The sequence below is a fragment of the Schistocerca americana genome, chromosome 2 (genome assembly GCF_021461395.2).
Source record: "Schistocerca americana isolate TAMUIC-IGC-003095 chromosome 2, iqSchAmer2.1, whole genome shotgun sequence".
Classification (NCBI taxonomy): Eukaryota; Metazoa; Arthropoda; class Insecta; order Orthoptera; family Acrididae; genus Schistocerca; species Schistocerca americana.
Genome location: NC_060120.1, coordinates 496836976 through 496909064, shown reverse-complemented (window position 1 = coordinate 496909064; position 72089 = coordinate 496836976). Strand labels below are relative to the sequence as shown.

Below are 72089 nucleotides of genomic sequence, written 5' to 3'. Positions count from 1 at the left end.
TATCATCAGGTCAACACGTACTTCTTCAAAGGATTATCTTTGCCTATGAAGCTACCTTTAGATCTCATGGAAATCTGAGTTTAAGAAACTGCGCCGCTGAGAAGCCGCTTTTGCTGATACAGGCTGAAAGTTACAGGCAGCGGAGTGTGAACGTCTGTTGCGCGATTATTGGTGACTACGTGATTGGTCACTAACGAAACCTAAAAAAAAAAAAAAAAACGTTGAAATGTGTATGAAATCTTATAGGACTTAACTGCTAAGGTCATCAGTCCCTAAGATTACACACTACTTAACCTAAATTATCCTAAGGACAATCACGCACACCCATGCACGAGGGAGGACTCGAACGTCCACCGGGTCCAGCCGCACAGTCCATGATTGCAGGGCCTTAGATCTTCCTAAACGGGTTAAATACACACACATACACACGCACACACACACACACACACACACACACACACACACACACACACACACACACACATACACAGACGACATCTTACCGAAGTGCTATCGACTCTACTAGAAGAAGTGTCACTTGAGTTACATAGACATGCTCGTATGTGGTGTCAGCACGACGGGTGCTTATGACTATGCAATGCATCACACAGCTCTTTTCTGGTCGCTGGATAAAACGAGAATGCGTCAGCATTGTGTCTGCACGTTCGCCTAATTTAGCATTACTGGATCACTTTGTCTAGGGTAAAGTCGAAGTCTATTCAAAAATTCCGACGATCCATGGGGATCTAAAAATCTTACTGTAACAGCACTTGTAACACAACCAAAGAAGTGTTTTCTGCCTGTCCGGGTTTATCTTGACCAGACTGAAAACGTGTATTGCAGTAAACGATGGGCATTTCGAACACTTTTGTGACGTAAATTTGAATTTTATTGAACTGTTTATGAGTATATTTTTTGTGATTTCCATTTTGTTTCTGTTGCTGATGTAAATTCGTAATGTATGTATTCTGACATTAAACACATGACACGAAGGTTTCATTTACTATTCTTTATACCAGAATTCCAAATTTTTCAAATCCATTCAGTATCTAACGTCCACCTTTCTTTCAGGGCTCGGTCAGAAACAAAAGTAGAACTGTTATCGTAGGTAACCGGTGAATCATACGTAGATCCCACGTCGTTTGCGTTGCAGATGGTGTGTCCGTACAACCACATGTAGCCAAGTTCATAAGTATCAGTTTTAAAATGAACTTTTCTCCACCGTTCCGGTTTTGAAAGTAGTCTTTCTTCGCTACGTGTAGCTGGAGAGCCCATCTGCCACTCGCGTCAGTTATGCTATGTTGGAAACAGTTAAACCGTAAGTCCCGGAAATTTACGTTCAGCGACATTACTAATCGGATGTAGATGAGTGAACTGCCGTTGGTTTTATTCTCTTTTAGAGCAACGATATTATCTGCAGAAATTGCTCTTGTCTCATTTGAAAAAGACAAGAGTTGCTGATGTTACCAAACTCAGGAACGGAAATTGGACTAATCCGCTGAAATACAGACACATATCACTGTCGTAGATTTGCAGCAGGGTTTTGGAACACATACTGTGATCGAACATTACTAATTACCTCAAAGGTGACGGCATATTGACACGTTGTCAGCACGGATTCAGAAAATATCGTCCTTGCGAAACACAACTAGCTCTTTATTGCACGTAGTAATGATTGCTATCCACATGGGACCTCAAATTGATTCCTTATTACTAGATTTCTAGAATGCTTTTGACGCAGTTCCTCACAAGAGATTTCTAATCCAATAGCGTGCCTATGGATTATCACTTCAGTTGCGCAACTTTCCCGTTAGAAAGGTCACGGAACGGAAAAAGATGAATTAAAACACAAGTGATATCCGCCGTTCCCCTAGGAATTGTTATAGGACCTCTGCTTTTCCTAATCTATATAAAGGATTTAGGAGACAAACTGATCCACCCCATTGTTTGCAGATGATACTGTCACTTGCCACCTAGAAAAGTCATCAGAAGATCAAACACCGTTGCTGAATAACTTAGACACGATATCAGCGTGGTGCGAAATGTGGCAATTGTCTCTGAATAAAGGAAGAGTATGAGATCATCTATAGGAGTACGAAAAGAAATCCGTTAAACTTGAGTTACACGATAAATCACACAAATGTAAAAGCTGTCAGTTAAACTAAATACCTAGAAATTGCATTTACATACAACTTAAAGTGGAACATTGTTGTCAGAAAGCAAACCAAAGACTGCATTTTTTTAGCAGAACACAACAGCAACAGGACTACTAGAGTGACTGCTTATACTACGCTTGTTCGTCCTCTGCTAGTATTGCTGTGAGGCATGGGATCTCACCAGACAGGATTGACGCAGGATATTGAAAAAGTCAAAAGAAAAGCATATCGTTTTATATTATCGCAAAATAGGGGAGAAAGCGTCACGGATATGATAAGCGAGTTGGGAGGGGGGAATGGTAATTGTTATAAAACAAAGGCGTTTTGCGTTGCGGCGAGATCTTTTCACGAAATTTCCATCATCACCTTCCTCCTCTGAATGTAATAGTATGTTATTTTCGCCAACTAACATAGGGAGAAATGATCATTTCTAGAAAAGAAGAGAGATGAGTGGTCGTACTGGAAGATTTAAGTGTTCATTTTTCCCGCACGCTCTTGGAGGGTATAACTGTAGGAAAATTGTCTAAAGATGTTTCGAGACACCCTCTGCCACGCATTTCAGTGTGAATTGCAGAATAGTGACTACTCATCTATGAAAAATAACTGTACATTGTTTAGGGGAGACCTTGACACAATTCATCTGGATCAAAGCAGAATTACGACATTTTCAAACGTTTTAGGAGTATTTGAAGTGAACAGCTTACTTAAATCATTCCGTATGCCATGAACAAAAGTAGCACGTGGACGGCGGCATGTAAAGTTAGCCCATTTTTGTGGATAGCCAGGTTTCTTACTTATCCGATAATGACCCTTGTGCACGCAAACCATTGGGTCCTATGATTTGCTACCGATCCTTTAGCATCTAATTCTTACACACGCAACTTGGGGCCCCTACCCTTTTCACCTTAAATTACTTTTTAGTCGTGAAAGACGTTTGTAATTTATTTTTACCTAGACGAATAGACGAATAGTGTCCAGGAGCTTACGAGACAAACAGAAATGCGTACTCGCAACTTCATTGACAACCGCGATGAACTAATTTTGTCATATTAAATTAAACTAAGATATTTTGCCGCCAGAATAACAAACGTCGATGAGAAGATTGGAGTGATGTAACTCTTTTGTACGTCTATCACGAAATCGCAGGGTAAAAATACACTGCTTTTACAGCCGTTGAATGACTAATCACCCGGAAGCTTGCACCACTCTCTCATGCCGTCGGGTTACAATGTAGGGTCACGTCTATGTTATACAGTTTAAGAAGGTTTAAACGTGTTTCCTACTACAGGAGTCATTTAGACAATGTGGCGCCGCGAATAATTCACCAGAGACGGCTGAGTAAAATTGAAACACCTCTCACAGGCAAAGCAAGTGGCAGCGCCAGAGGATCATTTCCGACCAGACAGTCGTAAAAGTTACATCTCAGTTGCTGATTTGAAGAGTTCTGCCCGGAGGCACTAAACCATAACGACATAAGGCGGCATTGAAGAGGGATCAGAGTCGTGACATTCTTCAACGCAATGTAAATGCAGTACCGTCTCTTCGTAGGAGATCTGATTGGTTCACAGCTCACCCATGGTCCTCATATGACTTACGTGAAAGAAAGTAATGCTTTATTAAAACAAACACGGCCCAAACCTTTACAAATACCGGGTGGCTATCATTGAAGTGCAGCTACTCACAGAGGTCCAGTGTGGGCTGTAATTATCGTATGACAGTGGAAATTGGTAGGCATTCTAACGCGTTAATTCGGAATCGATTTACGCTGCAAATAAATTACTTCCAATTTTGGCAAAATCGGGCTCTGTTAATCCAAGAAAGACGTATAGAAGTGTTTACATATGCAATGGATTAGGAATGGGAAACGGGCAGAATGTATCAAACTAGTGATAATGGCATAATATTAGCTTCGTTACGCAGTTTATTATACAGTTTGTTCAATATAATTAAGGATGACATCGACGTGATGCTGTACAGTGCGAGGTTTGCACGTAGTGGCCGAAATTATAACTAACCTTTTTAGAGCACGGGTCGGTTCTGCATTAAAGCATCATTCAAATCTACCAAGTTTCGCAGCCACACGATAATTACAGTCCACACTTGACACGCACCTGTATCCAGTGTGTCATGTCCTCCGCAGTCATTGGAACTTGTTTATAGATGACATGCTTTGCAAATTCCAGCGGCTTCAAGTCGGGTGATCGGGCTGATTAGGGTCTTCTCCTCTTTTGATAAAGAACCTCTTTTACGAAGGTGGGGCAAGTTGGAGAGGGTCTACCTGAGAACCGTCCTGCATGCAATTCCGCTCCTCTTATGCATGTCGCCATGAATTAAGAGCACGTCGAACAATTCTTCGTCAATAAATGGCACTGTACTCCTAACTCGTTGCTAACGAGCCGATTGTGTTGAAGTTTTATTAGCAACACGCTGTAAATTAATTGTACCACTCCTTATGACAAATTTGGTCTACGTAGTGATTCCACTCATTTCGGCTAATTCCTCCAAGAGGCCACACACAAATTACGACGTCTAACGTCTAGATGACACAGGTTTCCGTCCAGAGTAGCGGAAGCATCACATAGCTACTGCATCGGTGGGGTAAGCTTTCGGGACATTAAACGGCTGCAGCAACAAAAATCACTATGTGCAATGTATTTTTGCTCGTTGATTTCTTGATGGTTCTATAGAAGAATTACGTATCACTTAATATGTACAATGAAATCGGCTATTCTGGCGTCAAAAATAGCAAAGTTTCCTTGAAAAAGCAAACTTGATGCATGTTGTTGTTGTTGTGGTCTTCAGTCCTGAGACTGGTTTGATGCAGCTCTCCATGCTACTCTATCCTGTGCAAGCTTTTTCATCTCCCAGTACCTACTGCAACCTACATCCTTCTGAATCTGCTTAGTGTATTCATCTCTTGGTCTCCCTCTACGATTTTTACCCTCCACGCTGCCCTCCAATACTAAGTTGGTGATCCCTTGGTGCCTCAGAACATGTCCTACCAACCGATCCCTTCTTCTGGTCAAGTTGTGCCACAAACTTCTCTTCTCCCCAATCCTATTCAATACTTCCTCATTAGTTATGTGATCTACCCATCTAATCTTCAGCATTCTTCTGTAGCACCACATTTCGAAAGCTTCTATTCTCTTCTTGTCCAAACTATTTATCGTCCATGTTTCACTTCCATACATGGCTACACTCCATACGAACACTTTCAGAAATGACTTCCTGACACTTAAATCAATACTGGATGTTAACAAATTTCTCTTCTTCAGAAACGCTTTCCTTGCCATTGCCAGCCTACATTTTATATCCTCTCTACTTCGACCATCATCAGTTATTTTGCTCCCCAAATAGCAAAACTCCTTTACTACTTTAAGTGCCTCATTTCCTAATCTAATTCCTTCAGCTTCACCTGACTTAATTAGACTACATTCCATTATCCTTGTTTTGCTTTTGTTGATGTTCATCTTATATCCTCCTTTCAAGACACTGTCCATTCCATTCAACTGCTCTTCCAAGTCCTTTGCTGTCTCTGACAGAATTACAATGTCATCGGCGAACCTCAAAGTTTTTATTTCTTCTCCATGAATTTTAATACCTACTCCGAATTTTTCTTTTGTTTCCTTTACTGCTTGCTCAATATACAGATTGAACAACATCGGGGAGAGGCTACAACCCTGTCTTACTCCCTTCCCAACCACTGCTTCCCTTTCATGTCCCTCGACTCTTATAACTGCCATCTGGTTTCTGTACAAATTGTAAATAGCCTTTCGCTCCCTGTATTTTACCCCTGCCCCCTTTAGAATTTGAAAGAGAGTATTCCAGTCAACATTGTCAAAAGCTTTCTCTAAGTCTACAAATGCTAGAAATGTAGGTTTGCCTTTCCTTAATCTTTCTTCTAAGATAAGTCGTAAGGTCAGTATTGCCTCACGTGTTCCAGTGTTTCTACGGAATCCAAACTGATCTTCCCCGAGGTTGGCTTCTACTAGTTTTTCCATTCGTCTGTAAAGAATCCGTGTTAGTATTTTGCAGCTGTGACTTATTAAGCTGATAGTTCGGTAATTTTCACATCTGTCAACACCTGCTTTCTTTGGGATTGGAATTATTATATTCTTCTTGAAGTCTGAGGGTATTTTGCCTGTTTCATACATCTTGCTCACCAGATGGTAGAGTTTTGTCAGGACTGGCTCTCCCACGGCCGTCAGTAGTTCCAATGGAATATTGTCTACTCCGGGGGCCTTGTTTCGACTCAGGTCTTTCAGTACTCTGTCAAACTCTTCACGCAGTATCATATCTCCCATTTCATCTTCATCTACATCCTCTTCCATTTCCATAATATTGTCCTCAAGTACATCGCCCTTGTATAGGCCCTCTATATACTCCTTCCACCTTTCTGCTTTCCCTTCTTTGCTTAGAACTGGGTTTCCATCTGAGTTCTTGATATTCATACAAGTCGTATCTCCAAAGGTCTCTTTAATTTTCCTGTAGGCGGTATCTATCTTACCCCTAGTGAGATAGGCCTCTACATCCTTACATTTGTCCTCTAGCCATCCCTGCTTAGCCATTTTGCACTTCCTGTCAATCTCATTTTTGAGACGTTTGTATTCCTTTTTGCCTGTTTCACTTACTGCATTTTTATATTTTCTCCTTTCATCACTTAAATTCAATATTTCTTCTGTTACCCAAGGATTTCTACTAGCCCTCGTCTTTTTACCTACTTGATCCTCTGCTGCCTTCACTACTTCATCCCTCAAAGCTACCCATTCTTCTTCTACTGTATTTATTTCCCCCATTCCTGTCAATTGCTCCCTTATGCTCTCCCTGAAACTCTGTACAACCTCTGGTTCTTTTAGTTTATCCAGGTCCCATCTCCTTAAATTCCCACCTTTTTGCAGTTTCTTCAGTTTTAATCTACAGGTCATAACCAATAGATTGTGGTCAGAGTCCACATCTGCTCCTGGAAATGTCTTACAATTTAAAACCTGGTTCCTAAATCTCTGTCTTACCATTATATAATCTATCTGATACCTTTTAGTATCTCCAGGGTTCTTCCATGTATACAACCTTCTTTCATGATTCTTAAACCAAGTGTTAGTTATGATTATGTTGTGCTCTGTGCAAAATTCGACCAGGCGGCTTCCTCTTTCATTTCTGTCCCCCAATCCATATTCACCTACTATGTTTCCTTCTCTCCCTTTTCCTACACTCGAATTCCAGTCACCCATGACTATTAAATTTTCGTCTCCCTTCACAATCTGAATAATTTCTTTTATTTCATCATACATTTCTTCAATTTCTTCGTCATCTGCAGAGCTAGTTGGCATATAAACTTGTACTACTGTAGTAGGCGTGGGCTTCGTATCTATCTTGGCCACAATAATGCGTTCACTATGCTGTTTGTAGTAGCTTACCCGCATTCCTATTTTCCTATTCATTATTAAACCTACTCCTGCATTACCCCTATTTGATTTTGTGTTTATAACCCTGTAGTCACCTGACCAGAAGTCTTGTTCCTCCTGCCACCGAACTTCACTAATTCCCACTATATCTAACTTCAACCTATCCATTTCCCTTTTTAAATTTTCTAACCTACCTGCCCGATTAAGGGATCTGACATTCCACGCTCCGATCCGTAGAACGCCAGTTTTCTTTCTCCTGATAACGACATCCTCTTGAGTAGTCCCCGCCCGGAGATCCGAATGGGGGACTATTTTACCTCCGGAATATTTTACCCAAGAGGACGCCATCATCATGTAATCATACAGTAAAGCTGCATGCCCTCGGGAAAAATTACGGCTGTAGTTTCCCCTTGCTTTCAGCCGTTCGCAGTACCAGCACAGCAAGGCCGTTTTGGTTATTGTTACAAGGCCAGATCAGTCAATCATCCAGACTGTTGCCCTTGCAACTACTGAAAAGGCTGCTGCCCCTCTTCAGGAACCACATGTTTGTCTGGCCTCTCAACAGATTCCCCTCCGTTGTGGTTGCATCTACGGTACGGCTATCTGTATCGCTGAGGCACGCAAGCCTCCCCACCAACGGCAAGGTCCATGGTTCATGGGGGGGACTTGATGCATATATCTCGGTTATTCATGAAGTTGCATGAACGCACGGGTGTTCTGTTTCATGAGAACGTGGTTGTTGTTCCTCTAGATGAAATCTGATTAGAAACGTCTTTAACGGGTCAAAAGTAGTTAGAAATGGATGAGACAGGCACCTCACCTTGTATATACAATACCCTGAAATTTCTTCTAGGTCGTAAATATAAAATCTAATTTCCAAAAATATTCGTAATTGGTTCTTTTCACAGCAGGAGGGAACTATTTATCAATGACGCCTGTCCTTGTTCCAGGGGGCAACGTGAACTGATGTTATTCACCTGGGTTCATTGTATGGAGAAATGTTGAGCATAGATAAATTAATATTTCTGAATCGATGAGGCACAGGTGTATTTACTTCTCTTCATAATTTTCGATTTAAAAACAATTCTCCGAGGTAGGGAGATAAACTTCCCAAGGTTGATTGATATTGTAGGTATAGTGTCAGAAGGGTTATGAAATATTTCGCATCGGCAAAGGCCTGCATTAGAGATCCCGTAGTCTAAGATGCAGCTAAAACCTTCTCTTTCATCAAGTATCATGGGTGATAATTAGAAAACGGAACAGGAAGATGTAGTTGAACACTAGTACTTTAGCCTTTACATTACTATTTTGAGTACTCGAGACAGCAAGAATATTTTAAGATTTGCGAGTTTCAGTAAAGGTAGCAGCCAGCATTTGATGTTATTTAGTGCCGCCAGTAAATTTACCGTTGCTTTTTTTTGTAGTTAGAGTGCCTTCTCAGTTTATGTTCAGTTCTTAGAAAATATTCAGTGTTAGTTTAGCGTCGCTTAAGTGGTATGTTACTTCGAATTCATTTTCAGCTCTTTAGTAATCCATTTGCATTCAGAGGCTTTTAACGTTCTTACTTAATCACTGTATGAATCCCCCAATTTGTAAGTTCAAATGACTGCAGCTGCACTTCATCATATTCCTTATCATCTATGTATTCATTTTCTCTACCGTCAGATGAATTAAATACTATGCATACGGACCGTTTATCACATACGTCTTCGTTGATTTTGCCCTGTTATATGACCCCATCTCCTGTAATTCTGGTTCAGAAGCTTTCTTTGATTTCTTGAGGCACGGAACCAGTAATAAGATAATAAATATCCCTCTGGTAGATCATTTTCTTTCCAAGCTTGCTGTTTCAATTTCAATGTTTTTATCTATTTTGATCTCTGTATTAAATAATACGTTACGCTCATTGCTTCGACCGATTGTGTTTTCTACTAGTTTTCACTCTTTCCTCTGCAACTGCTTATAATATTCGTCTTTATTTTATTTATATTCTGTTGGGTAAGCTTACCATCGCAATATTTACGAACTGTCTTTGTTTTTCAGGCGTGCAATCAGCACCGTCTCTGAGAAGTTGAACCAACATCAAATTTGACCTTGTGAATACTTACGACAGCAGACGCGAAGGTCTTTAGTTAACACAGCGTTTCATTGTTTTAATGCAACAGTTGTATCGGTGGAACTATACTTTCTATTCCTCTATTACGTTACAGTCCCCATTACCACGAGGGCGTTGAATAAGTAACGCAACACATTTTTTTCCTCTGCCAGTTTCAGTGGGAAACTGCAGAATTTGTTGCTGGACGTGTCGGAATATTCACGCTTCAACCCCTATAGTTTCACGAAGCTTCAATAGGTGGCGGGCGCTTTACCTAGCTTTCAAAATAGCGTCTACAACGGAGGCACGTTCATAGCATAGAGCTGTCACAGGGGTTTATTTTGGCGGAAAATCGGAGCATTGTATATATTCACAGGCACTTGCAGAATGTCTGCGGAGATCTGTCAGTGAACAAAAGCGCGGCGAGTCCTTGCGCGAGGCGCCTGTCATCATCGCAACCAGGCCGCGCAGACCTGTCCATTCCCCGGCGTGACGGCCGCCCGCACATCACAGTGGCTCCTATAATGTGGTATCGTGGGGGCCGGCCGCTGTGGCCTAGCGCTTCTAGGCGCTTCAGTCTGGAACTGCACTGCTGCTACGGTCGCAGGTTCCAGTCCTGCCTCGGGCATAGATGTGTGGGATCTCCTTAGGTTCATTAGGTTTAAGTAGTTCTAAGTCAGGGGACTGATGACCTCAGATGTTAAGTCCCATAGTGCCTAGAGCCATTTGAACCATTAGTATCGTGCGGAAACTCTCATTCGAGGTGATCGACAGACCGCAATGAAACACCTCGCTGCATAGCTGCACGTCTCTTTTGGAAGTGTTGACACACTCGTTCACCAGTCTGGATACTCAAAGATGTGTGCCGCTGGGATCCTCGTCACCTAACAGACGACCATAAAAACCAATGAAGCTCCATCTGTGCAGAACTGCTTGCGCGTTACGAGGCTGATATCGTGACAGTTATTTGTCGAACATTGTCAGAGGCCATGAAACATGGGATCATTACTTACAACCGTAAAAGAAACGCCAATCCCTGGTGTGGCGGCAACTCTCCTCCGAAGGAAAAGTTCAAAGCCGTACACTTAGTCCTTAAAGTCATGGACTCTGAAGGCGTTATTCTGTTAGACGTCCTCCCTCATGCTGGAATGGTCACTTCTGAAGTGTTCTCTGCTACCCTAAGAAAAGACTTCAACGTGTTCGTCGCCACAAATATGTGAAGAGCTTCTCCTTCTCCAAGACAACGCAGTGCCTTGTATGAGGCACCCAAGAGGAGCTCACAAAACTGTCTTTGACTGTTCTTCCTCATCCATCCTGCAGCCTGCATCTCTTATCTTCTGACTTTCATCTGTTTGGCCCAATGAAGGATTCACTCTGCGAGAAACAGTACGTGTGTGACAGGGAGGCTATTGAAGCCGTAATGCGTTGGCCCCGACGTAACCAGTAGAGTGGTATCATGCGTACACAAATGATCAAATGTGTGTGAAATCTTATGGGACTTAACTGCTAAGGTCATCAGTCCCTAAGCTTACAGACTACTTTACCTAAATTATCCTAAGGACAAACACACACACCCATGCCCGAGGTAGGACTCGAACCTCCGCCGGGACCAGTCGCACAGTCCGTGACTGCAGCGCCTTAGACCGCTCGGCTAATCCCACATGCGCCCACACGTGGCCTCCCAGTAAGATGACGTACGGTCGTCGCACTGAACGGAGATTATGCTGAAAGATAGGTTTTTCTATCCAAAAGAATGGATAGTGTTATGGTGTATTGAAATCTTGAATAAAACCAACCAGCTCTCAGAAAAATTTGAGCTGCATTACTTATTGAACGCCCGCCGTGCTAACCATCTCGCTTTACATACCAAATTACCGATTCAGTATTCTCCTATACTTTCTGTGTCTCTTCATACTCTGCTTGTGAACTTGGCATGTATACCTGAACTAGTGCCCTTTCACTGAGCTCTTCAAGTAACTCATTCTGCCCTAACTTCCCTCATTCCATTTTCTGCCTCTGTTGATATTAGCTTCCATCTGAATAGAAAGCTCAATATTTTTTCCAACCTTTTGGGTAACAGACCAAATAATCATATCTACATTATGGCTCTGCGACAAGTTATTGGAGATCACGGGTCCTTTTTACCAAAGTGAATAACTTTCAAGTTATTGTCGGTGGTGTTCACGTTCTCCCTGTCTTTCAGATGAGACGGCTGTGTTGCTGCAGTGTCTGAGAGCGCGCACAGACGAGCAGGCGACGTTTTCGGTAGAGGCCTTAGCGGTAGCGCGCGAGGCTTTTAATCTGAGCGGCCAGTGCGGCATGTAGTAGATAGGCGCGCTCCGTGGAGCAAGCAATCACCGATCGCCCCCCCCCCCCCCCCCTCCCACCGATTGCTCGGGTGGCCGTTCCCTCGTAACAGCAACGCGAAAACTGGTCGTGTCCGTGGTTCCCTTTTGATGGACAGAGGTGTGCAGCAGCTAGCTACTGTATGCAGGTGACTCCTCCTATAGATGACGCAATCTAGAGTATGTCTGCTAACAGTAATTATGAGTACCTTCACTTGATAAATAGCCACCCAGTTGCAAGAAGTCTTTTTATTTAAACCTGACCTAGGTGTTGATACTACTATACTACATTGCTACTGCAATGGTAATTTTAAGACATGTTACATGAGTCACGAGCTAACCACCTCAACTCACCTGCAGTAGCTGTAATTAAAATGTCCATTAAAACTCTAAAGAGAGATAGCTATGGCTGTTCATCAGAGACAGTTAGTTAGATATAACTAGTCATTTTGGAGGAATGTGTGCTGATAAATAATGCAGTTCAAAAGGTGCCAAAAGCGCAGATATCAGCTATATTTTACGAAAATAAAAACAAATACAAATTCTTATCAAATCAGAATAATGAAACTCCACAGACAGAAGGAGACTGACTGTAATTTTTTTTCTTAATTATCGCAAAATAATTCTGACACATATTGAGAATGTAGAATGTGAACATGTGAACTTGCAATTGAATCTAGAGAGTGGGAAAATAAGATTGCGATGAGAAAGAAACAACACAAATAACAATATAGGAGACCAAACAGAAAACTAAAAACAAAAAAAAGAACAACCAAAGGACAAGGAAACAGAAAAGGCAACAGAATAAAAGAAAAGATCAAAAGTGGAAGAAATTGAATGAAGCGAGAGAGAAGCAGAAGGAAAGGAATAAAAGAAAAATGGTTCAAATGGCTCAGAGCACTGTGGGACTTAACATCTGAGGTCATCAGTCCCCTAGAACTTAGAACTACTTAAACCTAGCTTACCTAAGGACATCACACACATTCATCCCCGAGGCAGGATTCGAACCTGCGACAGTAGCGGTCCCGCGGTTCGTGACTGAAGCACCTAGAACCGCTCGGCCACAGCGGCCGGCGAATAAAAGAAAAGATAGGTGATAGGATTGGAGAAGAAATAAGAAGTGAAGGAAGGGAAACTGGTATCGAAATTTTGTCGTTTGTTGAAAACTATCCAGTGTATCAACACACATTATCTTACTTAACTTTTTGCTCCAAAAAATCGTATACATTTATAGCAATTTTCTCTACATTTTGAGACGCCTCACGGTTTTTGTACGTAAATAAATAATTGATAATTTACAAACAAATGTGATAAGCGATCAAAATTTGTTCTAAGAGGAAGAAATTAAAACCTACGAATGAAATTATTTGAATATTTGCGACCGAAATTGACAAACTTTTACATTACTGTAAACATTTATTTGGCTACATCTTCTTTTTTCAGTAGTGCAGCCTTCTTTTGAAGCATTCCTTACATTTATTTTCCAGTTAGTTTCTACTCTGCGTGTGTGCTAAACAAATTTCCTTTTCTGTTGCAGAACCTGAGTCGACCAGCGCCGTCAGCAGCTATGGCTGAGTTGTCCGCCGTGGAGTTAATAAAACGGTGTTCTCTCCACTATTCATGGGGGCTTCAGTTGAAGAAGCTCAGCAGATAATGTTCGGAACTGCCTTAAGTGAGCTAAATTACTTTTCCTCTTTCACGAAGTATCAACGAAATTTGATGAGCCATTTGGTATTTAAATTTCAAAACAGCATTTTGTGTCTTTATCAGCTACTACATCTTCACACCAAGACACTAATCTAGTCTTTTTGACATTTGTTTTTTGCACATGAACATTTACAGAAGAAGTGTCCTAGAATTTTGAAGAAGTGTGGCATTAATAGACGAGCGCCAGAAATCTCTTTTGGCACGTGAACTTATTAATTTCTCAGTTTTACGTCTATAGTGGTGCTCTATACTGACCTCTGGTGACTAGTTAGACGGAAACCTTGCACACTGCTAGTGAACTTAGAAACACATGATGCAACAATAGGAATGAAGTGGAGCTGGTAGAGAGGGGAGTGAGCTGCACACAATGACGCAAGAGGCGCAGGCTGAGGTGGAGGACGGCGGGAACTGGTCGTGGGCGGCGTGGGCCAACGTGACGCTGTCTGCGGCCAGCACGACCGCCATGCCCAACGAGACGTACCTGCCGTACCACCTGCGACCCGAGACCTACCTGGTGCCCATCATCTTCTCGCTCATCTTCGTGGCCGGCGTGCTGGGCAACGGCACCCTGGTGCTCATCTTCGCGCGCCACCGCAACATGCGCAGCGCGCCCAACACCTACATCCTGTCGCTGGCGCTCGGCGACCTCCTGGTCATCATCACCTGCGTCCCGTTCACGGGGACCGTCTACACGGTGAGTACTGCACCCGTGCTGAACACCGTACATGGTCTTGCTAGTATTTCATCCTAATCATCCCGACAAAGTCACTACTACAGCGAAGACAAAATTGTGAAGCCAGCTCTATAAGCAAGTCAGTATTCTTCGTACTCAGATTTAGGTTTTCCGTGATTTCCCTAAATCGCTTCAAGTACACTACTGGCCATTAAAATTGCTACACCACGAACATGACGTACTACAGACGCGAAATTTAACCGGCAGGAAGAAGATGCTGTGATATGCAAATGATTAGCTTTTCAGAGCATTCACACAAGGTTGCCACCGGTGGCGACACCTACAACGTGCGACATGAGGAAAGTTTCCAACCGATTTCTCATATAAAAACAGCAGTTGACCGGCGTTGCCTTATGAAATGTTGTGATGCCTCGTGTAAGGAGGAGAAATGCGTACCATCACGTTTCTGACTTTGATAAAGGTCGGATTGTAGGCTATCGCGATTGCGGTTTATTGATTCGCGACATTGCCGCTCGCTTTGGTCGAGATCCAATGACTGTTAGCAGAATATGGAATCGGTCGGTTCAGGAGGGTAATACAGAACGCCGTGCTGGATCCCAACGGCCTCGTATCACTAGCAGTCGATATAACTGCCATCTTATCCGCTTTCTCGCTGTAACGGATCGTGCAGCCACGTCTCGATCCCTGAGTCAACAGATGGGGACGTTTGCAAGACAACATCCATCTCCACGAATAATTCGACGACGTTTTCAGCAGCATGGACTGTCAGCTCCGATACCATGGCTGCGATTACCACTGACGCAGCATCACAGACAGGAGCGCCTGCGATGGTGTACTCAACGACGAACCTGGGTGCACCTGTTTACAGCATCATGATGGTCACATCCGTGTTTGGCGACATCGCGGTGAACGCACATTGGAAGCGTGTATTCGTTATCGCCATACTGGCGTATCACCCGAAGTGATGGTATGGGGTGCCATTGGTTACACGTCTCGATCACCTCTTGTTCTCGTTGACGGCACTTCGAACAGCGGACGTTACATTTCAGATGTGTTACGACCCGTGGCTCTACCCTCCATTTGATCCCTGCGAAACCCTACATTTCAGCAGGATAATGCACGCCGCCTTTCTGGATACAGAAAATGTTCGACTGCTGCCCTGGCCAGCACATTCTCCCGATCTCTCACCAATTGAAAACGTCTGGTGAATGGTAGCCGAGCAACTGGCTCGCCACAATACGCCAGTCACTACTCTTGTGAAGTGTGGAATCGTGTTGAAGCTGCACGGGCAGCTGTACCTGTACACGCCATTCAAGCTCTGTTTGACTCAATGCCTAGGCGTATGAAGGCCGCTATTACGGCCAGAGGTCGTTGTTCTGGGTACTGATTTCTCAGAATACATCCACCCAAATTGGGTGAAAATGTAATCACATGTCAGTTGTAGTATAATATATTTGTCCAATGAATACCCGTTTATCGTCTGCATTTCTTCTTGGTGTAGCATTTCTAATTGTCAGTAGGGAAAATGTCTGGAGGGCTCCTCTGAAAAGGCACGGCTCATTTCCCTGCGCATTTTTCACTCAATCCTAGCCTGTGTTCTGCACTAATGACGTCGATGTCGACGGGAAGTTAAGCCCAATCATCCTTCCGTCCTCCTCTTTACGTGTGAAAGATGATATCGGTTCCAGTTTCACGCCAGTAGCGCCACTATAAAGATGCGAACCGGGTTTGCTTTAAATGCACGCCGTAACGGTCGTGAGCGTTACTTTGAGATTGGACGTGCTGAGTTGATGTTAGTCATCAACGCCTTTAAGGCGACAAAAAGACCATTATCAACACTTCACTGAGTTTGAACGAGGCCGTGTGATAGAGCTACGAGAGGCTGGACGTTCTATCTGTCATACTGCAGAAAGTCTTGAAAGGATTGTAGCCACTGTACAATATTGTTGGCAGTTTTGGTCACGAGAATGTACTGTCGCAAGGAGGGTCACGTGTCACGGCCGATAGGGAAGACCGTCATGTTCGGCATGTGCCTTTGGCGCATCGTACTGCAGGTGAAGCAACACTCTGAGCAGCAGTTGGCCCGACAGTGACACAACGAAATGTTACAAATCGGTTACTTTAAGGACAGCTCCGAGACAGAAGCCCTCTAGCGTCTATTCCACTGACGCCAAACCACAGCCGTTTGCGACTTCACGGGTGTCAAACGAGAGCACACTGCAGGGCAGGGTGGAAGTCTGTTACGTTTTCTGATAAAATCTGGCTCTGCCTTGATGCCAGTGATGAAGTTGAGTGTCTGCAACCATCCTGTCTGCGTGCTGGACACAATAAACCTACACCAGCAGTTATGGTCTGGGGTGAGGATTCGTGTGACAGCATGAGCAGTCTCGTGGTTATCCCACGCACTGACTGCAAATTTGTCCGTCAATTTGGTGACTGGACTTGCTAAGCTCCTAGTCGTGAACACCATTCTAGAGGTGGTGCCCATCAGGAAAACGGTCGCCCACATACCGCTCATTTAACCCAACATGCTCAGCAGATTGTTGAAGTGTTGCCTTGGCCTGCTCGATCAGCACATCCGTCTGCAGTCGAGCACATATGGGACGTCATCAGACGAAAACAGCTACGTCATCCACGAACAGCATTAACCGTCCCTGTATTGCAACAGGCATGGAACCCCATCCAACAAACTGACATTCGGTACCCGTAAAAGACAAGGCATGCACGCTTACATGCGTAAATTCAACATCTTGGTTGCGACACTGGTTATTAATGTACCAGCATTACACATTTTCAGTGGCTTATCTCGCGCTTGCATTATCCTGTGATCTTGCAATGTTAATAATGTTACCTATAAAAACATATTCCAAATGTCATTACATTGTATCAATTATTTTTTGGTGTTGTGATTTTTTCCGTCAGTTTATATGTGTATGTTGTTGCTCTCTTCGTTTTCAGTACGAAGATGGTTTAATGAAGCTCTTCGTGCTACTCTATCCTGTGCAGGACTCCTTATCTCCGGATAACTGCTGCAACCCACATCCTTGTGAAATAGCTTACTGTATTCATCTCTTGGTCACCCTCTGCGATTTTTGCGCCCCACCCTCACATCATTCCAATGATAAATTGGTGAGCCCTTTTTGTCTCAGAAAGTGTCGTATCAACTGATCCCTTCTTTTAGTCACGTTGTGCCACAAATTTCTTATCTCGGCGACTCTATTCATTACCTGCTTATAACTTACGTGATCTACACATTTAATCTTCAGTATTCTTCTGTAGCACCACATTCCGAAAGATTCCATTCTCTTACTGTCTGAACTGTTTTATTATCCACACTTGTGTATATTCGATTTTAACAGATTCCACTTCGTCTGAAACGCTTTTCTTGTCATTTCCAGTGTACAGGTTATATCCTCTCTACTTCGGTCATCATCAGTCATTTTGCCATCCAAAGAGCAAAACTCATCTACTGTTTTTACTGTGTTGCTTCCTAGTATAATTCCTTCGGCGTGACGGTATTTAATTCGACTACATTTCATTTCCTTCTTTTGAATTTGTTAATGCATTAGACAAACCTCAAAGGTTTCATTCCTTGATCATGAACTTTAATTCCTACTGCCAATTTTTCTTTGGCTACCTTCACTGCTTTCTCATTGTACAGGCTGAATAACACGGTCGCTAGGGTACAACCCTTTCTCATTCCCTTCTCGACCAGTGCTTTACTTTCATGTCCCTCGACTCTAAAACAGCTGTCAGGCTTTCGTACAAGTTATTGACAGCCTGCTCTCCCTGAATTTGACCCCTGATACCTTCAGAGTTCCAAACAATGTATTTCAGTCGACTTTGTCAAAAACTTTCTCTAAACCTACAAAAGCTATAAACATAGGTTTGCCTTTCATTAGCCAGTCTTCTAAGATAAACCAAGGAATCAGTATAGCTTCGCGTGTTCCTACACTCCTCCGAAATCCAAACTTTTCTTTCCCGAGATTGGCGTCTACAAGTTTTCCCATTATTCTGTGAATAATTCGTCTTAATATCTTCCAACCGAGAACTATTAAACTGATAGTTCGGTGATATTCACACATGTTAGTAGCTGCTTTCTTAGTTACTGGAATTATTACATTCTTCTTCAGTGTGAGTGTATTTTACCTGTCTCATTCATCTCGCACATCAGATGACATACATTTATCGTGGGTGGCTCTCCGAGGGCTGTCGGTAGTTTTGACGGAATTTCTTTTATTCCAGGCGCGTTGTTGTTGTTACAAGACCAGATCAGTCAATCATCCAAACTGTTGTCCTTGCAACTAATGAGAAGACTGCTGCCCCTCTCCAGTTACCACACTTTTGTCTGGCCTTTCAACACACACCACACCGCTGAGGGTGCACCTATGGTACGAATATCTTATCGCTGAGGCACGCGAGTAACGCCACAAACGGCAAGGTCCATGGCTCACGGATCACATATCTCTAAAATTACTAGTCCGTGCTCACTTTTATTCATTTTTCTGCTTTATATCTTTACACAGTTTTACAATAAAATCTTCACGGTTTTCTCGATGCGTCGTTCCTCAGTGTGTCCTTGACGTTACAGAAGACATGGTCCCTCTGTTCACCTTCAGGCTAAGTGCTGGAGGTACATAGAACGTCACCTCCTGGTCCTGTGTATACGTGATCAGCAGCTGGCCGTCTGCCGTCTTACAAAATGCAGAGTGTTGTCACTCCTGTGTCATTGCTACGAATAAAGGTTGGCAAGCAACAATAAGAGCAAATCACTTATCCCGATAAAGGAGATTCGAAGTAATTGCATCTCTATTCTTCTTCTTCTTCTTTTCCTTCTTCTTTTGACATATCCCGGATTTATAGTTGTCGGCATTGCTATATGGCTTGAGTCAATGTTCGTGGTAATTGGTTGCCTCCTCCACATTCTGGGGGCACCACTCACTCGGGACGGAATCTGTGCGCTCCATCTGTCTGGGTCTAGAGTAGTTCGTATTCAAGTGTGAGAAAACTTTCTAAAGCCACCAAAGTGTGCGCATAGTTGAATGTGGGGCACCAGCTATGCAGGTTAGCCAGCTCAACAGCCATAGTTATTAATCTGCGATGGAGATTCCATCCGGGGAAGGGTCACCTCCGCGTATCCCCGAAGCGGCGCTGTGACGTGCTTGGCTGTTCGGGAATGACAGGTCGTACCTCAAGTGCTTCCTCAGTAACATCGTTCTAAAAGCCACAGGCCAGCCAGATGACACAAGTGTTTTCGGAGTTGACGGTATGCACCTCTGTGAAGCGGTAATCAGCCAAGGCTAATTTTCCTTCGTCGCTTAGTCTTATGTTGCATGTACAGGATGATCAGAAGCATATGAAAAGTTTGTAAGGATGTTGCAGAGTAGATTGTGCTGAGAGATAACTGACTGAAAGAAATTCGATACAATGCGCCGTTTCTGAGTTAATTAGCGTTGTAGATAAAAAAAAAGTTCAAATGCGTGTGAAATCTTATGGGACTTAACTGCTAAGCTCATCAGTCCCTAAGCTTACACACTGCTTAACCTAAATTATCCTAAGGACAAACCCACACACCCATGCCCGAGGGAGGACTCGAACCTCCTCCGGAACCAGCCGCACGGTCCATGACTGCAGCGCCTGAGACCGCTCAGCTAATCTTGCGCGGCCGTTGTAAATAGCCAATTAGGTCATTGTGCGCGAAGTTCAAGACACCAGACAGAAATAGTGTCGGCAAACGTGTTCTTTGTTGGTTTCCTAAAACCGAGGAAGGGAACGATACAAAAATTGGATATGGGATGGTAGTATGGATCTAACCCGAGCGGAAGGCTGAGCAGTCTCCAACGCTATCATCTACGTTATGAGAATATCATTTACAACAATTATTTGTCAGAACAATCTACGCTGCAATAACCTTACTAGGTTTTCAGACTATTTCTGACCATCCTGTATAGGCGAGTGCCACACTCTCAATGAATTCGATGTACTGCAAACGTCCGATGGCCTACGCTTTCTTTCACTCTGTCCGAGAGTTTCCTTGCTGGTGGTCGCAGTGCAGGTTTGATTTCTTTCTTGTTCAGAGCTCAGCCGATTCTTGCAGAGACTGCAACAGCATCTGGCGAGACGGCGACTCTGATCTCTTGTTTCTACGGCACGGTGTCCTAATGGCCTCTCAAGACCTCCCCTTTTGCAGCCGTCGGCAGCAGAAGTCTTTTACTGACAACCCAGCTCCATCAGCAGTTTATCCTCGTCTCATATAATCACCTGTCTCAGTGAAGTCATGCAAGAAAACAGCTGTCCTTGATTATGGTAGCCCTTCGCTGGCACATAAATGGTTGTATATGTATGTTTGTGTATACCCAACTCCCCAAGAGTACCATCACGATTTTTTTCGCACGTGGACATTCAGAATCTAGAGACAGTTGCTCATCCCGCACGTGCCGCTTAAAGTACGTCGACTATCTGTCAACCATCATCAACACTACAATTTGTTGTTACTTGGCAAGACAGCCAAGCAACTACGAGGTGAAGCCGAAAGGCACGCGTTAAAGCTCACGCAGGCTGGCGTGAGGTCTGGAAAATGACAAGGTCTTTATTGTAGCAAAAATAATACGTAGCTTCTTGAATACTTAACTTTAATCCATAACTGGTGGACATCGGTCTGACGGTACATGCATCACAAGATAAATAGCAAATGATAATGGCGCCTTGCTAGGTCGTAGCAAATGACGTAGCTGAAGGCTATGCTAACTATCGTCTCGGCAAATGAGAGCGTAATTTGTCAGTGAACCATCGCTAGCAAAGTCGGTTGTACAACTGGGGCGAGTGCTAGGACGTCTCTCTAGACCTGCCGTGTGGCGGCGCTCGGTCTGCAATCACTGACAGTGGCGACACGCGGGTCCGACGTATACTAACGGACTGCGGCCGATTTAAAGGCTACCACCTAGCAAGTGTGGTGTCTGGTGGTGACACCACACAATTTGTAAACCAAAACGAGCGAAAGCTCAACATGTGAATTTGCTGACACTTTTGTACGTATGGCTTCGTGTTATAGGCAACGGTCTTTCCGTTACATTTACACATTTATGCGCTTGTTCCGTGGCGAAAATATAGTGTGTGTTATAGACATATATACAGCTAAACAATCATTAATGGCTTAAAAACTTAAAATAGATGTGGAACGAAGAAGTCTAAACAGAAATAGCCTAAGTGGGTAACTGCTGCCTTCACTTCTACATCTACATCTTCATCTATACACTCAAAACTACAGAGAAGTGCGTGGCAGAGAGTATGTCCCGTGTGCCAGTTAGTAGGGTTTCTTCCCGCACCATCCTACATAAGGGGTTGTAGTCTATTCTTAGAGTAATCATTAAAAGCCGACTGTTGAAATTATGTTAACTGACTTTCTTGGGATAGTTTTCGTCTATTCCCAAGAGTCTTCCAGCACTCCCACGGACCAAACAAACCTATGACCATTCTTACTGCCCTTCTCTGTATATTTCAGTATCCCCTGCTAGTCCTATTTGGTACGGGTCCCAAGGAGTAGAACAATATTCTATAATCGGTCGCACGAGTGATGTGTAAGCGATCTTCTTTGCAGAATTATTGCTTTTCCCCAGATTTTCACCAATACACTGAAGCCTGCCAACTTCTGCGTCTACAACTAGGCCTATGTTATCATTCCACTTCATTTCGCTACAAAGTGTTACTCGCATCTACTTGTATAAGTCGGCCCATTCAAACAGTGACTCAATTATATTATAGTCACAGGATTCTAGTTTTTTTTCGTTTTGTGAAGTGCAAAACTTTACATTTCCGAAAATGTAAACAATTTGCCAATCTTTGCACGACTTTGAAATCTTATCAAGATCTGACTGACGCCGACCGGAGTGGCCGAGCGGTTCTAGGCGCAACAGTCTGGAACCGCGCGACCGCTACGGTCGCAGGTTCGAATCCTGCCTCGGGCATGGATGTGTGTGATTTCCTTAGGTTAGTTAGGTTTAAGTAGTTCTAAGTTCTAGGAGACTGATGACCTTAGTAGTTAAGTCCCATAGTGCTCATAGCCATCTGACTAAATATCTATGCAGCCTCTTGCAGACAGTACCCCAATATAGATAACTTCATCATCTGAAAAAAGTCTGAGGTTGTTATTAACATTGTCTGCAAGGCAGTTAATATACAATGAACATCAAGTGTTCCAACATACTTCTCTGGGGCACACCTGAAGTTACTTACACATCTGACGAAGGTTATCCATACAAGATAAAATGATGCCTCCTCAGTCCTACCGCAAATTTCACATGATACACCACACAATCGTACTTTAGACAATAAGCATGCATGTGGCACTGAGTCAAATGCTATTTGGAAACCAAGAAATACTGCATCCTCCTGACTGCCTTGATACATAGCAGATGATGTGAGAAAACTGAGTGTTGGTTTTCACGAGCTGTGTTTCACGAATCCATGCTGGTTGGCACTGAAGACGTCACTCTGTTCAAGATACCTCATTATGTTTGAGCTCAGAATATGTTCTAAGACTCTACAACAAATCGATGTCAAGGATATTGGAGAGCAGTTTTGTGGATCACTTCCACTCGTACTACACTTCTTGTAGACACCTTTGTTCAGCTTTAACGATTTCAACTGTTTTTCAACACCTCTGACACTAATACTTATACCATTCATCTTTTCAGTAATGCGAAGACTAAATTGCGAGAATTCTCCTGCGATTTTCCTTTGTAAAGGAACATTTGAAAATGGAGTTAAAGATTTCAGATTTTGCTTCGCTAACCTCAATTTCAGTTCCTACCTCATTCGCTAGGGGCTGGACACTAACATTGGTTCCACCAACAGCATTTAAATATGAACAAAACTTTTTTGATTTTTGTGAAATATCATTTGACAATATTCTGCCACGGTACTCACTAAAAGCATCAAGCCAAGTGGCTGCCGGCACGGTTGCTTAGCGTGTTCGGTCAGAGGGTTAGCTGCCCTCTGTAATAAAGAACTGAGTTGGTGGATCAACGACGAACTGGAACGGTTGTCTTGCGACGTCCGCACCAACCAGATACAACGAACAAAAGCGAAGAAAATGAGATTTTTTTAAAAAAAAGTGGTCAGCGCAACAGACTTATAATCCTAAGGACCCGGGTTCGATTCCCGTCGGGGTCGGAGATTTTCTCCACTCAGGGACTAGATGTGTTGTCCTCATCATCATCATTTCATCCCCAAAGACGCGCCAGTTGCCGAATTGGCGTCAACTCGAAAGACTTGCGCCCGGCGAACGGTCTACCCGACGGGAGACCCTAGTCACACGACATTAATTTTACCTATTATGCTGTAATCTCTGTTTCTGTAGAAGTTTATTTCAGTGACTGTACACCATGGAGGTTCATTCCCCTTATTAACTGTTCTGCTGGGTACATATCTACTCAGTGCATGGTCACACATTCTTTTAAACTTAAGCCATAGTTCCTCTACATACTCCTGCCCTGTGCTGAAAGTTTCAGGTCCTCATTCAGATATGTCACTGCTGAATTTTTATCCAGTTTTCTGAACATATATAACCTTCTGCATGTTTTAGGTGTCCTTTGCACTTTGTCGATCATTTCTGCCACAAGCGCGTCATGGTCACTGACACCAGTTTCGATGTGGACATCCTCAAAGAGGTCAGATATATTGATTGCCATTAGATCCGATGTATGTCCACCACCAGTGTGGTTCCTAACTATCTGTTCTAGGTAATTTTCAGAGAAGGCATTTAGTAGCTTTCCATAAGATGTCTTGTCCACCTTCCACTAACAAAACTCCTAATTTACCCAACTGATTGTTGGATGACTAAAGCCATCACCGATGATTATAGGATGATTGGGGAACTTACGTACAAGTGAACTGAGGTATTCACTGAAGGTTTCGGTTACATCAACAGATGACTCTGGTGGGTGTTAGACGGATCCAATTATGATTTTATGCCCACGTCTGCTACTGAATCTTGACCAAACAATCTCACATGCTGCTTCAATTTTTATGTCGGTGGATCTGAGTTTCTTGTTTAATGTGACCAGTACGCCACCTGCATTGTCCATATACCTATCTTTTCGATATACACTTAAATTTTCCCCAAAAATCTCACTGCTATTAATTTCAGGTTTCATCAAGCTTTCTGTATCTAGTATCATGTGAGTTCACTGCTTTCTCACGTGCGCTGCAAACTCTGGCACATTGTTGTGCATGCTTCGGCAGTGTACCATTAGGATTTTAATATTCTTACCTGTGGGAGACATTTCTTTCGATATTACACACTGATACTTCAGGGTTTCCTACAGCGAACGTAAACTGGACTGGGTGGATAGTGGCCTCTTCTAGAAACCCTTGTGTGCACCCCACACACAGTCAGCTACCTGAGTAGCAGTCTCTGCTATCTTGTGTTCACCTGACACATTTAGGAAGACCCTACAGTTCTCAGCCCTATGGCGCAGGTCCAGGAAGTCGCAGCCTAGTCTGTCACAGAAGTCACTGTTTCATTCCTTCCTCTCTACTCAGAACCAAAGGAACACAATCAGTTCTGAGGACACCGTTGAAAATCATGAGCTTCATTGAAACTCCACGTGCAAAGCTGGTTTCTCAACCTCTCCCGCCGGCCGGAGTGGCCGAGCGGTTAAAGGCGCTACAGTCTGGAACCGCACGACCGCTACGGTCGCAGGTTCGAATCCTGCCTCGGGCATGGATGTGAGTGATGTCCTTAGGTTAGTTAGGTTTAAGTGGTTCTAAGTTCTAGGGGACTTATGACCACAGCAGTTGAGTCCCATAGTGCTCAGAGCCATTTTTTCAACCTCTCCCTTCAAGTCACTGGAATGACCCAAGTATGATCTCGGAGCACAGACGCCGCACAGATTGGCCGCGCTGTTTGAGGCTCCATGTGACGGGTTGCGCGGCCTCTCCCGCCGGAGGTTCGAGTCCTCCCTCGGTCATGGGAGTGTGTATTGTTCTTAGCATAAGTTAGTTTAACTAGCGTGTAAGTCTACGGACCTATGACCCCAGTAGTTTGGTCCCTTAGGAATTCACAATTTCAGAGCCCAGGCAACAGGCAGCATTTGTTCCAACGTGCCCCGTACTCTGCTGTTGGTTGCACCTTATTCCCTCAATTTAACATTACCATTTATCAACAAAAAGCTACGCCCCATGTAAGGATACCTGTTCGTTGTACCCACAATCATACTGTGACAGTGCTTTTTGAAACGTTGTGAGCATCAGTGGTGAACTTTATCAGCTGCAACTAACTTCTTGTCTAACATTACCATTGACATGGCACGTTATGTCTGCTTTCAAAAATTTGGTCTTTAGGTAACAGTATCGTCCTCAAATAATATAGCCTGTACTGCTTGAAATAAAATCAGGATACAATCAGTCAAAGCAGTCGTATCTCTTATGGTCTTTATTAGTTCTGTATCTTGCACATATCTTTCTGTTTGTATGTAAATACTGCATAAATCATCTCATATATAGTGTTTCACATAGTACAGTCTTTACACAATATAAACTTTCACAGCTGTTTCAGTAATTAAAAATATCCCGGGCTATTACGCCGTGATCAAGTTGATTTATTTCGAGTACTGTCTGAGGAGGACATCTTCAAAGGAGGTTTATAACCTCTCTGAACGTCCGGTTAACACCTTTACCGACATCTATAGCCTTCTGGATTGAGCTGACACAGCTGTGACATTTCCATTGCTTCTGTCGAAAACGAAATGGCAGACGATACTCATGTCAGCAATGGGCTGGGATATTTTGTGTATGCTCGTATAGAGGTATTTGGTGGTGCTGCGGCGCAGGTGGTCGTCAAACAATTACCTGTAAACAAAAAACAAACATGTAAGTTTATTTCTTCGAGGTAATCGTTAACAGTGTATGACCGCCCTTCGTAGATGCGCATGCATTTATTGTTTCACACGTTATCATTCCCCCTTCCACATATGAAAATTTTTACTTAGACTTTGCAGTTTGTGTGTTATCCGCTAGTAATTCCCGATACAAACAGACTGCATATATGTAGCTGCAAACAAAAGATAACTATGTGACAATTTTTTTTGTAGGAATGGTAACATCGGTTGTTGTCAGATCACCGAAACTAAGTATCACATTAAATGAGTTCGCAGTTGCGAATAACAGCTACCATCGGCTGCAGAATGGAGTGACGACAATGAAAATTTCTGCCGGACTGGGTCTCGAATCCGGATTTCCCGCTTATTGGTAGCGGTCGCCATACCATTTGAATATCCGTGCACAACTCACGGCCAGACCCAAACTTCCTTACGTCATCAACCATGTGTTCAAATGGCTCTGGGTACTATGGGACTTAACATCTGAGGTCATCCATGCCCTAGGACTTGAAACTACTTAAACCTAACTAACCTAAGGACATCACACACATCCATGTCAGAGGCAGGATTCGAGCCTGCGACCGTAGCAGTCGCGTGGTTTCGGACTGAATGGCCTACAACCACTCAGCCACAGCTGCCGCCATCAGCCATGAGACTGGCCATGAGTCATGCACCGATATCCAAATGGTGAGGTGACTGCTCCCAATGTGCGAGAAATCCGGATTGGAGACCCAGTCCGGCAGAAATATTCATTGTCGTCATTCCATTCTACAGCTGATGGTAGTTATTATTCTCAACTGCGAATTCCTTTGATGTATTTTGTAACGGCTGTGGTCGCGGCAGTGCTTGCTCCTTTCGACATGCATGCATGTCCAAAGAAACTTTGCAAAGTAATCAGAATAACACCACTGCAATATCGAAGTTGTGTTGTCGGACTTGGATGGCACTTGGATAGGTGACCGTCCGGGTGTGCCGAGCGCTGTTGGCAAGCAGGGTGCACTCAGGTCCTGTGAGGTCAACGAGGAGATACTAGTCGGAGAAGCGGCTGAAGTCACGAAAATTGGTAACGGTCCGGAGAGTGGTGTGCTGACCACTTGCCCCTCCATAAATGCATCCAGCGACGCCTATTGGCTGAGGAGGAGACGGCGGTCAGTCACTACTGATGGGCCCTCCGAGGCCTGTTCCGTCGGAGTTTTTTTTTTTTTAAATTAGAAAATTAATACCTCACGTATATACACTCATTCACACGTTATCTTTAATCTGTCTTTCCATTTATCAAACCTTCTTAGATTCACTTGGCAATTCGTGTAGTGAAAGTTGCGTGGATGGAGATTTGAATGTCGGTGCGTTACACTGGTCGCAGCTAAATGCGCAGTGCGATTGTGTTGCAGTTCGAGTCGTGGCCGTACGGGCCGGTGGTGTGCAAGGTGCAGGAGTTTACGAAGGACGTGTCGGTGGGCGTGTCGGTGTTCACGCTGACGGCGCTGAGCGCGGACCGCTTCTTCGCCATCGTGGACCCGCTGCACCGGCTGGGCGGCGCCGCCGGCAGGGGGACGGGCGGCGCGGGGGCCGAGGGGCTGCGCTCCACGCTGCTCGTCACCGCCGTCATCTGGCTGCTCGCCGTCGCCTGCGCCACGCCCGCCGCCGTCAACACGCACATCAACTACATGGTAAGTCGCGGCGGTGCCGGCGCGGGAGCGGTGGTCCAGGCAATAATCCATACTGAGCATCTCCTCACGACAATAAAACCAAACTGGCAACAATGTACTCCAACTCCAAAAACAGCATTATGGACAGATATCCACACAGACGCACAATTTTCAGTGAAATGGTGCAGTAGCATACTCTGCTCTGCGCGAGCAGGTAAAGAGTTGAAAGATCAGACGTACTCACACCTCAACAACGCAAGAACTACAGCACGGGATTGAAAACATTACTGTTACCATACCTTCGGCAGAATGGCTTGGTATATCGCTGTATCGGCGTCAACAGTCGCCGTTACCGAATAATTTGTCCAACAACCAAGAGGGGCCAGAACTGATGTAAGAATCGTCAATCACCATAGTTCTCGGGTCGACTGCCGAATTAACTTCTGAAAATTCTACGATATCTCCTCGAGGCAACTGGCTGGCTGGCAAATACACAGTTCAGTCGCATTAATGTTACCACAACTTATGTTCGACGTCAACGTCCAGTAACCACTCACAGACGGCAGGTGGTAGCACTAGCATTGGAGGATACACGAAGCGAGTCGGGTGGATGCAAAATGAAAGGCCCGCTAAATCACGCAGGGCTAACAGGTAGTTAGGATTGCGGAAAGGGCGAAGGGAGTTGCTCTCGGATTCATTTCACAATTGTAATTTATCATCATTTAGTTCACAAATACACTTTTGAAAGAATTAAATTTCCTTCGTGGCTGAGGGCCTCCAAACAGTTGCTTTAAAATAAGTTCAATATTTAAAAAACATGGCACACAGTTAAATTTATGAATAAGATAAATCGTATACATAAATGCGATCAGCATGGGGAGTGGCTGAAGGCCGCAGGATAAAATCTTCAAAATTCCAAATATACAATAATGATTACTGAAGCCTTAACGCCACGGTGTTTTAAGATGCTGACAGGGCTAATGACTCACAAGGTGCACAGAAAGAGATAAACAAACGCAATAAGATGGCTGAAGGCCTTAAATTCTGCAAATTAAGGAAATATATAAAGCAACAATCGGTAAAACAATACATTAAGTTTAAAAATTTCCTTTTAGCAACACCAACGGCAGAAGGCCCACAATAATTTCTAAAATCTTTCAGAGGAAATTGCAATAACCTTTCAAAAGCAGAAGGGATAATGTTTGGACTTGGGAAGGAATCTCTGAGAACACGTTTCCAGGGCTGAAGGCCCACAAATAACCTTTCCAAAATAAAAATATAAAATACAGTTAAATCACAACAACATAAACACAGGTAATCAAGAAAAGGGCACTCAGGAGTCCCCAGTGGATCGGTCTGCCCTCGTTCACTTAGGCAAGAGAGATGGTGAGTCCAACTACACTTAATTCATGCGAACCCAACAAAGGCACAGTCATGGACCGACCGAACAACCGCTTTCTTGCCACGACGGAGTACACGGGAACTGAAGGCACCAAAAAATTACAAGCATCACTATCCCCAAACAAATGCGTATGTGAACTAAGCTGCCAAAACTACACACCATGTTGGGCAGCAACTACAGGTGAGGAAAAGACACTGTCTAAAAACTACGTTAGCGGTCAGGGCAGGTTACCAGAACTCTAACGGCCACAAGGCAGAAAATCCCGCTGGTGCCCTTGACTTGTAGACAACAAATACAGTTAATTTCACCGCATGGTGGCTAAATTTCAGCAATAGAAACACTGGGTGTTGCTCATAGGAAAACCTCTCCCACAACGAACCACCGAAACGAACCAACACAACCTGAATGGATGTGGCTTTGGTAGTTGAAACCACTACTCAACTTTGACGTCCTCGATCGGTGAACGACGAAGCTCGTAACGATCGGACAGCTCCACACACGCTCCGACAATGCCCAAGGACCGGCAGCGGACTGCACCGCTCGGAAATAACTGCCCTGGTCCGCCGCAACCGACCGACTCCTTTCAGAATGCCGGCAACATCTAAAATCGTCGTCAGTGGAAACAACGGCAACTACACACACACAACCTGACACCACTGCACGAAGACCTGAACGATACTCAACAGTAACTAAGCACACATAAAGACAAATCAAGAGTAGATGCACACACCCACAGCCGACTCATGAACGATCGGCGAGCCAAAACGCGTCGTCCGGTTGGACGACCGACCGACGATCCACCAAGACCGTGGCCCAGCTCAAGTGATGCGTGGTGGCAATGGTCGGGCGAGCCATGTCGAGGCAGACGTCACTGCTCCAACCCGATTGCACTAGTGCTGCATTTCAAATCTCCGACTGGCAGGTCCGGACTGCCCTCCTGACGCGTTCCAACCGACTGACAGTTCCGAACCGCACTCCTTGCACGTTCCAACTCATTGCACGACAGACGACAACCAGGAAGTAATAGCAGTCAAGCAAAGATACTACGAGAGGGGATATATCGATACGCGCTGCTAACGCCGCTCACGGTCAGGCAAAGCAGCAACTCAGTGACAGTAGTAATTTAAATTAACGTAGTGAGGTGGAAGCACGTTAAAAACAGGATGTTAAATACATGATGGTGGGAACACGAGCCACGCACGACTCACAAAAAGAAATACATTCCTTGTCGGAATGTGGAAATGGTGAGACATATCAGTAATCCAAAAGGGCGTGATCATTGACTTTTGGGCCAATGGTGGAAGCATTACCGAAACGGCTAAGCTGACAAGCTGTTGGCAAGCCGCCATGGTTAGAGCATACAGAGAACGGAAGAATGGCACTATCCAAAACCGGCCCCAAGGCAAGGGTGGTGCATCACGGTCCATACATGACAGGGGTGAACGACGGCGACGACGTGTACTGGCGAATAGACGTGCAACATTTGAGCAACTGACCTCCCAAATCAACCAAAAGGCTACTAACAGTGTCTCGTCAAGGACCGTTCAGTGGATGGTGCTGCTTATGGGGCACAGCAGCAGGCGCCTGGTTCATACGCCACAGCTGACTGCTGTTCATCGGCGATGAAGCCTGGAATATGCACGCCAATGCCGCAACTGGACGCTCACTCAGTGACGAGACAAGTGACCGTTCGCAGTGTAATGCGTGAACCGTCTGAAAGCACACACCTTGCAAGGGTCCATGACGCAGGAGGGAGCGTTATGGTGTGGGGATGTTTTTGTGGCATTCCCTGGGTGATGTCATTCTAAAGACACGATGGATAAACGCAGCTATTCATCTATCCATAAGGACCATGTCCACCACTACATGTAGTTTGTTCTTCCTCGGCACGATGGCATCTTCCAGCAGGGCAACCGTGTCACACAGTTCGCAGTGCACTTGCGTGGTTCTAAGAGCACCACGATGAGTTTCCTGTATTTCCATGGCCACCAAACACCCCGGATTTAAACCTAATGGAAACTTTGTGTGACCACATGGATCCTCAGCCGAGAAACCTAGTGCAGCTGCCCACTGCACAGGAGTCGTCATGACACCAAATCCCTGCCGGTACCTTTAGAACCTCTCTGACTCTCTTACTGCATGTTTCGCAGTGGTCCGCCCTGGAAACTTGGTCGTTCAGGCTTTTGACAGGTGGTCACGTTAATGTGATTGGATATTGTAGCAGATGCCAATATCAGCACTGCAACTTTCTGTTATGGAGATCCTGTTCAATTTCAAATGAGGCCTCCGTAAAATACGGTCACAGTGTAGGCAAATTCATAATAGTCTAGCTTACGGAATTCTTCTCTCTTGAAAGCAAAAGACGCTTGATGGACGAATGTAGACGGATGTAAAGGAGTCAGCTAAGGGAAACAGGAGATTCCACCATAGAAGAAATATACTAGTATGAAATATAGGCTAACTTTGAGGAATACATTTGTGAGATTGTTTGTCTCGAGCATGACACAGTTTGGATGTGAATCACTTACTGTCGGAAAACTAGAAAAGTGAATGGAAGTCTTTGAGAGATGGTGGTATAGAAGGATGCAAAACCTTAAGCGGACTAGTAAGTTGAACGAGGAGGATATTCACAGATCGTTGAACAAAGGTATACGTGTGTAACACTAAATAAAAGAAGGACCAGGATTCTTGGACATGCGTTAGAATATCAGGGATTTAGAGACAGCACTTGAGAGCGCAAACTATAGGGAAAGAAAGTTATTGATGTATGTTAAACAATCAAGTGAGACTATTTGGTGTAAGTGCCACTCTGAGATGAACTTCGTATAGTGCTACTCTGGAATCAGGCGGGGTATAAGTGACTGAACAGTGGTGGGCCTCGTCACGCTTATGACCCAAGGAAGAGAAATAAAACTGTGAAGGGATTCTGTTGTTCATTAACTAGGGTACTTTTATTTAAATTCGGACATATCAACATTCTCGTATCATTTCTAATTGCATCACCATAACGAAACTACGAGAAGACTGAATCAAAAAATGAGAATAAGTATCGCTTGAAATTTAGTGATGGAGGCAAAACATGAATATAAAAAGAATACTACTGCAAAACGACTGAGAGATTATGTACTGTGGAGACTTGATGTACTTGGTTCGAGTACTCTTTTCTCTGATGAAGCCTCTGCATTGGACATAGATGGCCTGCCGCTGCAATTTCCTTCCATCTCTTGGTTTCGAACGTCGTACTTCTACATAATGTTGAGCATAAAATGACATTGTGGATGCGATATGCACGCTTCATCAGATTAGGCGCTCTTTTTTATGGGAATTGGGACGTGGAGCAAGAACATACAGGATGATCAGAAGCAGTCTGCAATGCTTGTAAGGGTGTTGCACGATACGTTGTGTTGAGAAATAACTGTTCAGAAAAAAGTTCGATACGTTGCACCGCTTCCAATTTAATTAGCATTCACTTTAGCCAATCAGGTCATTGTGCGTGCAGTTGGAGAGCTTGCACGTGCTAACATGCAGTAACGCACCGACATCAGATAGCTACAATACAGTAATGCACAGACTCCTGTGGATCCGTGAGTTACCAGTTATTCGTATGCTCATTGTTATATTGCTAGAGAAGGCCGAAATGCACGCGTCAAACTCACGCAGGCTGGCGTGAGGTCTGAAACAGGATACGGAATGAATGCTATAAAGAAAAGTACGTAGCTGCTGGAATACTTAACTTTAATCCATCATTTGTATACATCGTTCTTGATGAGACATGATTCATACGATAACTATCAATTGCTATGGCGCCTTGCTAGGTCGTAGCCACTGACTTAGCTGAAGGCTATTCTAACTGTCTTCTCTGCAAATAAACGAGGCTTCGTCAGTGTTGCATCGCTAGCTAAGTCGTCCGTACAACTGGGGCGAGTGCTAGTAAGTCTCTCGAGACCTGCCGTGTGGTGGCGCTCGGTCTGCTATCACTGACAGTGGCGACACGCGGGTCCTACATGTACTAATGGACCGCGGCCGATTTAAAGCTACCACCTAGCAAGTGTGGTGTCTGGTGGTGACACCACACTCATTAACTGTTTAAGTGTGCAGTTTTTCGAAGTGATGAAGTTAAGCTAGATGAGTAAAAGCTACGTTCGTTCAGTTTGAGGGAATCAAACGAAGAACCCGTTTGGGGAGACTGTCTCTGGCACGTTGCTTTAATTTGCGCACGCAAGGCTTAACAATTATTTCTCACACTCCTTACAAAATTTTCAGGCTGTTTATGATCAACCTGTAGAGTACAGCTGCATACACGACTATCATGGTATCATAAGCCACATCCCACAGTGCCTATGTGCTTTTGGCGTTTGTTAATGCAACACTGAATACATCAATATATTTTAAGAACGACGCCTAGTCTGTTTTGGCAGCCCTGTGTTATTAGAGAGGTAACCACTTCCAGTAGGATATGCCAGGTTATGCGATTCTCACATTACGCAACAGGCTCTCCAATATGTTAGTCATTTCTGATGGCCAATACATGTCTTTCCTTTGATCACACTTGAGTTAGCATTGAACAATCTCTGCTAAAATCGGCACTACGGGCAACACCAGTAGTAGTAGAGATGACATTTTACAATTCTCTGATCATCCTTTTGATGACAGCGTATCAAGATGGGACACTTATTTTGAGGAACTGTTGTTAAAAATATTCAGCCAATAGAAGTAAGACACTACGATTGTTATCCTTTACACATTCTACAGGGTGCTCCATTGATAGTGACCGGGCCAAATATCTCACGAAATAAGCATCAAACGAAAAAACTACAAAGAACGAAACTCGTGTAGCTTGAAGGGGAAATCAGATGGCGCTATCACTGGCCCGCTAGATGGCGCTGCCATAAGTCAAACGGATATCAACTGCGTTTTTTTAAAAATAGGAACCCCCATTTTTTATTACATATTCGTATAGTACGTAAAGAAATATGAATGTTTTAGTTGGACCACTTTTTTCGCTTTGTGACAGATCGCGCTGTATTAGTCACAAACATATAAGTACGTGGTATCACGTAACATTCCGCTGCCAGCCCGCCCCCTTCGGGGGAATTGAAAATCAATAAAGAAAAAAAAAAAAATAACATTCCGCCAGTGCCGACGGTATTTGCTTCGTGATACATTACTCATGTTAGAATGGACCGTTTACCAATTGCGGAAAAGGTTGATATCGTGTTGATGTTTGGCTATTGTGAACAAAATGCCCAACGGGCGTATGCTTCGTATGCTGCTCGGTATCCTGGGCGGCATCATCCAAGTGTCCGGACCGTTCGCCGGATAGTTACGTTATTTAAGGAAACAGAAAGTGTTCAGCCACATGTGAAACGTCAACCACGACCTGCAACAAATGATGATGCCCAAGTAGGTGTTTTAGCTGCTGTCGCGGCAAATCCGCACATCAGTAGCAGACAAATTGCGCGAGAATAGGGAATCTCAAAAACGTCGGTGATGAGAATGCTACATCAACATCGATTGCACCCGTACCATGTTTCTATGGACCAGGAATTGCATGGCGACGACTTTGAACGTCATGTACAGTTCTGCCACTGGGCACAAGAGAAGTTACGGGACGATGACAGATTTTTTGAAGGCGTTCTGTTTAGCGAGGAAGCTTCATTCGCCAACAGCGGTAACGTAAACCGGCGTAATATGCACTATTGGGCAACGGAAAATCCACGATGGCTGCGACAAGTGGAACATCAGCGACCTTGGCGGGTTGATGTATGGTGCGGCATTATGGGAGGAAGGAGAATTGGCCCCCATTTTATCGATGGCAATCTAAATGGTGCAATGTATGCTGATTTCCTACGTTATGTTATACCGATGTTACTACAAAGTGTTTTACTACATGTCAGACTGGCGATGTACTTCCAACATGATCGATGTCCGGCACATAGACCGCGAGCGGTTGAAGCTGTATTGAATAGCATATTTCATGACAGGTGGATTGGTCGTCGAAGCACCGTACCATTGCCCGCACGTTCACCGGATCTGACGTCCCCGGATTTCTTGCTGTGGGGAAAGTTTAAGGATATTTGCTATCATGATCCTCCAACAACACTTGACAACATGCGTTAATGTATATTCGAACATTACGGAATGCGAACTACTTGCTGTTGAGAGGAATGTCGTTACACGTATTGCCAAATCCATTGAGTTTGACGTACATCATTTTGAGCATTTATTGCACTAACGTGGTATTTACAGGTAATAACGCTGTAACAGCATGCGTTCTCCAAAATGATAAGTTCACAAAGGTACATGTATCACATTGGAAAAATCGAAATAAAATGTTCAAACGTACCTAAGTTCTGTATTTTAATTTAAAAAACCTACCTGTTGCCAACTGTTCGTCTAAAATTGTGAGCCGTATGTTTGTGACTATTACAGCGCCATCTATCTCAAAGCGAAGAAAGTGGTCCAACTAAATCACTCATATTTCTTTTCGTACTACACGAATATGTAATTAAAAATGGGGGTTCCTATTTAAAAAAACGCAGTTGATATCCGTTTGACCCATGGCAGCGATGTCTAGCGGGCCAACCATAGCGGCATCTGTTCCCCCCCCCCCCCCCCCCCTCAAGCTAGACAAGTTTCGTTCATTGTAGTGGACCGCCCTGTATAATGTGTTTGATGAGTGAATGAAGGGTCATTAATGTGGAACCGTTTCACAGTACTTCGTACATTGTCCACTATACATTGCATACTGCTCAATTTCCACTGGTGGAGATTGAACTAACGGTTTTAGTCGCTCGTGAAGTTTGGCTATGGCGGAAGAACGCCGAAATCTTGCCACACAAAATATACCAGTAATAACGTACGGCGCTTGTGTTTATGTGCAGGTCGTGAACCCGAAGGTGAGCATCGAGATCTGCTACCCGTTCCCTGACCTGGCGTACGCGCGCGTCGTGGTGCTGGCCAAGATGGTGGTGTACTACGTGCTGCCGCTGGCGGTGATCGCCGTCTTCTACGCGCTGATGGCTCGCCACCTGCTGCGCTCGACGCGCGACATGCCGCAGCACTGCAGCCAGGCGCGCCAGGTGCGGGCCCGGCGCAAGGTTGCCAAGGTCGTGCTCGCCTTCGTCGCCGTCTTCGCCGTCTGCTTCTTCCCGCTGCACGTCTTCATGATATGGTCAGTATAGTCGGCCTCGCTGGAAGGTGATCTCTGCGGTGCGCCACTCAGCTCCGGTGGCACCACAGCTTCTCATTTACACTACTGGCCTTTAAAATTGCTACACCACGACGAATACTTGCTACAGACGCGAAATTTAACCGACAGGAAGAACACACTGTGATATGCAAATGATTAGCCTTTCAGAGCATTCACACAAGGTTGGCGCCGGTTACGACTCCTACAACGTGCTGACATGAAGAATGTTTCCAACCGATTTCTCATACACAAACAGCAGTTGACGGGCGTTGCCTGGTGAAATGTTGTTGTGATGCCTCGTGTAAGGAGGAGAAATGCCTACCATCACGTTTCCGATTTTGATAAAGGTCGGATTGTAGCATATCGTCACTGCGGGGACAAAGGAATTTAATCTTTTTACTGCAGTGTTCAAATGGTTCAAATGGCTCTGAGCACTATGAGACTTCACAGCTTAGGTCATTAGTCCCCTAGAACCTAGAAATACTTAAACCTAACTAACCTAAGGACATCACACACAACCATGCAGGATTCGAAACTGTGACCGTAGTGGTCGTGCGGTTCCAGACGACTGCAGTCTGTTTGTGTGTCTTTGTGAGGGGGTTGGGGGGGGGGGGGGGGCGGCAGCGACACATGAAGCGAAAGGAGAGAGAGAAAGAGAGAGACGCCATTTTATGAGCGGTAAAAACAAAAGGGTTCGACTGTGTTTCAGTCAGGGACACCAAAGTATGTTTAAAAGGTTATTACTATTATCACTATCTCTTGAGACGGTAATATGGATCAGAAAAGGCTTCAGCCCATATGTTGTTGTGGTTGCTGTTGTCTTCAGTCCTGAGACTGGTATGATGCAGCTCTCCATGCTACTTCATCCCGTGCAAGCTTCTTCATCTCCCAGTAGTTACTGCAAACTACATCCTTCTGAATCTGCTTAGTGTATTCTTCTCTTGGTCTCCCTCTACGATTTTTACCCTCCACGCTGCCCTCCAATGCTAAATTTGTGATCCCTTGATGCCTCTGAACATGTCCTACCAACCGGTCCCTTCTTCTTGTCAAGTTTTGCCACAAACTCCTCTTCTCCCCAATTCTATTCAATACCTACTCATTAGTTATGTGACCTACCCATCTAATGTTCAGCATACTTCTGTAGCACCCCATTTCGAAAGCTTCTATTCACTTCTTGTCCAAACTATTTATATTCCATGCTCCCCAAATACATGGTTACACTCCATATAAATACTTTCAGAAACGACTTCCTGACACTTAAATCTATACTCGATGTTAACAAATACCTCTTCTTCAGAAACGCTTTCCTTGCCATTGCCAGTCTACATTTTATATCCTCTCTACTTCGAACATCATCAGTTATTTTGCTCCCCAAATAACAAAACTCCTTTACTACTTTAAGTGTCTCATTTCCTAATCTAATTCCCTCAGCATCACCCGACTTAATTCGACTACATTCCATTAACCTCGTTTTGCTTATGTTGATGTTCATCTTATATCGTCCTTTCAAGACACTGTCCATTCCATTCAACTGGTCTTCCAAGTCCTTTGCTGTCTCTGACATAATTACAATGTCATCGGCAAACTTCAAAGATTTTATTTCTTCTCCATGGATTTTAATACCCACTCCGAAATTTTCTTTTGTTTCCTTCACTCCTAGCTCAATATACAGATTGAATAACATCGGGAAGAGGCTACAATCCTGTCTCAGTCCCTTCCCAACCGCTGCTTCCCTTTCATGCCCATCGACTCTTATAATTGCCATCTGGATTGTTTACAAATTGAAAATAGGCTTTCTCTCCCTGTATTTTATCCCTGCCACCTTTAGAATTTGAAAGAGAGTATTCCAGTCAACATTGTCAAAAGCTTTCTCTCAGTCTAAAATATAGGTTTGCCTTTTCTTAATCTGTTTTCTAAGATAAGTCGTAGGGTCAGTATTGCCTCATGTGTTCCAATATTTCTGCGGAATCCAAACTGATTTTCGCCTAGGTCGGCTTCTACCAGATTTTCCATTCGTCTGTAAAGAATTCGCGTTAGTATTTTGCAGCTGTGACTTATTAAACAGTTAGTTCGGTAATTTTCACATCTGTCAACATCTGCTTTCTTTGCGATTGGAATTATTATATTCTTCTAGAAGTCTGAGGGTATTGTGCCTGTCTCATACATCTTGTTCACCAGATGGTAGAGTTTTGTCAGGACTGGCTCTCCCAAGGCCGTCAGTAGATCCAATGGAATGTTGTCTACTCCCGGGCCTTGTTTCGCCTCAGGTCTATCAGTGATCTGTCAAAATCTTCATGCAGTATCGTATCTCCCATTTCATCTTCATCTACATCCTCTTCCATTTCCATAATATTATCCTCAAGTACATCGCCCTTGTATAGACCCTCTATACACTCCTTCCACCTTTCTACTTTCCCTACTTTGCTTAGCACTGGGTTTCCAACAACGCTCTTGATATTCATACAAGTGGCTCTCTTTTCTCCAAAGGTCTCTTTAATTTTCCTGTAGGCAGTATCTATCTTACCCATAGTGAGATAAGTCTCTACATCCTTACATTTGTCCTCCAGCCATCCCAGCTTAGCACATTTTGCACTTCCTGTCTATCTCATTTTTGAGATGTTTGTATTCCTTTATGCCTGCTTCATTTACTGCGTTTTTATAGTTTCTCCTTTCATCAATTAAATTCAATATTTCTTCTGTTACCCAAGGATTTCTACTAGCCCTCGTCTTTTTACCTACTTCATCCTCTGCTGCCTTCACTACTTCATCCCTCAGAGCTACCCATTCCTCTTCTACTGTATTTCTTTCCCCCATTCCTGTCAATTGTTGCCTTATGCTCTCCCTGAAATTGTGTACAACCTCTGGTTTAGTCAGATTATCCTGGTCCCATCTCCTTAAATTCCCACCTTTTTGCAGTTTCTTCATTTTTATCTACAGTTCATAACCAATAGATTGTGGTCAGAGTCCACATCGGCCCCTGGAAATGTCTTACAATTTAAAACCTGGGTCCTAAATCTCTCTCATACCATTATATAGTCTATCTGATACCTTCTAGTATCTCCACGATTCTTCCATGTATACAAGCTTCTTTTATTATTCTTGAACCAAGTGTTAGCTATGATTAACTTATGCTCTGTGCAAAATTCTACCAGACGGCTTCCTCTTTCATTTCTCTCCCCCAATCCATATTCACCCACTATGTTTCCTTCTCTCACCCATGACTATTAAATTTTCGTCTCCCTTCACTATCTGAATAATTTCTTGTATCTCATCATACATTTCATCAATTTCTTTATCATCTGCAGAGCTAGTTGGCATATAAACTTCTACTACTGTAGTAGGCATGGGCTTCGTGTCTATCTTGGCCACAATAATGCGTTCAGTATGCAGTTGGTAGTATCTTCCCCACACTCCTATTTTTTTACTCATTATTATACCTACTCCTACATTACCCCTATTTGATTTTGTATTTATAACCCTGTATTCACCTGACCAAAAGTCTTGTTCCTCTAGCCACCGAACGTCACTAATTCCCGCTATATCTAACTTCAACCTATCCATTTCCCTTTTTAAATTTTCTAACCTACCTGCCCGATTAAGGGATCTGACATTCCACGCTCCGATCCGTAGAACTCCAGTTTTCCTTCTCCTGATAACGACATCCTCTTGAGTAGTCCCCGCCAGGAGATCCGAACGGGGGACTATTTTACCTCCGGAATATTTTACCGAAGCGGACGCCATCATCATTTAACCATACAGTAAAGCTGCATGCCCTCGGGAAAAATTGCGGCTGTAGCTTCCCCTTGCTTTCAGCCGTTCGCAGTACCAGCACAGCAAGGCCGTTTTGGTTAGTGTTCCAAGACCAGATCAGTCAATCATCCAGACTGTTGCCTCTGCAACTACTGAAAAGGCTGCTGCCCCTCTTCAAGTTTATTGAAATTCCCGTAGTTGGCGGCGTAATACGTAGCCCTCAAAATGGCGTCTGTAATGGAGGTGCGTTCCAAGCAGAAAGTTGTCACTGAGTTTATTTTGGGTGGGAATCACAGATGTTCATTGGCGGTTGTAGGATGTCTACAGTGACCTGGCAGTCAACAAAAACAAGGTAATTCGTTGGGCGAGGCCTCTCTCATCATCGCAACAAGGTTGTGCCTACCTGTCAGATCTCCCGTACAATTGTCTGACTCCTGCAACACTGCAACGTGCGGACATTCTCATTCGAGGTCGACAGATTGCAATCAAATACCTCGCTGTACATCTGGAGTTCTCTGTCTTTAGTTATTTATTTTCTGCGATTTACAAATGACCTGCCACCTTGTTACTAAGGCAGATCGTACTTTCACCATACGATGTACAGAATATGATACTATTGGTTCAAATGGCTCTGACCACTATGGCACTTAACATCTTAAGTCATCAGTCCCTTAGAACTCAGAAGTACTTAAACCTAACTAACCTAAGGACATCACACACATCCATGCCCGAGGCAGGATTCGAACCTGCGACTGCAGTGGTCGCGTGGTTCCAGACTGAAGATTCTAGAAACTCTCGGCCACCCCGGCATGCTATGATATTTATTATTTCTTATTTTTAATAAGGATTAATAATATTGCAACTTCAAATACTTATAAACTTAAAAGTAATTAAGAAACGAAAATCTTAAAATTAGCGAAATATAAATGAATGACAGGAATGTATGAAAAAGAGAAGAGGTAGTGCTGACAACCTCGTAACAGTGGTCAGCTTTCTGTATTGTGTGCTGCCCACAGGAAACTGAACAAAGGACTTTAGGTTGTTCGTCGCTACATAAATGCTAACGAACTTATCCTTCTCCATGCCGATGCGAAGGCGCACGCAAATCTACGAACCCGAGGTGGGCTCACAAAACTTCATTGGCTTGTTCTTCATCCAGCCTACAGCCCGGATCACGCATCTTCCGACTTCCATCTGTTTGACCAAGAAGGACGTTAATGTTGATGATGTGGGTGGAGGTGGGGGGAGGAGGGAGGAGGGGTAATAGCTAAATTCTGATGGCACTCTGGGTTAATGGATTCAACAACGGTGAGGATTCACTGTTCTACAGGGACAGCATTTGTGATATTGGTTGACACAATGTTGGTCACTGTGGGTGGCCCGATGTCCTTTCCGGCGCTACGGGATCTGTGTACTCCATCCGTCTGCATCCAGAGAACATCGCATGTTCGAATTTGAGAACCTTCTCTAAGCGTTTGTGCAGCTCGTATCCGAGAAGGGAAGAGTATGCCACCACGCTATTTCTCTAACTGCTCATGGGAAATCGCCTAAAAAGAAACATCCAGTTTGACTCACCAGCCTTCGTCTCCAAGGTGGGAGGCAGGTACGAACCTCGGCAGTTTCGCCTCCTGGGATCCCCGAAGTGGAGCGTTAAAGCTCTCGGCTATCAGGGAGACTCCATTCCATTCACCGTCCATTATTTGGAACCGTCAACGGGAACAATTTGGTTAGAGCTTTGCCAGCTTTCGAAAATGATTATAACTGGCGCTTCGTCAATAAAGGCACCACTATTTCTATCACACGAAAAAACATTTAACAACTGCCGTTCTGCGTGTTTTAAACTTTGTCAACTGCTAAACAGTCTTTATCAGTGTTTTTGGTCTTGTTACATAATTTGCATGGTACTCTCCAAGTATCGAGCCCTGATCCTTCATTTGACGTTTGAGCTTGAGCTTATAACTGTGAGCCAGAATCAGTTTTAGAAGCACGTACTACGTTGAATTTAGATTTCACTTGGCACTGTTGTCCCACCATACTTCATGGAAACGGTAAGTTTATTCCCGTACTTGTTGTTTCGTTTTATACATTTTTAAAATGCCAAGACACATTAAGACCACGCTGAGAGGCAGCAAAAATGTAAAATTAAGACAGTATTAGTCTGTGTCGCCTGAAAGGCATAATATTTCTCTTCTAATCAAATGAACCAATAAGCCAAGCTGCGCAGAGGAATGGCGAAGAAAATATCCTCGATATGCTCAAACAAGTCCTTGTCGGTTCTGTCGAGACAGAAGGGTCGAGTGTTCATGTTATCGATCAACGAAAGGAAAATGTTTTGCTTTCCAAACGTGTCTGACAAAAATTTATGTTGTATGCAAGCCACTATACGAGTATACATAACTGACCCTCCTTACAATAAAATTTGGGTGAAGTCTACCTTCACTGACAAATTCATAATTTTCTCAATAGCCTGATGTGTGTGAACGAGAAGCTCGTTATTTAGATGTTTCGAGTATTTATATGTATATTTCCAACATAGCGTTTCTAATGTTTAAATAATCTTTCCTGTCGTTTTTTGTGGTCATTTCCACTCTCTTTAACACAGTAGACGAAGTTTCCCCGTTTCTGAGGTATTTACCAAAGCTGTTGGCGATTTCTTTAAGTGTAAATGCTTTTATTAATTTGAGATTTGTCCACAGATTGTGACACCAGAGATAGAAACTAATTATTTATTATTATTCAGGAACATTTTCGTGAATATTTGTTAACAGAGCTGTTGAAAATACAATATGAAAACTTTATCTATCGACGAAATAAGGAAAAAAGCGTCTTTTCAATGTCGATAACACAAAACAAGTGATAATATCGAACCTGTCGATTTCCAACCACTCAGTCAACGTCTAACAGTTTCGTAAACAGTTGTGCACTGAGGCTGACGTTCGTTTCTGGCTACACGTTTGTCGTCTCGTTCACCCGTCCTCACTCTTCCGACAATGGACTGACTTTTTATCTATCTTTCATTATTAGACCATTAGTAGCTGCCACTATTTCTTCGTTGACAATGACGACAAAATAACGATATTTTTCGGATGCACCTACCGTCTCTATTTTTTTCTTCTTCTTTTGCTAGAAAGCAACGGCAGAGTGAACGGGGAAACAATTTTGGTACGAATAAAGGGAAATATTAGCGTATTTAATGGTTTAACGGTCTAATCATCACTGTGTCGTTCTTGTTGCTATTTTTCGTCAGTATTTCAAATATGGTAATACCTTCATAACAACTATCATGGCCTTTAAAACCGAGTATTAGTGCTAGCAGTTGCGACTGCAACTAGTCACCATCATTCACTTGGATACATAAAGGAAAAGACTTTTACAAAATGTATCACTGACGGACATTGTATAATCTAATAAATTGGAAAAATCCACCTAGAATAAGTAACTCAATTAGAGTATACATGTGACATACCAAATTCCACCCGAATCTTTCTAACTTAAAAAAAAAGAAACTGGACCACAGAGTACTGTACAAAGGATTTAAACATTGGCCAGAAAATTACGTGTTAATACACTATCAATTTATGCCAAAAGCCTGAATAACCACCGTTTGTAGCGTGGTCCGCTGCGAGACGCGCAGGAAGAGAGCCAGTAAGGTTCTGAAAGGTACCGGTAAGAGTGTGGAACCATGCCGACTCCAAAAACGTGGCCATTTGCGCTAGGTTTCACCGTTGAGGATCCATAGCGTGAACAGCTCGATCGAGGTGGACCTACAAGATGTTACTTATGCTGATCCTTTGTGCCTTTCGGAATGACAAGATCTCTGAGGGAATGCTAAGTAAAAACATTCCCTAGGCCATAATGCTCCCTTCTGACATGTGAGTGGAGTGTTTGCTTTTCGAATTTTCACGTAGTGCATGCCAAAGACCATGTGACAGACGGAGCGTAAAACTAATCACCTGAAAAGGCCACCTGTTATCTCCCAGTGCACAGGGGATTGGCATGCAATTGCAGTCTTCGTTGGTGACGAACAGCAGTCGCATGGGTCCATGTACCAGGTGCCTTCTGCGGAGGCCCATGTGCAGCAACGTTAGCTGAACGATCATTGAGGAGACAGTGTGATCAAAAGTATCCGGACACTTGGCTGAAAATGACTTACAAGATATGGCGTTTTCCATCGGTAATGCTGCAATTCAATATGGTGTTGGCTCACCCTCAGTCTTGATGACAGCTTCCACTCTCGCAGGCATACGTTCAATCAGGTGCTGGAAGGTTTCTTGGGGAATGGCAGCCCATACTTCACGGGTGCTGCACTGAGGAGAGGTATCGATGTCGGTCGGTGAGGTCTAGCACGAAGTCGGCGTTCCAAAACATCCCAAAGGTGTTCTGTAGGATTCAGGTCAGTCCATTACAGGGATGTTATTGTCGTGTAACCACTCCGCCACAAGCCGTGCTTTATGAACAAGTGCTCGAGCGTGTTGAAAGACGCAATCGCGACCCACGAATTGCTCTTCACCAGTGGGAAGCAAGAAGTTGCTTAAAACATAAATGTAGGCCTGTGCTGTGATAGTGCCACGCAAAACAATAAGGGGTGAAATCCTCATCCTCCCTCCCTCCCCCCCCCCCCCCCATGAAAAACACGACCACACCATTACACCACCGCCTCCGAATTTTACTATTGGCACTACAAACGCTGGCAGATGACGTTCACCAGGCATTCGTCATACCCACATCCTGCCATCTCATTGCCAGATTGTGTTCCGTGATTCATCACTCCACAGAACTTTTTCCACCGTTCAATCGTCCAATGTTTACGCCTCTTACACCAAGCGAGGCGTCGTTTGGCACTTACCGGCTTGACGTGTGCCTTATGAGCAGCCGCTCGACCATGAAGTTTTCTCATCTCCCGCCTAACTGTCATAGTACTTGCAGTGGATCCTGATGCAGTTTGGAATTCCTGTGTGATGGTCTGGATAGATGTGTGCCTGTTACACATTACGACCCTCTTCAACTGTCGGCGGTCTGTGTCAGTCAACAGACGAGGTCGGCCTGTACGCTTTTGTGCTTTACGTGTCCCTTCACGTTTCCACTTCACTATCACATCGAAAGCAGTGGACCTAGGGATGGTTAGGAGTGTGGAAATCTCGCGTACAGACGTGTGACACAAGTGACACCCAATTACCTGTCCACGTTCGAGGAGGCCGCGGAGGCCCCCATTCTGCTCTCTCACGAAGTCTAATGACTACTAAGGTCGCTGACATGGAGTACCTGGCAGTAGGTGGCAGAACAATGCACCTAATATGAAAAACGTATGTTTTTGGCGGTGTCCGGATACTTTTGATCACATAGTGTGGGTAGCCCCTTCACTCATCTGGGTGGTCTGTTGTTCAACACCTCCACCCCCGTTCGCCCGTAGACATCGTCGCAGCCGGCGTTCACGCTTGTCATGGGATGTGGTGCTTCGTAGTTACCTCGGCGCCGGTTTCGAACAGGGTCATTTTACCGTGCATAGTATTCTTTAACCACAATGGCGCGCGAACAGTTTAAAAACCTCGCTTTTTCGGAAATGTTTGCACTATTGGCCCGAAAGCCAATGATCATGCCGTTTTGGACGGTACATAAATCTCCGCATTACGACATCTATTTAAGTGTTTTCCTCATCCGCTCGACAGTCTTTATATACCCTCCACTGTTAGCGTTGCCGCCTGCCAGCTGCGAGTGGTTATTGCACGTTGTCGTCGAACATAGGTGATGGTCACGTTACTGTGACTGGACTTTCGTGTCTATGACACCCAACATATCCAATAAACTATTAAAAAGCCAAGTAACGTTATATAAAAGCTATTATTAGAGGTAGCAGTTTCGACAGCAACTAATCATTATCAGGCACCTCGATGTATAAATTAAGAGACTTTTGCTAATATCAGTAGCAGATATCGTGCAGTCTAATAAAATGGGATAATGGACTGAGGAGATGTAGTTCAATTAGAAAACACATTCGACATACCGAATGTTCCATCCGATTCTTCATAAATAAAAAGAACTAGACAAAGAAATACAATACACAGAATGTATACATTGCTCAGAAAAATCAAATGTTAAAGCAGTACAACCCATTCTACCCTTCAAGAAATGTAGACTAGTGAACAATGTCACTATTGGATGTCTGTACCACGACTGACGCCGCACTGGGTAGCCACGCGGCCTGTAGTGCCTTGTCACGGTCCGTGCGGCTCCCCCCGCCTCCCCTCCCCCCCTCCATCCCCCACCCGTCGGAGGTTCGGGTCCTCCCTTGGGCATGGGTCTGTGTGCATATGTTGTCCATAGCGTAAGTTAGTTTAAGTTAGATTAAGTAGTTAAGTAGCGTGTAGGCTTAGGGACCGATGACCTCAGCAATTTGGTCCCATAAGACCTTATCACAAATTTCCAAATACCACGACTGACAGCTTATAAAGAGCTGCAATTGTTCGTTACAGAAAATCAGGCATCTTATCTCAACACCGATATAATTTGACGATAAAAAGTTTTCAACAAAGGTACTCAGGTCCTTTGACTACAATGAATTTGTTGTTATGGCGTTAAGATTTACTTACTCATTCTGTGCTACTCTTTCAATATTATTCAATTATTGTGACGTCTGTCACAACGTAGTCTGTCTTCGTCTATGTTGACGGGCGACCGAATCGCCATTTGCATTTCTAGTGCTTAGTTTAATCTTTCTTCGCGATTGTTCACAGCGCCAAATATAGCGTAACACCAACCGTTACCCTTCGTTCTCGCACGGATTTACATCGGTTCTAAGCACTTCTCACAGCTTCTGTTATACGGATACTTAATAAATTCTCGTGGCTTTCCTTCATTTCGAACGTGATGTTTAAGTGTTGTTCTGTGGCGCTAGCTACGACACACACTGCACCTATGGGACATCAGGCAAATTCCGTTTCCGATGAGTTTGTTCTATGTTCCTGTGGTGGATCTTGATAGCTCTTTTTTCATGTGCAAGTGAACCACACTCCGGTGACAAAAGCCGTAAGATAGCAATATGTACACGTACAGGTGGCGTAGTATTGCGTATACAAGACATAAAAGGGCACAGTGCATAGGCGGTGCTGTCATTTGTATCCAGGTGATTTGTTTGAAAATATTTCCGACATGATTGTGGCCGCATGAAGGGAGTTAACAGACTTCCAACAGTGAATGGTACAATAGTTGGAGCTAGACGCACGGGACATTCCATATTGGAAATCGTTATGGAATTCAATATTCCGATATATACAGTGTCAAGAATGTGCCGAGAATATCGCGTAAAATAACTGCAGAAATCAGTGTGGGCCGTAGACGAACATGTCCGTTAGGAGAGCTTGGCGAATTTTGACGTGAATGAGATGTGGCAGCAGACGACCGACGCAAGTAACTTTGCTAACAGCATAACACGGCCTGCAGCGCCTCTCCTAGATCGTCTACACATCTCTTCGATCCTAGATGACTGAAAAATCGTGGCTAGGTCTAATGAGTCCCAATTTCAGTTGGTAAGTGCTGATAGTATGGCTCGAATATGGTTCAGACCCAAAGAAGCCATAGAACCAAGTTGTCAACATGGCACTGTGCAAGCTGGTGGTAGCTCCATAATGCACTGAACTGGGTCCACTGCTACAACTGATTCGATCGTTCACATGGAGACAATGGATGAAAATACGTCATGTCACCGGGCCACAGTTAATCGCGAGTGGTTCGAACAACATTCTGGACGGTTCGAGTGAATGATTTGGTCACCCAGATCGTCTGACATGAATCTCGTAGAACTTCATTTACCAAGAGGTCAGTTCGTGAACAGAATCCTGCACCGGCAACACTTTCACAATTATGGACAGCCTTAGAAGCACTGTATCATATTTCTGGGCAACGGCCTTGCGGCAGTGGATACACCGGTTCCCGTCAGATCACCGAAGTTGGCACCATCCAGGCCGCCATGCACTGTTCCCATTTTTCGGGGTGCACTCAGCCTCGTGATGCTAATCGAGGAGCTACTCGACCGATTAGTAGTGGCTTCGGTCAAGAATACCATCGTAACGACCGGGAGAGCGGTGCGCTGACCCCACGCCCCTCACACCCGCATCCTCATCTGAGGATCACACGGCGGTCGGATGGTCCCGGTAGGCCACTTGTGGCCTGAAGACAGAGTGTCATATTACTACTGGGGACTTCCATCGACTTACTGAAACTATGTAACATAGAATTTCTTCATTATTCCGGGCTAGAGGAGGTTCAACACGATATAAGAACGTATTCCATGGATTTTGTCACCTTAGTGTACAGATATTTATAACGCTTTATCATTTACATAGCGGTATGTTCTCCAAATTTAACCATGATTCATACACAAGAGATTTACGGAAAATGTGCGTAGCTTTAGGACGGACACTTTATTTTTCAAATCTGTGGATAGTCCTAGTAGTTGACTGGGTAACGTAAGCAGCGAACATTTTCGCTTTGTCACGATTTTAGCATGTGTTTTAAAAGTTGTGGCAAATCAGGCGTTGAATATTGTTTGTAAAAACATGCATGTGAATTACTGAGGACATATTTACAGCAACCATTCACTATTGTGTTGCTGTAAATCATTCATCAGTCTTACGGACATCATGGATTTACGAGGGAACTGGTACCTCACGGAAGAAACTCATTAGTTGTTCTATCATTGCAGGTTCTACATGACGGAGGACGCGGACAAAAAGTACAACGACTGGTGGCACACGCTGCGCATCCTGGGCTTCTGCCTGTCGTTCGCCAACTCGTGCGTGAACCCGGTGGCGCTGTACTGCGTGTCGGGAGCCTTCCGGAAGCACTTCCGCCGCTACCTTATGTGCCGGTGGCGCCGCGCCCCGGCAAGTGGGGGAAGCGCCAGTAGGAGCATCGGGCTCTCCGGCTACTACCACCGCAGGTACGGTCTTTGTGGTCCCTCGTCTGGATATTCTGTTGCATGTATATTTAGTATAATCGAGGACACACCAAACAAGCTTCAAATAGGTCGCATGTTTTCGTCTTCGATTAATCTTCGTTGGGCACAAAGTGCTCCGGTCCCGGTATCATTATTAAATGGGTGGTGCTTCCAAGGCATTCAAACTAATGTTTTCAAAATAGCGAGAGATATACACTAAGGGAAACGAAAAGTGTTACACCGTGAAACACTGCCGATATTTATCAAACTCTCTAGAGATGTTCATCACACAATGGTCATTAAATTATTTAACTTTCATTACCTTCGGATATGATGTCAGTCATCAACGACTCTATTAGGCGTGACCCTCCTGGACACATATACATTCTTATATTCGAAATGACATGTCATCTTAAGGAATTTCACACCTTTCCACGTACATGTTCTGTGTCATGCGATAAAGATTGCAGGCTGGACCAGAAGTACGAGGTGCGTTGAAGTAATGCAACACATCTTTTTTTTCTGATAGCAGTTTGGTTTTATTCACCATATTATTCCCCATTATTTTTGCTACGGGCCGGCCGAGGTGGCTGAGGGTTCTAGGCGCTACAGTCTGGAACCGTGCGACCGCTACGGCCGCAGGTTCGAAACCTGCCTCGGGCATGGATGTGTGTGATGTCCTTAGGTTAATTAGGTTTAAGTAGTTCTAAGTTCTAGGGGACTGATGACCTCAGAACTTAAGTCTCATAGTGCTCAGAGCCACTTGAACCATTTTTTCTTTTCGCTAAAAAACGCATTTTTCAACACATACCCATACGTCTCCTTACTGGCAGGGATTGTACGTCCGCACAGTACCATTCTACCGGTTGTCAACGTACTGCTTCATTGGGCAAAACAGACAGAAATCGGAAGATGCAAGAACCAGGCTGTAGGGCCGATGAAGAAGAACAATTCAATGAAGATTTGTGCGTTCCTCTTGCGTCCTGTTGGGCAGCGAGGCGTTTGATTGTGATCCATCGATTACCTCAAATTAGAGTCACAGCCATGTGCGGTCGGCCTGCACGTCAGAGATAGGACAGCTTACTGGTCCTTGTAATTAAGATAGACGCCTCGTCCAACGAATCACAATGCTTTTGCTGAATGCCAGGTCACCCTAGACATTCTAAAAGGGTCTATGAATATCTGGGATGCACTGGTTTACCGCCAAAGGAAACTCAATGACAGCTCGCTGCTCGGAACGCACCTGCCTTAAAGGCGGCATTTTGAAGCATTTTAAGTATAGGCATAGCGTCACCATGTTTCGGAACTTCATGAAACTGTAGAAGGTGAAGCGGGAATATTCCACAACGTCCCTGAAAAATTCTGCATTTTTTCGACCGAAACTAGCCGAGAAAGAAAAGTGCTGCATTACTAACCGAACGCCCCTCTTATACCTACTTCATCCCATTTGAGACGTGCTCAGTGAGTGACAAATTAAGGTGCTGGACAGGTCAGACAAGAATTTCCATATTACTCAGTGCGTTTGTCGTGCGAATTAGAGTGTGGGGATTTCTTTAATCCTGCTATAATATCCTCTTTGGTACACAGATCAAGAAAATTATGAGAATAGGTTTTACAATTCTTACAACATACTAGCGAGCGTTCAACAACTACGGAATCACTCCTGTTGTTTACTCATCTTGAGGTTGAAGTTTACTCTTGTGTCTGTATTTCCCTACAGGTATCTCTTGAGCAAACCCAATTTTTATTCTTTCTAGCCAGACATGTTCCGCTGGAGTTACAGCATTATCAGTGCTTTTTTCCTTGCTAAAACATGATGATAGCTACGTAAACCACAGAATGTTTTAGCAATACAATTCCAAAAGTTTGGGAAGTATGCATCTTGACAATCGCTGCTTCCTGTGACCTTTCAGCAGGTTTTCTACAGACACGATGGCGTCCGTGTGAAAGCCACATGCAAAGTGTACTCAGGATGGCTGCTGGAGACTCTTCAGTCTCACTCTGAATTCTACGATGACCCTTAATGACCCACCTGTAACATATGTGGTGTCGGTAATCATGTGGTCAGCTGATCTCCTGTGAACCCCTAGTAGTTTTTAGCACCTGAAGGCATCTGAGTATTGAACGCGAATGAGGACTCCAAGAGGTTGTGTTTGTGGTTTTCACGTTGAAGTTCAGTGCTAGCAGTAACCTGCAATGTGATGTCAGAAGACGACAATTTTTCTACCAGTAGATGGTAGGCAGTGAGAAGCAGGAAGTTCAGGTAAAGGCCATCACGTGGAGTGCGTCTTTGGCTGGTTCACACAGCATGAAGGACATAGGTTCATTACAGTATTGTAATCATGGACTGCCGGCCGGTGTGGCCGTGCGGTTCTAAGCGCGTCAGTTTGGAACCGCGTGACCGCTACGGTCGCAGGTTCGAACCCTGCCTCGGGCATGGATGTGTGTGATGTCCTTAGGTTAGTTAGGTTTAAGTAGATCTAAGTTCTATGGGACTGACGACCTCAGTAGTTACGTCCCATAGTGCTCAGAGCCATTTGAAGCCAATCATGGACTGAAGTGGTATTAGTGATAATGCCATTGATCCCAATTGTCAGCTCATTACAGGAGCTGGAGAGCTGGCTCCTGTCGTGAGTTGATCATTGGGATCAATGGCATTATCAGTAATACCACTTGAGTACATGATTACAATACTGTAATCAGTAGAAAGTTGGTGTGAGGCCATAAAGTGAGGCTCAGTTTGTAATGACCACATGTGTCCTTCTTATTCTGGTACATTCACTTAACAAGGTATATCTGTGTCTTGCTATTTGCTCTTGTGAAAGAGATAGAGTTTCTTGCAATGTCTTACGAGCTAATGAATATGTTTGTCACGCTTTCTTTGGTTTCCTGTCACCGTCTCCTTTCTTCTGAAAGCATATCCACACTCGACTGACAGTGCTGTAATGTGTAGAAAACCTGACCCACTTATGTCATACATAATGCCTCGCTTCCTGCTTCTGTCTCTGTCTCAGGCATGACTTGAGTTTATCTATGTCTAAGTGAATGAGTTTCAATGATTTTTTATGATCTCTACTCCTTACAATACTGGAGAATCGATTTCATAGCATTCGGTCAAGGTGTTTTGGTGTACCACTTTCATTTCCCGTTAGTGTAGTTACACTTACGTATATTTTACCAGTTTTCCCATTTAACAGAATATTATTACCAGGTTGTTTAAATATCTGGATCATTGGTTACCAGCTTTTCCAAGACCATTAGCACTAAGTACAGTGAGATTTAGATATTAGTACACTCCCCACGCGCTGCCATGAACGTTTGCACGTAACTAAACTAAACTTTAGAATGAGAACGGATTTTCGTTGAATATTTTTATTTTTAAAATGATGAAAGATAAATATTAAGTTTTTGTAGGTCTTTTATTAAACCATGAAATGATGAGTCAATGAGACAATTGATTTCTAACTTTGGAAAAATGAAGCAATTCTGAGTGCTTAACGAGTGCTACCTACAACACTTTCTCGCAAAAGAAAGCTAGCTACCAATTATGTGGGTAAACATTTATTACAAAACATACTTCTCCACCGGCAGTCTCCTTAGCGACCCATACCCTGCACCTTATCTTAAAATTATCCAAGTAAAATGACGTGCACTGTACCTCTCTTGTAAATCACTTGATTCCTTGATTGTTTATTTGTGAACTGACGGAAATTTCAGGTTGCAAATGCACTGTGGCAGTAACATACTTCTTGCGCATTATGCACCGCTGGAGCCGCTTCTCCACCACCAGTCGCCACCTTCTTCTGTCTTCGCTTTCCTGGACGTTCATACTCCTGTCTTCCCTTGCCTCTTCTATCTACATGATTTTGGCAGTTGCATAGTGGGCGCCCCCTTTTCTTCGCTAGGATGATATCAATCGTAGTATCCAATTTCGTATTCTGTCTTCATTCATCCTATTCACATGGCCAAACGATATCACCTATTCTTGTTGGATGTCGTCACAGATATCCATATCCATTTTCATCCTTTATCGGGTTACACCATTTTTTATTTTATCCACCCTTGTACAGCTTGAGCTTCGTCTTAAGTAATCTATCCCAGAGGCAAGCAGTTTATTGTTATTTCTTTTGTTAACGTCCCAGGCTTCTGCTCCATACAAAACTACACTCTGTACCATAGTCTTATATATTCCATTTTTCGTTGTTTTTATCCTTTTGTTCCATAGAACAGAATTTATTGCCCTTGTCACAGCTCATCCTTTATTAATCCTACTACTGATTTCATCATTACTTGTGCCCTGTTTATTCAATAATATCCCAACATACTTTGCGTTTTCCATACCTACCATAACTTCTCCACCTACCTCCAAATTATTTTCGTTTTCCGTTCAAACAGCCAAGTACTCATTCCTTTCATGTGCATTTTTAGGCTATCCTTACTGTACTCCTCTTCAATCTTCCGTATCACACAGCTCAGATCATGTTCAGCTTCTGTTAATACAATCTGATCATCTGCAAAATACAGACTAAATATTTTGCTGCCTGATATTTTCTATGCCAAGACTTTACGACTGCTCCTACGTACAGCCTAAAGAGGGTCGGTGACAGCCCTCGTCCCTGCTGCAGACCTTTATTCACTCCACATTCTTCTGCCCAACTGTTCCAAATCCTTACTCTCGCCGTGTAAGTTTCACATAATTTCATAACGGACTTTAGCAAGCTTTGATCAAACTTTAACGATTTCAACTTTTCCGACAGTTTCTTGGTGGGTGGTTAACACTCCCATTGACGTGATTGTTCTCCATGCTTCAGCACTACGAGCCCCACCAGTCACCGTCTCTAAATATTCACATCTTTCTTACCAGGCCCTATTCATTCCTTTTAATACTTCTCTATTTAGTGACGTATATGTACTATGACTGCCACTTCTATTCAGGAACGTCAAATAAGCTTATTTTTTTGTCCTTCGAATCATATCTGCAATTTCTGCATAGCACCAAACTGATATCATCTTCTCCTCATATTCTCATAGGGCTTCTTTCACTGCTTCATTTATGTGCTTTGTATACTCATATTCCTCTTATACTGTTCTCTCTGGGCTCTGCAGTTAATACTCCAGTCGCTAGTGGTATACGTACTTTTAAGCTGTGCAAGTTATACCTTATGCTCTCAGGCAGGTCAACATGTTGCCTCCTTTTCTCTTCTGCACTACTTCAGAAAGTATAGAGAATATAAATTTTACATTCCACCAAACGATGGTCACTCCCACAATCCACCCCTCTTTTAACTCTGACATCCAGAATATTTTAAATTGGTATTTTGACTCAAGATTAGATAGTAACTGATTTCAACGATCTTTTATAGTTATACCATATAAATTTATGTATATCTTTGTGAGCAAAGAATGTGTTTTCTATTCATAATTCATACTGCTCCAATAAATCCACCAGTCTTTTCTCATTCTTATTCTTAACATCCTCCCCATACGTGCCAATAGCCTTACTATTCCTCTCTTTCCTTATTCTGCTATTAAAATCTTTTTCCAGTATCACTTCTTGGCCACCTGGTACGGCTTCTGTAGTCTCTATCAGCACCTATTATAAATCTTCTTTTACTTCAATAGTTTCATACAGTCCCACTATCACTATATTGATGGCTTTAGTTCTTAGACTGACCTTTATGAACATTTCATTAACTGCTTTTCACGAAGTTACATAGTTTGACGACTGTGAGTTTAGAATGATAGATACTCATACGCTCACCCTTTTTGCTAAAATAATGCATGAACTCTAGCATATATTCACAAACAGTACCTTTACTTTTGGTTGGGACAGTACTGCTACATGTGATATCTTATATCCATTAGATCTTCTTGTTGTTAGGATGCCCTGTGCAAGGTCCATTTTCACTACCATTGTGGAATTGTGGAATTCCTTTAAAATTATCCGAAAGCCGAGGCATATTATTAGGTTCTTTAGTTGGCTGTCTTTTTCTATGGATGGAGGGGGGGGGGGATGATGACTGGTCCATCGCACAACCCTCAGTTTGGAGGACCAGAATTTGATTTGTCATCAGTGCTTCCTTCCCCAAGGGAGATTGACTTCATCACGCGTCAGAGTTTTTCCTATCCTCTGATGAAGAATATGGGAATGGAATAACTAAGGATAGCAAGAGATTCTGAGTTACTCAATTCAACCATCCGCTCTTGCGTTTAAGGGAAGGAGAGGGAAGGTAAAGGAATGACAGGTCGTTGCAGGACCCACTTCGTCTGGCTTCTCAGCCAGGGCCTGTTCAGCAAGGGTGACCATATCAGCAGCTAAACTACCGCTGACATTGACCCCAGCCTCATCGGAGCAAGCATACCTCTCCACACGCACGGACAGTGCTTTGTTAAGGTGGTGCCACCAGGGGAGGTGTACCAGTAATAATAATAATAATAATGATAGTATGTAGTAACCACAGCAGTGTAGTAGTCATGAAGTAGTGACAGTCATGTTATGTTGTCAATCATTTGATCATTTGCTACGAAGTGAGTAATGAAGTAATTCCCGGTAAATTGTGGGACCTACCTACAACTCGGAAAAGGCATTTTCAAGAGATATTTAAGAACGTACATCTCAGTTTTACTGTCACAGATGCATGGTACGAAGTACCAAGTGTATGCGTAGTGGGTGGACTATGTGAGGAAGAAGATGTTCCGACATTAGTTTTACAAGATATAACTTGCACCTCATTGTGCAACAAGTTATTTTTTTTAAATGAAATCATCTTACGTAGTCAGTATTACAGTCTTAGAAAATGGTGACAATAGTAATTATCCTTTATAAATAATGTAGTACTCTGACCGAAACAGGTTCGAGCAATATGAAACAGACCGAACATATGAAACAAGTAGTTGGGTCGTGGTCGGAGGACAGACTTGTTGGAAGTGTGCTGGAAAATCGCAGTGCTAATGTTATAGAAATGCTAAGGCAACCAATTGTCGTAATCGGCTCAATTGTTTAGGGACCATATTAAAAGTACGGAGCACCTGATGTAGAATTAATGTTACAGGTTGCTACTAAGATCGTGACTTGTCAGTAACGTCATAATGAAAATGCAAAAAAAGAAAATTAGGGAACTCTGAAAGATACTGTTTTCTAGAAGCAGTATTGGTTAAGCGAATGTGACAAATGAGAAGCCGGCCGAGGTGGCCGATCGGTTCTAGGTGCTTCAGTCTGGAACCGCGTTACTGCTACGGTCGCAGGTACGTCTCCTGCCTCGGACATGGATGTGTGTTATATCCTTAGGTTAGTTTGGTTTAACTAGTTCCAAGTTCTAGGGGACTGATGACCTCAGAAGTTAAGTCCCATAGGGCTCAGAGCCGTTTTTGAGCAAATGATAATTGTGTACGGGACCGAATTTCTAAATCGTATTTCTGACTTTTGCGGGCACTCTGCTGCAACTAATGCCTTGCGAACACGCTTTACAGACCGCCTGTATTCTTACGATTGCTACGGGCCCCTGCCATTTCCTGCCAAACTCTGCCGAGGGTCTTTCACGACATATCTCTACATAGTTTCCCTTAATCGCTACGCATACGGTCCCCCTACTTGCAAGCGTTCTTATTCCGTTCTAGTAAATGTCCTGGGGCATTGTGCTCATCCATTATTGCTCCCCCTCCACTACCTCACAATAGGGCAAAAACGCAGGTATACTTTCATGGCATCAAAAAGGTAAAAATCACTTGTATCCCGATCAAGACTGAATGATGGGTGCTCCAGCAGCTCAAAACCAGTATTTTGAATACAGAGAAGTTTTCACAACTGCATTAGAATATTATATTATATATTACACTAAAGAACCTAAGGAACTGGTACACCAGCCTAATATTGTGAAGGGTCTCCGTGAGCACACAGAAGTGCTGCAACGTGACGTGGTATGGACTCGACTAATGTCTGAAGTAGTTCTGGAGGTAACGGACACCAGGAATCCCACAAAGCTGTCCCTGAATTCGTAAGAGTAAGACGAGTCGGAGAACTCTTCTGAATAGCACGTTGCAAAGCATCCGAGATACGCTCAATAAAATTCACGTCTGGGAGTTAGGTGGCCAGAGGAAGAATTTAAACTCAGAACAGTGTCCCTGGAGCCATTCTGTAGTAATTCTGGACGTGTGAAGTGTCGCATTGTCCTGCTGGAATTACCCAAGTCCGTCGGAATGCAGAATGGACATGAATGGATGCAAATGATCAGACAGGATGTTTACGTTCGTGTCACCTGTCAGAGTCGTATCAAGAGGTATCAGGGGTTCCAGATCACTCTAACAGCACACGCTCCTCGTCATTATAGAGCCTCCACCAGCTTGAACAATCCTACCGACATGCAACGTCCATGCATTCATGAGGTCTCCATACCCGTAAGCGTCCATCCACTCGATACAATCTGAAACGAGACTCGTCCGAGCACGCAACATGTTTCCATTCATCAACAGTCCAATGTCGGTGTTGACGGTCCCAGGGGTAGCGTAAAGATACCATGAATGTTAAGCCCGCTCTTGATACGTAGCAAACAAAATATCTGCAATTTGGTAGCCCTGCGGGTCTGTATCATCAGTGAGTGACTGACTATGATGTACATGGAGAAACTTATGACGTTGTGCAGGCAATGATCATGCTTAGATACACTGAAGAGCCAAGGAATCTCGTACACCTGCTTAATATCGTGTAACCCCCCCCCCAACACAACGTGGTATGGACTCGACTAATGTCTGAAGCAGTGCTGGAGAGAATCGACAGCATGAATCCTGCAGGGCTGTTCATAAATCCGTAAGAGTCGAGGGGGTGAAGATCTCTTCTGATCTCTTCTGAACAGCACGTTGCAAGGGAGGCAACATGTTTCCGGTGTTCAACAGTACAGTATTGGTGTTGAAGGACCCAGGCTAGGCGTAAAACTTTGTTTCGGGCAGTCATCAAGGATACACGCGTGGGTCTTCGGCTCCGAAAGCCCATAACGATGATGTTTCGTTGAATGGTTCGCACGCTACTTGTTGATGGCCCACCGTTGAAACCTGCTGCAACTTGCGGAATGGTTGCATTGCTGTCAGTCGTCGTTGGTCCCGTTCTTGCAGGATCTTATTCCGGCAGCAGCGATGTCCGAGATTTGATGTATTACCGGATTCCTTATATTCATGGTTCACTCGTGAAATGGTCGTACGGGAAAATCCCCACTTCATCGTTATCCCGAAGATGCTGTGTAGCATCGCTCGTACGCCGACTACGTTCAAACTCACTTAAATCTCGATAACCCGCCATTGTAGCAGCAGTAACTGATCTAACAACTGCACCAGACGCTTGTTATCTTACATACGTGCAGCGCCGTATTCTATCTGTTAAAACATCTCTGTATTTGAATACTCTTGCTTAGAACAGTTTCTTTTGTGGTTCAGTGTAATTTTGAAATGGGTGGAATTTAGTGCAACACTCACGAACCACACTGAGGAAACAGGGTACCACGTAATATTAAATACAAAAATACTAACTAGCAAAAAAAAGGATAATTAAACGGTCACCACCCCACTAGGGCAATGAATATCCAGAATCCTAAGAAAGGTAATGGCAAAGAAAACGAAGCAAATAATTACTGGCGTGACAACAGAAGGTTGTCATGCTTTTCCACAATACAACAGGTCACAAGAAAATAAATGGATCAGATAGCACTGAGTTCGCAGTTCGCGACGGTCGCAGGTTCGAATCCTCCCTCGGGCATGGATGTGAGTGATGTCCTTAGGTTAGTTAGGTTTAAGTAGTTCTAAGTTCTAGGGGACCTTAGAAGTTAAGTCCCATAGTGTTCAGAGCCACTTGAACCTGAACCTAATTTGAAATACTAAGTTTTGAAAGCAAAGTTAAATGAAGTTGCTGGTTAAATAAATGACTGATAGTAACTGACATCTTTTTAAGTAAAAAAAGTGATTTTTAGAATCCTCAGCGTAACTTAGTGCAAAATTTGGAAAACAGAAAGTAATTTACTATTAATTATTGAAAGATTGAATTGTATTTAAGTAAATACGGCACTTAAAAAGCTGGCAGAAGTCACTCGCGAAGCTAAATACTGAATGAATGAAATTGCGGTTTCTTGACTTGTGCTGTATCTTTAGTTTTTAGTTTTGCCCGTGACATTTTACGTTACTTTAAGTGAGTGAAGTTAATACTTAAAATTGCAAATTCTTTAAGCCTCTGCCATGCAACACCAGAATGAACAGTTACTAAGGCAGTAAAATTTAGAATGAAGCTCGTCATTAGCAAACAAACAAAACTGCCACTAAATAGTTAATCAATTTTCATATTTTTACGACACTGGTGATTGCATGGAAAGGAAATAGACTCTTCTTGGTAATAATGTATGAGGAAAATGACGACACAGGTGCCCTACAAGTTTTAACTATTGCAGGTCATTATTCAAGAAAGTTAGCAGAAGTAATACCTGTACAATATTAATCACACCTTGTTAGTTAACAGTCTTACGTTGTTATAGCTGTGCGGACAACGAAAAAAAGTTGCCGACGACAATTCTGAGCTGCCGCTGTTGCTGCTGCTTATTGAGAACCACAAGCCGTCTCCAGAGCCACGGATAAATGTTGGACTGGCAGTAGTTAGAAATGCGGCTTACTCCGCCTATTCACTCCTACCGTTCTCTCAATACTCGCGGGTTAACAAAGTAGCAAAGTAGCACCCAAACTGGCGCGATCAAAGCTGCACACCACGCCTGCAGGAGCGCCCAACAAACACTTCAACACTCTTTAAAGACTCAAGATGCTCTGCTTCCCCTCTGCTCGCAGAGAGACAGAGACTCTCCATACGCAAAGATAAACAACGGCACAGCTACTGCCATTCCATCGTTGCTATCGGTACATTTAAATAAAGGTCCCTTGGCAATTAACCTGCAATTTACAATATTTACATTATAATTACAATCAGTTATGCTACATCTATTACATATAGTTTCTGTAATAAGGCTTAGAGATTCAGAATTAGCAGTACAGTACAAGTTAGCAACGAATATTAAACGGCGAAAAATTTGGATAATGCAGAAGGTATTATATCTGCATTTTGGGTGTTACAAGATAGTAGTAAAGAAGTCATAAATTAAAACGTTATGCATGATGCGACAGTTTTTTACGTATTTCAGTGTTTATGACATCAAATATTCTATACTATGTGTTGTACAATACTAAAATTTCGCTAATGCAGTCAGTGGTGTATGTTAATATTGTGTACAAAATGTGTTGTGACAGTTAGTACTAAAGCAGTAATGAATTAAAACGTCATGTTTTATGCTGCAAATTTACTGCATAAACAGTGAAAACGAAAAAAGCGATAAACTTTTCTCCTTTTATCATTTTGCGGCGGTTACCAGCAGTATGAAGTCTCGTATGTCTAAAGTTTATTGCAAGTCACTAACTGTTCATTCGCACGTCTTGGGGTACGCTGCTTTTTCACCGTTTGCTTTTTCATATTTGATTTGCAACTGGTTTTTTCCCGACAGTAAGTGATATGTGAATCAAGTTTCGGTGAAATCGGTCCAGTGGCTTGCCAGGAGATGTGCAAGATACATACATACATACATATGCTCACATACACGTACATCCAGTTTTCTAATATGTGCGGATTCCGCTTTCTGGGCTTATTTAAGTTTGAAAATAGAAACTGCAATGTAATAGCTATTGATTATGTTTTCAGCTTCAGGAGGCGAAAGTTTCAGCACAGAAACATGCCTTGCCGGTCGGGGTGGCCGAGCAATTCTAGGCGCTACTGTCTGGAACCGAGAGACCGCTACGGTGTCAGGTTCAAATCCTGCCTCGGGCATGGATGTGTGTGATGTCCTTCGGTTACTTAGGTTTAAGTAGTTCTAAGTTCTAGGGGACTGATGACCCCAGCAGTTAAGTTCCATATTGCTGAGAGCCATTGGAACAATTTTTTCTTAAACATACCTTAAAACACGGCCCAATATGCATGGAACAAAAATCACCAAGGATGTAATCGTTTATTAGATGATTCGTGCAGTCATTGCTGTTAAGTGGGAAACACTCTTAGTCTATCGTATTTTTTGTGTGAACACAAACGGTTAAGCCTCGTAGAATATATTGATCCACGTCACATCAGTGGTGTTACGCAAGGATGTGCACGGGCTGTTCGTGCGCGGCTGGTGTTGTCCTGGTACGGCACACGCTGTTGGCAGCTTTCCCAATGTCTCTTGGAGTGAGCACATGTGACTGTTGGTGGTGATCCATCTGTCAGATCGGGACTTTTTAGTCCGCCGGCCCCTTGCTGCTATTCGAGAAAAGTAGGCTTTATGGCAGCACTGAGTTTCACCTTCTCGCTTCTCTCATTGTGATACAACACAAACATGACACCACACTACACACACACACACACACACACACACACACACACACACACACACACACATACACAGTCACTTAACACAAGTCGTACACTTCACGAAGGAAAAATACCAGTGTGCACAAATGCTAGAAAAAGTCTTACAAATTAGGCAGCTGAACCTGCTCCTCTGGGCATAAGCCAACAGTTTTCTTTTCGTATGTGTGGTGATGAGCCACCAGGAAGTTCCCCTGAGGAAATTTGACTTGCCTTCATCTGGTGAATAATGAAAGACGTTAAGGTAGCTATAAAGCATACTTAACTTCTAATGACCCCTCACCCGATGAGCAGATTACCGTGGTTGCCTCAAAGCGCAATTGCAAGTGTCACAAACTAAACACATAAAAAAATGTTTTGCATTACCTCGGTTCCGGCAGTTCCGGAACCTGTACAGAAAATTGGAATAGAAATCAACATAAATATCATTCCGCCCTTTTTATTGCTTATGAAACCACACATTGTATGTTGTACCACCACACAGCGATACTTTCAAAGGTGGTGGTCCAGCTTGCTGTATACACCGGTACCTCTAGTACCCAGTAGAACGTCCTCTTGCATTGATGCATGCCTGTATTCGTCGTGGCATACTATCCACAAGTCCATCAAGGCACTTTTGGTCCAAATTGTCCCACTCCTCAATGGCGATTCCTCAGAGTGGTTGGTGGGTCACGTCGTCCCCATAAACAGCCCTTTTCAATCTATCCCAGATATGTTCGATAGGTGTCATGCCAGGAGAACATGCTAACCACTCTAGTCGAGAGATGTCGTTATCCTGAAGGAAGTCATTCACAAAATGTGCACGACGGGGGCGCGAAATTTCGTCCATGAAAACGAATGCCCCGTCAATATGTTGCCAATATGGTTGCACTATCTGTCGGAGGATAGCATTTACGTATCGTATAACCGTTACGGTCCCTTCCATGACCACCAGCGACGTACGTCGGCCCCACATAATGCCACCCCAAAACACCAGGAAACCTCCATCTTGCCGCACTCGCTGACAGTGTGTCTAAGGCGTTCAACGTGACCAGGTTGCCTTCAAACACGTCTCCGAGGATGTCTGGTTGAAGGCATATGCGACACTCATCGGTGAAGAGAACGTGATGCCATTCAGCATGTTGTTGGGCTCTTCTGTACCGCGCTGCATAGTGTCGTGGTTGCAAAGAAGGGAGTAATGTTGGGCATCATGTAGCCTATTGCGCACAGTTTGAGTCGTAATACGACGTCCTGTGGCTTCACGGAAAGCATTATTCAACACGGCGGTTTTGGTGCCGGGGTTCCTCCGAGCCGTAGTCCGTAGGTAGCGGTGTTCCACTGCAGTAGTAGCACTTGGGCGCCTGAGCGAGGCATGTCATCGACGGTTCCTGTCTCTTTGTATCTCCTCCATGTCCGAACAACATCGCTTTGGTTCGCTCCGAGACGCCTGGACATTTCCCTTGTTGAGAGCCCTTCTTGGCGCAAAATAACAATGCGGACGCGATCGAAACGCGGTATTGACCGTCTAGGCATAGTTGAACTACAGACAACACGAGCCGTGTACCTCCTTCGTGGTGGAATGACTGGAACTGATTGGCTGCTGGACACCCTCCGTCTGAGAGGCGTTGCTCATTGCACGGGTTTAGTGACATCTCTGAACAGTGAAGGGGACTGTGCGATGCAGTATCCACAGTCAACGTATATCTTTAGGAGCTCTGGGAACCGGTGTGATGCAAAACTTTTTTTGATGTGTGTACATAAGGTGTGTGCTCTACATCTGTGGCACGACCACTGGATACCATAGCATGCCAGGGTACTAAGCTATTCGTCCATCTGTCGTCAGGGGCACGACCACGACAACGAGCGCGTCGGGCCGCAGCCGCCTGCAGCACGGCGGCACCTTCACGACCTCACTAGGATCGTCCCGCAAGGAGCGCTACTACTGCAAGTCCACCTGGGACACGACCACGTCCCTCGCCAACTTCGGCAGCCTGCGGCAGCTCAGCGGCCAGGTCGTGGGTGCCCAGCCCCACCACACCGATGACATCACCGTCACCACCTTCATGAACGGCGGTGTCGGTGCTGGCGGTGGTGCGGGCGACGGCTGCAAGACGTAGGGACCGCTGCGGACAGCTGTGTGAGACAGTAACTGAAGACCCTAGGAAGATCAGTGAGAGGTGGACGTCACTTTCAGCTGCCAAAGTGACACGGAACTGGGTCAGTTTTATCTGTGCCGTCGTCTTTTGGAGGAGCGACAACAGTCCTCTCAAGGGCCCTTGTGCGTCTACTGCTGGTGTTTGGCGTCCCGAAAGGCTGACTATTCGGTGTGGACCAAATCCGTTTCAGCCAGTGAACCTGAATTAACTACAGCATACGTGTTTTTGACAATAGTCGCACTGACGCTGCCTCCTCCTGTTGTCTCGTGAGGCTGTTTAGCATCCGTATCCTCTACACGACACATAATTTCTCTTCCGGTATTTCCAAGGGAATTACGCCCTTGTGCTAGCCGTCACTGTCTGGCAGGTACGTCGATGTTAACTTGGTGCATCGCTGGACATAATAAACTGTGGAAGAATTGTTACATTTTGTTTGGTGTCACTATTATTGGATGAAGAACCAGTATAAATGAACCATGCTAAAGTTACCTTATGTTGATTGAGTCAGTATCATTCCTATGCGCAAGACGAGATCCACCATTCTTGTACACATACGTACTATATTTGTGACTGTAATGTAATGACATCACAGCACTAGTGCTTTGATCACGTGCCGTTCTTTTGTGTGTCCTGACCATGCTTCACGCCACCTAGACGCTGTTTTGTGGATCTTACTGTAGTAGTGCCGTTATAGAACATGGTATTTGTTATAATAGTTTGCAAATGAGAACAGGTGTTATCAAACATACTACGTCGGCTAACAGGGTTAATATGGTGCTACCTCTCATTACAGTGACTGTACAAAGTGGCTCACAGGGTTGAGTATTGGAAAAAAACCTGTGTGTAAAGTGATTAATTAATAATTTTACGGACATAGAAGTCATAGTGGACCAGCAACACCTGTGCCAGAGACGTCATACAGCGTAATGCAGTCCCAGACATTCGCGCCATACGCTTCTAAATAATTGGTACGCCCATAGGATACACGTCATAGTTTTAAGATTGTGATACACAGCTTTCGTGAACTGATCCAGCATTCCGTCAACGCCAGGTTTAGGCCTTTATATTAAAATACAGTTGTACTTACCTGATATACTTAGTACAGGAATGCTGTCAAATGGACTTCTGCTGCCATTTAACCTGAATGTGAAGACTCACGAAGAAATATTACCTAATTAACTCACAGACAGAAATAAATAAAACTAAGTTTCAACGCTATGAAACCGCCGCCGTGCGGTGTAAAGCAATTCTTCTAAATTGTATGTGCTCTAATACTGACGAGACTTGGGTCTTATGACACGGTACAAGAAGATTAAGGAACTGCGCTAGAGTTCTGTTTTTTGTACCTTCTATTCTTTAAATCTGAATAACAATAAGATAGTCTTGAAAATGTATTTCCGAATTTCTACGTGGTACCTGAGTCACCTAGAGGATGATATAAACTTTGTATTCGGCTGCAGGAAATTGCTATTCAGCGGTTCATTAAGATTTCAGGACCGAACTGAAATAATGACTTCTACAATAACGGGAAATCTGTGTTATGGTGATACGATTTTACTAGTTAGTAGGAACCAATCGACAGCGAGTCCACTGAGGGAATCGCTTCGTGCTGTGTAAATATTTTTGTCAGAACCTTTGTCATGTTTGCGTGCCAGAGTAGGATGTTCTGATTTTATCTAACATCGTCGTGTCCCGTTTGGAACGAAGCAGATATTCCTCACACTGTATAAAAAAAAATTTGGGATTACAGCTATTTACAGCCCTCCGGTTTGCTCAGTGCTGCAAAAATGACAGATTCGTCTCCATATGTACATAGTCAAGAAATTAATGTAATGCTACTCTCCACAGCTTTTGTCAGATGTTTTCTACCTTCATGCAATGTGTGTTAAATATTTGTGTTCATGTGTGTTTACCCTGAGGTGCATCAATAAATTTTTTTCCATTACTTCAAGCAGTGAGTTTTTATCTTATCAATTCACTTTAGGTGCAGAACCATAAACAGGGGTCTCGATAGCCCATCGCTCTAGTAACAGTCGATGCTGAAGTCAGGTAACAGATACCATATGGATTGACCTCCATACCGTAACGAATGGTGTCAGTGTCCACAAGTGAATCAACAGATTTTGTTGTTAGCTTGATATTCTGTGGCTAAAAAAAATAGTAAGATAGTTATCACAACGGAACATTAATTTACGTACATAGAAACCCTGTTATTGAACTTAATAGTTACGAAGCTTCAAATTTACTATCGTACCGCCCTAAAAATGAGAATTAATTGAAATCAATATATGAAGCTACAAAAGTCTATTCGCAACTCAAAGAGATATACTCCGTTGTCCAAAGGTATAAACTGGCGACTAATCAGAATAATGTCTCATCTGCGATCTGCTATTCGTGTCGTTGCGATGCACTTAGCATTTCAGAAGATTTCACAGAGGTAAAATAGATTAAAATGGATATTTCACCCTTCTTCGTCGGTATTGTCAGCTCTCAGCATGTATTTACCCTGGCCTTCACTCTCTGTTATAATTATCACCAACTACACAAAAACGACACTGAATCATACATTTTTACTAAAGTCACATACACGAGATGTCACATACTGCCTTTCTCCCAGTGATGAAAAAACGAAACTAATAAAAATGAAGTTGAATGTTGAACCGTGAATTTATTTTCAAACTTTTTCTTAAGAATTTACTTTATTTCTTGGTGATTCATCAAGAACATTAACACATTTAATCACACTACGTGAGCGTGGAAGTAGTTGCCAAGGAGTAACTGATGAAACCAAAATGAAAATTCTTTTAACAAATGGGAATTTTATTCATAAAAGCTTCTTTTTAATAAACAGATTGAAAATTATAAGCAGAAAGCACCCTCTAAATATCAAGTTACAATTTATTCAGAGTCAGAAGGAAACAAATTTTCGAGTGTATGAGCTTTCGGGCTGAGAACCTTGCAGCTCCCTTTTGACACGGCCGTAGTCACGACCGCTCTCAACAACTTCTGAAAGACTACACAGGTGCAAATCGGCAACACACCAGATTACCTTAAGTAAACGTTTTAACAATTCACACAAGCACACAAACTATGCACCCCGTAGGAGGGATGGAAATGGTACAAAACACTAAAATTAAAAGATTAACTTGCCACCAAAGCTGCAACTTGATTTTAACTTCTAAGAAAAGTCTTACGGTGGAAGAGTGGCAACTTTATATACTAAAATGACCATTTAAATAAAAGCCCATGAAATGCAATCTTACATAAAATTATACAAGGTTGGCCAAACATGCTCTACGGTACACATATACCGCCTCTCAAGATGATAGGCAAGATAAAAACATATTTCAGGAATTAGGCCGTTACACTTCAAGCAACAAATTCGTTAACACACCGAATCCGACAAACGTGACAGAGGCAGCTATTAACGTACGGCAGATTGATAGGATGATTACCGAACAACCCGCCCCTACACCACAAGGGAAAAACGAACTAATCAACTCATAAATAACCACCTTACCGCGGGTGGGCAAACGGAGAAGAATGGTGGGACGACCCCAAAACAAAGCGGCTGATTATCTCACCAAGAAAACAAGTTGAATTTAACAAGTAAATGAAACAACATATCACCAATCACTTAACTTCCAATAAACTACGACTTCACGAGAAGACCTGGCACAGTACCCCCAAATCGCTCTCCCGAACCGTCCGCTGCCAGGCGCTTCAACGGACGCAGGAAGGCGCGCCGGTCTCCCGTCTCACGGTGTCACAGCTCGCACCGGCCAGTCCGATGTCGTGGGTTGACTCCAGTCGCTCTCGTGTCGGCCACGAAGCCACTACGCCTCGCTATACGGCGCGGCCCACTGGACTCAGGTGGTGACCTCACATGCGTCGACGCTCAAGTTGGACAAGTTATCTTGTGTCTCAGTGCGCGACCGACCAACCGATCGATCCAACGGCCAATAACCGTTGCCTGAGCAATTGGAGCAGAGTGGCGGCCCTGCCGCGCAGACTCTGATGCAGGAACTAAGCCCCCGACCGGGCAACCAATTGTTGAGTTCTCTCACTGCGCCACAGATTCGGACGAGAGACAGACTAGCAAGCTGGGGACGAGAGACTGACCCCAGACTGACTCCAGACTCACCCAGACTGACCAACTGACGAGCTCATAGCGCCCCTTAAATGCACGTGAAGAGGCAACCTTTCCCCTTTCCCACCGGAGGGAGACACCAAAGCTGCAATTGCCACAGCGGCGTCACCACCAGAAACGGAGGGCGACTGCTTCACACAACGCGCTGCGGCGTGCTCTTCAAAAAAGCAATTTTTACCACGGCTCAAATGTATACAGCTGATGGATAAAAAGCCGCTTTCCTTCAAATACACGATATGGTTACTTTTATGACACCTAACATGTGAGCCACCAAAATGAAGTAAGTTAAGTAAACCGTGAACCACGTCTTGATTCACGTGCATTGTTTTGGTTTCAACTGTCTGACACCACAAACTACTTATTCTGTAGTAAAGACAATGTATAGGACTACCACCTTTGCACCTGTCTTAGCCCCTATCCCCATAGTGCCACATTCCAAATTGGGGCAGTACATTTAGATTCCGGGTTGTAACTCAAACCCACAAACCTCACCTCCACTGGCAGTAGCATAGGCCTTCTCTCCACAGGACCCCTATATCGCCTCCACATACCTTATGGCGTCGACAAACTACCTTGCTGTTAGTAATTTCATCGTCAACGCAGACCTCTGAGTGAATTCATGCACTGAACATTTCTAATCTAGTTTGTCATTAACACGTCCTAGCGACGGGTGGCATACCATGTAACAACCTGTGATCTTGACACTGAAGCATGGATAACTTTTTCATTTGTATAACTGTCTGATATTCGAATGTCTTTCTGCTATTACATTCACCATTTGCTAATGGATCGTTTGCCTGGTTTCTTTTCTTAAGTTGCAATGTATAATATTTATATCGCTCTAATACGTAACAATAATTATGTCCTCCTCCGTTTTATAATTTGCAGCCGTCCGCTTTTTCATTCGATGAAGGACCTCGACCCTTGTTATTCTCAGTGGTCATGGTTACGCAATAAATGAGGACACAAATACATGTCACAAGCCATAACTTAATATTTGGGTGCAAGGTCCAATTTCCAATCCACGAAAGAGAACAGAAAATATGTATCATCGAATAATTCTGGTTCAGAGTTGCAAACAATGGTGTGACCTCATGAAGAATTTTCTCGTGTTCGTTGTTTCCTGAGCTGTTTAATTTAGAATTTTGTCTCTCACTTGGTGCTGCATATTGGTCCAAAACTGAGCCTAAGTATTTCAACAAAACATTTGCTCAACTGTATTAGCACCTTCTGTGAGATATGATTAGACTTTTGCCATTTTGTGGCTCAATAACCGGAAAGATGAGTCATATCCTGAAAAGGCTTAACATCTATTCAATCTTGAGGCCTACACCAATAGTTTAATAACTCATGAGACCGGTGAAGGATGATGCAGACCTCAGAACGCCAGGAATATACAAATACTATGTGGGTGTGGATAGTTTTATGTTTGACAAACAGATCACACTACTGAACATACCCGTTCAGAACTCGACAGGTGTTTCCGCCTGAGATTTCCTGAGGAATCAGAGGTAGCAGAACGTGCAGTAGAAAACAGACACAGATCTGACGAAACACATATTACGAAGGGCACAAATGGTTTCTGGAAGAGCGTTAAGAAAAAAGCGATCGAGATGAGAGTGTATGGAAACCCCCACATAAAGACGGCAGTATGCAGCTAAGCCGAGCTCTGGATCCGGCTGTCGGAAGTTTCAAACGGGTGCAGAGATCATGCAACCAAAACACTAACTTATACAGCACTGGACTGGGCAAAAAAATGGTTCAAATGACCTTGAGCACTATGGGGCTTGACATCTATGGTCATCAGTCCCCTAGAACTTAGAAGTACTTAAACCTAACTAACCTAAGGACATCACACAAGTCATCGCGAGGCAGAGAAAATCCCTGACCCCGCCGGGAATCGAACCCGTGAACCCGGGCGCGGGAAGCGAGAACACTACCGCAAGACCACGAGCTGCGGACTGGACTGGGTACCAATGACATAACAGACAGACCGTGTCCGTACAATGACAGGTGCAGCAACAACACGACAGTCAATCTACTCTGCTAGACGCAAGAAATACTGGAGTATGTGTCCTGTACCGATGAGGTTTGCTACACGCCGTACGGAGGTTACGAATATATCGAGATGTATATGAAGAGATAAATCCTGCTTGCCAATGGGGAACTATTCAGGTAGGTGGTGGTTCAAATGACTTTGAGCACTATGGGACTTAACTACTAAGGTCATCAGCCCCCTAGAACTTAGAACTACTTGAACCTAACTGACCTAAGGACATCACACACGTCCATGCCCGAGGCAGGATGTGTCGCGCGGGTCCAGACTGTAGCGCCTAGGACCGCTCGGCCACTACGGCCGGCCGTAGGTGGTGGAAGTATTGTAATGTGACTCATGTTTACATGGGATCAAGTAATGCTTCTGATATACCTTCCAGTGTTTGTCACTGATATGACTCCATGTGCTCGCCACACAGGTTATCTGTACATCCATCAATAAGCTGCACAAATCGATCAGTTGGGGTGATATGAGGAAAACCTCACGCACACGTCAAGTCACTTGACGTCAATTGTATTACTCTCATGTAGGATACCTTCAAGTGAGTGTCCATGACTCAGACGTATCTCCAACGAATTTGCTTGTGGGCGATAGTTGAACTCTCGCACATCAGGAAATTTTCCCTACATAACACAATGCGTTGCCACCGTCATCATAACGGATCGGAGTGTATACACTATCACGTAAATATCTATAATGTAATTGTGCATTAGTGTAATTGTACGTCAGCGTAGTTAGCTGTTGAGTCGGAGGAGTAAAAAGAAATTGTAACACCATTTACGATTAAATAACAAAGTTCAATAAATATTTATTTTCAAGAATAATTTACAAATCATTAATAAAACTACTGTACTTAAATCTTCTTTGTAAACCATTTACAAAAAATGAAAATTTTGAATAGTAATACTTAGACAATAATTAATCTTTAGACAAGAATTAATTTACACAATACTGTTAATTAAGTTATTTTACTTTTAATCATAAACCATTTACAAAAAATGAACATTCGAATAAGAATCTTTAGACAGGCGATTTCGCCGATGGAACAACTGAGGACCCATTCGCCGTAACACTACCACACAGCACGGCCCCCTGGCTTCGATGGAAAAATGGAAAAGCAAGAAGCACGCATTTCTATTATAAAAAGCGTCCCAATAATGTATTCTTCTTTTTTACAAACTGTTATCTTAAATAACGGTACAGTAGGAGGGGAATGTAAAGATAAAAAAAAAGAAATAGGATACTGAATTTGGCCGAGCATAAACGGCCACAAATAATTTAATCCTCAAAATATTCCATGTCTTTAAGAAAAGTTTCAACATGCTTCCACGAGGCCTCCTTTCTTGTTGTTTGGAACGACCACATCTAACTACGCAGTAAAACAGATTTGATTAGAAATTTCTGGCAAATTAAAACTGTATGCCAGACCGAGACTCAAACTCGGGACCTTTGCCTTTCGCGGGCAACTGCTCTACTAACTGAGCTACCCAAGCACGACTCACGGCTCGTCCTCACAGCTTTACTTCCGCCAGTATCTCGTCTCCTACCTTCCAAACTTAACAGAAGCTCTCCTGCAAACCTCTCCTACTAAGCCATGTCTCAGCAATATACTTTCTTTCAGGAGTGCACGACTATTGCAGAGTCCTTTCACTTCTCCATCACCTCATCCATCTCCCTTCCCCCCATCTAAGGCATACTTATTGAGGACCTAACACGTAAGCTACATGGAATGGTAAAGCTCATTAAAGAGCTGAAAGCAGAACACCTAACTGCGGATTGCCTAGAGTGCCTTGTGAACAATAAGCAGTGAACCTCACTGACAGCACGATTCATAAATTACGGGTAAAAAAAGTAACTGTGTGTGATTTCCCTCAAAAATTTTTAGTAACGCTACTAATCACCCTTCACATGTTCGTTTCTAGTAAATGCGATTTGAAAATGGGTCTTAGCTGCGAATCATTTACTATGCTTTACATGAAGTACCTATTCCCAATGTTCCTACATGTTGAGGTTTATTCGTTGCTAATCCATACGAAAACTCTTTCGGTGTCGACGCTCATGGCTGTTTATGACTCACACCTACTACAGTAAGTGCTCACCGTGTACAGTAAAACAAAAGCTCTCCGTCTTCAG

The 72089-nt window shown here is 43.7% G+C and overlaps 1 protein-coding gene across 1 annotated transcript; it reads left to right on the top strand.

Moving 5' to 3' along the window:
• The first annotated feature begins 14072 nt into the window (after window positions 1-14072).
• LOC124594123 (neuropeptide CCHamide-1 receptor-like) lies at window positions 14073-63974 on the top strand. The gene is made up of 5 exons (XM_047132479.1): window positions 14073-14399; window positions 27670-27948; window positions 36214-36503; window positions 48970-49206; window positions 63438-63974. Exons 1-5 carry the CDS (start codon window positions 14073-14075, stop codon window positions 63709-63711), a joined length of 1407 nt encoding a protein of 468 aa, XP_046988435.1. The 3' UTR covers window positions 63712-63974.
• The last annotated feature ends 8115 nt before the right edge of the window (window positions 63975-72089 follow it).

Bases quoted from the DNA above. Each gene is read 5' to 3' on its own strand.
- LOC124594123 (XM_047132479.1), top strand. From the start codon at position 14,073: ATGACGCAAGAGGCGCAGGCTGAGGTGGAGGACGGCGGGAACTGGTCG. The intron at 36,504-48,969 runs GTCAGTATAGTC...CTATCATTGCAG, and splicing joins CTGCACGTCTTCATGATATG to GTTCTACATGACGGAGGACG. The intron at 49,207-63,437 runs GTACGGTCTTTG...ATCTGTCGTCAG, and splicing joins TCCGGCTACTACCACCGCAG to GGGCACGACCACGACAACGA.